Here is a 71,732-nt window from a genome sequence, read left to right on the forward strand (position 1 = left end):
AATCTAAGGGGCGTACAATCTAAGGTCCCTCACCCTCAAGGGGTGTACAATCTAAGGTCCCTAACCCTCAAGGGGTGTACAATCTAAGGTCCCTAACCCTCAAGGGGCGTACAATCTAAAGTCCCTAACCCTCAAAGGGTGTACAATCTAAGGTCCCTAACCCTCAAGGGGCGTACAATCTAAGGACCCTAACCCTCAAGGGGCGTACAATCTAAGGACCCTAACCCTCAAGGGGCGTACAATCTCAGGTCCCTAACCCTCAAGGGGCGTACAATCTAAGGTCCCTCACCCTCAAGGGGTGTACAATCTAAGGTCCCTAACCCTCAAGGGGTGTACAATCTAAGGTCCCTAACCCTCAAAGGGCGTACAATCTAAGGTCTCTAACCCTCAAGGGGCATACAATCTAAGGGGCGTACAATCTAAGGTCCCTCACCGTCAAGGGGTGTACAATCTAAGGTCCCTAACCCTCAAGGGGTGTACAATCTAAGGTCCCTAACCCTCAAGGGGCGTACAATCTAAAGTCCCTAACCCTCAAAGGGCGTACAATCTAAGGTCTCTAACCCTCAAGGGGTGTACAATCTAAGGTCCCTAACCCTCAAGGGGCGTACAATCTAAGGTCCCTAACCCTCAAGGGGCGTACAATCTTAGGTCCCTAACCCTCAAGGGGCGTACAATCTAAGGTCCCTAACCCTCAAGGGGCGTACAATCTAAGGTCCCTAACCCTCAAGGGGCGTACAATCTAAGGTCCCTAACCCTCAAGGGGCGTACAATCTAAGGTCCCTCACCCTCAAGGGGCGTACAATCTAAGGGGCATACAATCTAAGGTCCCTAACCCTCAAGGGGTGTACAATCTAAGGTCCCTAACCCTCAAGGGGCGTACAATCTAAAGTCCCTAACCCTCAAAGGGCGTACAATCTAAGGTATGGAAGGTTTTGGAAGACTTTGCTGAGCCCAAACCTAAATAAGGCTGAGAACCCTAATCTACAGAGCTGATTGGTTACTTTTTATCTCCACATGCACATTGTTAGCGCTGTTTGATTAATTAGTTGTTATAGTGTCTGTCTCGCCCTCCTTACACCTCGGCGCTCATCCCCTGTCATCACACTCAGCAACACGTAGCACTGCGAGACAGATTACCTCTCACCTTCCAAGCTGATTTGCGGTTTATCCAGTAAGATATTAAGGTTGACTTTAACAACTCTGCTCAAGGTTTTTCCTCCTCCGTGCCAGTCATAGAATTATTCTGTTATCCACATATAAAATGGCGGTGGGAAAAACACATCAGATAATTACAGATTAATAATACACAAATATGGAGATGTGCTTTTAAAGGGTGCACATTTGGGAAATAGATGAGGTGCAGAGCAGATAAAACTGACATTTTTTAGCAATTTTAAGTGGAAAAACACATTTTATATTCTCCCCGGGCTCTAAATCTATTGTACATTCACATCAGTCCCTAACCCTCAAGGGGCGTACAATCTAAGGTCCCTAACCCTCAAGGGGCGTACAATCTAAGGTCTCTAACCCTCAAGGGGTGTACAATCTAAGGTCCCTAACCCTCAAGGGGCGTACCATCTAAGGTCCCTAACCCTCAAGGGGCGTACAATCTAAGGTCCCTAACCCTCAAGGGGCGTACAATCTAAGGTCCCTAACCCTCAAGGGGCGTACAATCTAAGGTCCCTAACCCTCAAGGGGCGTACAATCTAAGGTCCCTAACCCTCAAGGGGCGTACAATCTAAGGTCCCTAACCCTCAAGGGGCGTACAATCTAAGGTCCCTAACCCTCAAGGGGCGTACAATCTAAGGTCCCTAACCCTCAAGGGGTGTACAATCTAAGGTCCCTAACCCTCAAGGGGCGTACCATCTAAGGTCCCTAACCCTCAAGGGGCGTACAATCTAAGGTCCCTAACCCTCAAGGGGCGTACAATCTAAGGTCCCTAACCCTCAAGGGGCGTACAATCTAAGGTCCCTAACCCTCAAGGGGGGTACAATCTAAGGTCCTTTACTCAGATTCATACATACTAGGGACAATTAACCTACCAGCATGTCTTTAGAGTGTGGGTGGAAACCGGAGTACCTGGAGGAAACCATCACAGGCAAACTCCAGGCATCTAGTGCCTTTTAATTAGATTGGTATTTTAAAGATTTTTTTTAATTTCACACATTATGCCTTTATTTGGGTTGTAGAATACTAGCTTCTTGTGAGAGGGGAAAAAAGCTAATATTTTTCTTTTCTGGTATTTTATTCCTTATTTATTTTTTTCCCATTTTATATAATTAGATAGTGCTGTGAAGAGTACATGTGCATCAGTCTCTGCACCAAAGGAGCTTACACTCCAATGTCCCCCACAGGCACACACTATTATACATTTATATAGATCTAACATAGACCGCAGTGCTGTACAGAGAACACTGAGCCAGTCACATCAGTCTCTGTACCAGAGGAGCTTACACTCTAATGTCCCCTCCCCCACAGTCACATCAGTCTCTGTACCAGAGGAGCTTACACTCTAATGTCCCCTCCCCCACAGTCACATCAGTCTCTGTACCAGAGGAGCTTACACTCTAATGTCCCCTCCCCCACAGTCACATCAGTCTCTGTACCAGAGGAGCTTACATTCTAATGTCCCCTCCCCCCCACAGTCACATCAGACTCTGTACCAGAGGAGCTTACACTCTAATGTCCCCATCACATTATTGTACATTTATATAGCTCTGACATAGACTGCAGCGCTGTACAGAGAACACTGAGCTAGTCACATCTGTCTCTGCACCAGAGGAGCTTACACTCTAATGTCCCCTCCCCCACAGTCACATCTGTCACTGCACCAGAGGAGCTTACACTCTAATGTCCCCTCCCCCACAGTCACATCAGTCTCTGTACCAGAGGAGCTTACACTCTAATGTCCCCTCCCCCCCAGTCCCACACTATTATTATACATTTATAGCTCTGACATAGGCCGCAGTGCGGTACAGAGAACACTGAGCTAGTCCCATCTGTCTCTGCACCAGAGGAGCTTACACTCTAATGTCCCCTCCCCCACAGTCACATCTGTCTCTGTACCAGAGGAGCTTACACTCCAATGTCCCCATCACATTATTATACATTTATATAGCTCTGACATAGACTGCAGCGCTGTACTGAGAACACTCAGCCAGTCACATCTGTCTCTGCACCAGAGGAGCTTACACTCTAATGTCCCCTCCCCCACAGTCACACACTATTATTATTATTATACATTTATATAGCTCTGACATAGACTGCAGCACTGTACTGAGAACACTCAGCCAGTCACATCTGTTTCTGTACCAGAGGAGCTTACACTCTAATGTCCCCATCACATTATTATACATTTAACATAACTGTTGTTGTGCAGTTGGAGGATGCTCACACAAACACAGAGATCATACAGCCTCCATGCTGATATTGTTCAGATAGGGAACTGAACTGTGAACCCTAGTGCAGTACTTGCCAATAGACCACAATGCTGCCCTGTTAGCTGAAGCTCACTCTGGTCTTGTGTCTTCTATGATTACAGAAGTTCTTCCTCTGGTGGAATTTTATCTGGAAGAAGGGATTTCTGATGAAGAGGCCATGTCACTCATCAATCTCGAGGCTCCTCGAAGTCACCCCAATAAAGACAAGTGGCAGGAAATGTCCTCCGCTGGTATCCTTTTTACTCAAAGTGATCGTCTGTCTTTTTTTTTTCGTTAGTTTTTACAAGTGTGCGTGTGTGTGTGTGGGTGTGTGTGCGTGTGGGTGGGTGTGTGTGCGTGTGGGTGGGTGTGTGTGTGCGTGTGGGTGGGTGTGTATGTGCGTGTGGGTGGGTGTGTATGTGCGTGTGGGTGGGTGTGTATGTGTGTGTGTGTGGGTGGGTGTATGTGTGTGTGTGTGGGTGGGTGTATGTGTGTGTATGTGGGTGGGTGGGTGTATGTGTGTGTGTGTGTGTATGTGGGTGGGTGTGGGTGTGGGTGTGTGTGCGTGTGGGTGTGGGTGTGGGTGGGTGTGTATGTGTGTGTGTATGTGGGTGGGTGTATGTGTGTGTATGTGGGTGGGTGTATGTGTGTGTATGTGGGTGGGTGTATGTGTGTGTATGTGGGTGGGTGTATGTGTATGTGTGTGTGTGTGTGTGTGTGTGTATGTGGGTGGGTGTATGTGGGTGGGTGGGTGTGTGTGCGTGGGTGTGGGTGGGTGTGTGGGTGGGTGTGGGTGTGTGGGTGTGTGCGTGTGTGTGTGTGTGTGTGTATGGGTGTGTGGGTGGGTGTGTGGGTGTGTGTGTGTGTGGCCATCAGGTCTCTTGATTATCTTCAGTGCAGGTTTACATAAACACCTAGCAGAGAGTGCAGCACAAAGTAGTACTGACAAGTCAATCAATCTAGGAGGACATTGCTGTGGGTCATAGCAGTGAGGTGATTGAGGACTAAGAGGCAGAAGGGTCGATCGATCGAAGGAAGACTCCAAAATCATAGCTGTGTCAAAATCCATGGATAAAGGATGACCAGGGTGGAGAGGCGAGGGTAAAAAAAAAAAAAAATCACTCATCCATCTATGCTGATGTGACTTCTGTAATATAGAAGTCTATGGGGCTGAAAGCGAACTGAAGTCCACCAGGAAACTTTTCCAAAATCACACTGTGCTGAGTTGATTAGAAGGGCACCAGTGAATATAACCGGATTTCTCTTGTCATGCGATTCTGTAAACCGTGGCTTGAAAACTTCCCTCAGGTACGTTGCGGTTTCCATACATTTCAATAAAGTACATTGTTTTTGGTGTAGTTTATTTTTTTACTGGACCAAACATGCACGAAAGATGCAGCAAGCAGGATTTTTTTACCGCAACTGAAGCGCAATGGACCCGTGTGAAGAGCTACATAGGATTTAAAGAGATGCAGTTTCCTTCCGCTTTTCTTCCACTTTTTTTTTCTTTATTGAAGAATGCACCAAAAGCAGATCAGTGTGAAAGTTGCCTTACTTGGGTCTTTTTCAAGAGATTGTTTGGCTTTCTCTGGATAACCACTTCTACTCCCTACATGCCTCTGATTTTTTGCTAGTGTCCTAGTAGGATGGATGCTGCTATGCTTAGAAAAGTCCAATGTTTTGGCTAGTCTTTGATATATATTTTCTTTAATCAAGATTTCTGCTACATTGCTGCTGAGCCGGTCACCCTGTGGAGCTATCTGGATCGGCCTTTCATCAGTTACAAAGTTAGTCTGGCTGAAAAAAGACAAAAGTCCATCCAGTTCAACCAAAAAATAAAAAAAAAGTTATAATCCTACACCCACAGTTGAACCAGAGGAAGGCAAAAATACCCAGCAAATCACGATCCAATTTGCTCCTGCAGGGAAAAAATTCCTTCCTGATCCCCCGAGAGGCAATCCGATATTCCCTGGATCAACTTTACCTATAAATGTTATATCCAGTTCAGGGGCGGACTGACAACTCATGGGGCCCCCGGGCAATAGGGGATCATGAGGCCCCTGTGTCCTTGCCCAAACTTAAAAAAGCCTATGATAAAGGTACCAGGGGCATCTCATGGGGCCCCCTACTGACCCCGGGCCGTCGGGCAGTGCCCGAGTACTCGAATGGTCAGTTCACCCCTGATCCAGTTATATTCTGTGTATCTAAGAAAGAATCCAGGACTTTTTTAAAACAATCCACTGAGCTGGCCAGAACCAACTCTTGAGGAAGTCTATTCCACATTGCACAGCTCTTACTGTCTGACTTTGGAGGCTGTACTTGGACCCTGTTGGGTTGGTAGGGCTAGATTTAAATGTGACCTTTGGGCGCTGGGCTCTGCATTGCAGTTCTTCTCATTCCTTTGTGTACTGGATAAAAGATAAGTGCACCTTTTAAAGAAAAAAAGAAACACCTATGTGGGTGCAGTATTGATCTGATGCTGCAGTTGTCCCCCGCCGGCTCTAAGACTTGGCTGCTGATCGCTCAGTTCTCAGTCTTCAGTGAGCAGAAAGAGGTGACTGTCAGCCACCAGCTCTGTGCTCTGCCCCTCCAGCGCTCAATGAAGCAGCGGGCTGCGAAGTAGATGGAAGTAGCTGGCAAGGGCTCTCAGCGGCATGGTGAGAGGCTGAACCAGCTGCCGGCCAGGCATGTGGGCGGATCCCGACATTATTGTTGGGATCCCTGCACAGCCTGGACCAGCTGTGAGCTGACAGCAGACTTTAGCCCTCTGTTGGCTGGATCTGGCTCATAGAAGTGCACTCCTGTGACCCATAGGAGAAGTATGACCAAAAGAGCTTTAGGTATACTTCTTCTCCAAGTTAGCCATAGAGCACTTTCCAGGTCCAGAGTCCCGGCTTAGTGCTGACCCTATTGCTAATGACTCACTTTGTGAATAGGCTGAGCATCGGGAGCTGCCTCAATTACGAACACCCATTCGATATCCTGTTTTCTGTCCATTTTACCGCACACATGTTTTTTTAACATGTTTAAAATATTGTCTGACAGGTCACGTCATTTGTGTCTTTCTTGATTAAAACGTGTCACAAACTTCATAATTGTGAGTTAATGACCTTAACAAAAAAAAAAGACACACAAACGCTGAGACTAGATGATGATGATGAGCCCTTCATGGATGGCGACCCCTTCACAGCAAAGTTAAGTTTTGAGGTGGGTGACCAGTTCCTAATGTAGAAGGTACAGAAGATGTATGATGAAACACTCCAGTTATGGTGTCGGCTATAAAACCTAGAAAAAAAAAACCCCAAAAATGAATCAAGCAACCAATAAAAATAAGACCTGAGAAATGATTTGTGACTCTAACCAACTCTCTTCTGTCCTGCAGCAAGGCGGCTCTGAGTTTGTCCCCGTGGTTGTGTCCCGTTCGGTCCTGAGAGCCATGAGCAGGAGGGACGTCATGGTGAAGCGTTGGCCGCATCCTCTGAAGTGGCAGTACTTCCGCTCACTGCTCCCCGATGTCTCCATCACCATGTGCCAGTCCTGTTTCCAGGTATGTGCTGCCTATACACTTGCTGCCCTGATGGGAAAGTGTGACGGACCGCCTATCGCCACGCCTGGGTGCCTCCTTGCCGCTGGGACACAGGACCAAAGTATTATAGCTGGGCATTGCGCCCAAGAACTAGACAACACCAGCGTAGGTGCAAAATTGGAACTCTTAATTGAACAGAAATACAGGTTTTTATACATTTCAGAAATAAGGGCAGTCCCCACATGAACATTAACCCCCCTGGCGGTATTCCCGAATGTAGCTCGGGGTAAAGTTTCAGCACCACAAGCGGTAACCCCCCCGAGCTACACTCGGGAATACACTGCAGCGTTGCTCCGGGATCTCTTCTTCACTTACCTTGTCCTGCGCTCCCGCGATGTCCCTCCTGCAGTGTCCCCGGCAATGTCCTCCGGCCGATGCCGGCATCTGTCTTCCGGGTTCCGTTCCCTGCGACGTCGGGACGTACGGGGGACGGAACTGGCGGGAAATTTGAACGTTGTAAAAGTGACATTCACTAAATACATAAAATCACATCGTATAACATTCCTGTATCAAACCATTTCACATACATTGTGTCCCGAGTGCTTTGTCCGGCGCCCTGCCTGCATTTTTACTGTTCTTTCTGCCTGGAAACTGAGAAACGTCCATGGCGTCCAAAAAGCGTCCCTTTAGGTCAGACGCGGTTTTAGACCGGCTAGAGAACAGCGATAGTAAATCAGAACCACTTGCAGAATTGAGTGATAATGATTGGTGGGGGAAATTCCTCATCAGACACTGAAAACGATTCTGCGACTGAGCTCAGCGATGTGCCAACTTGGCGCTCTATTTCACATTTCAGTGTTTTTGGTTTGATTATATTATTGAATTACATTTATTATTATTATATTATTAATTTTAATGATTATTTTTTAAATTATAATTTATGATTTCGTTTTTCAAATTTTATCATCCCCGGGATGTTTACTAGACTCTTGTTCGGACAGATTTCAGGGAGTTATTCCTCCTAAAAATTACAGGCCTACAATAAAAAAAATACATATTTCCATGCAAAAAAAAGTACCGCTTAGAGCACAGAAATATGGACATAATCAGACCGCTAGGGAGGTTAAAAAGAAATATTACACATCGGGATAAACATCTCACACTGATTAGGTAACGAGGTCAAGTTGACAGAAGACTAATCCCATCATGTAGGAACCTCCAGGAGGACTAGCCAACAGACAGAAACAATAGGTGACTCAATGAACTCAATTAACAATGGGACAAAGATACAACAGTAAACATGTGACACCGTAATAAAGAGATTTTAGAAAGAGACCTCACCATCAGGTTGTTTTGAGCTTGTTATTTCAACATCTTCTTAGAGTCTCTGAGTTTGGGGGGGTTGTAGCAGTCAATGCTAGTTTGGGCACAGAGTCCCCAAATCTATATCATGATCCTCCAGTTCTCAGAGTCTGTGTGTTTTGGGGAGTCATGGACTTGAATCCAAAGTAAAACTACTCCAAAAGGTCCTCCAGGCACAGACCTCCCAAAGAATAGAGGCGCCTCAAACGCCAGGGCTCAGAGTCAGTAGGCAAGAGGCTATCTTCAGTCTCCTCCAAAAGCCCCTGGCCCGGTTGGGTCAGTCACAGAAAGCATTTAATAAGTCCAGGACCTGACCCTTTACCCCCTCCAGAAACAAAGGACCCAAGAGTTTTTTTTTTTTCTTTGTTCAGTCTGGCTCAGCTGGTCTTGGTGGTCACACACAGGAGCAAAGTGTGTGCGCGTGTATGGAGGGAAGAGAAAAGTTCACTTTAATTATTTTAAAGTAAATGTAAACAAAGTGGTTCTAAAGGCAGAAGGTTTCTTTTTACCTGAATGCATTCTACTCATTAGGGTAAAGAAACCTTCTACATGTAGCCCCCCCCCCCCCATAGCCCCCTTGAGCTCGAACCAGCGATGTGCACAAGATCAAAGGCTCTCCTGGCTTTCTCCCTCCTCATTGACTCAGACACAGCAGGAGGAGCCATTTTTTAATCACAGCCAGTGAGGAGGGAGCGGGGGGCAGGGCAATGCACTGTGTGGACACACAGAGCCGGCTCAATAGGGAACAGGCATGAGTGACCCCATTGCAAGTAGCTTGCAATGGGGGCACTCGGCTGGGGGGAGGGGCCAGGAGTGCTGATGAGGGAGCAAAACCATTGCATAGGGCAGGTAAGTATAACATGTTTGTTATTTTTTTATAAAACTAGAACATTTTCCATTATAACTGACTGTATATCAAACACTATTGTCCTTCTTTTTTTTTTTTCCCAGTAAAACGCTGTTAACATTTCTTTGTCCACCTTTTGTTGCATCTCCGTGCTGATGATCTCCTGCAGATTTTGCACTTTCTGTACTTCCTGCACTTTTCTACATGCACTCCAGCAATGTCTACATGGCATTTCTCATGGCGGGTTTCCTGATGATAACAGTGGACAATTCCTACCTAATGGGTGTTCAAACAGCTTTGGAAGCCCATTTTAACAATTGATTTCAAGCCCAACTCCGGGCAAAAAAAAAAAGTTCTCCCATGCAGTGGCTGTGCCTGCACTGTATGGGTTAGCGGCTTGGTTTGTCCAAGGGCAAACAGAAAGTGAATACTCACCCAGTCCTCTGCTCCAGCAGCAAACAATGCTCCCCCATGATCCAGTGATGGACTGATCCTGATGTCCTCATGTTCATTGATGACGTCAGAAACAGTCTACTGCACAAGACCGCTAGACCGCAGGGGGGACAGGAGCAAAAGCATCGGTCTTGTGCTGGGAGGATTAGGTAAGTATATCTACCTTTTCCAATCCCCTAGACCACAGGTGTCAAACACAAGGCCCGAGGGCCGAATCTGGTCCTCCAGGCCATTTCATGTGGCCCTTGCACCTCTCCTGCAGGTACCCCCTTGTCTCCGCCCCCACCTTGTCTCACCAGTCCCCAGCAGAGAGGAGAATAGAACAAATCTGCCAAATCCTCCTCATCCCCCCACCCCCTCATCTCTGCCTCCCCTGGTCTCAGCATTCAGCAGATTCTTTAACTGACTCCACTCCTCTGGTCCTCCTCCAGCATCCTCTAGCCCACAGGTGTCAAACACAAGGCCCGCGAGCCGAATCCGGCCTTCCAGGCCATTGCATGTGGCCCTTGCACCTCTCCTAGCCCCTTGTCTCAGCCCCCCACCTTGTCTTAACAGTCGGCAGCAGAGAGGAGAATAGAACTCCTCTGCCAAATCCTGCACCTCTCAGTGCAGCTGCAGCACCCCCTCATCTCTGCCTCCCCTGGTCTCAGCATTCAGCACACTCTGGTAACTGACTCCACTCCTCCTCTGGTCCTCCTCCAGACCCTGCACTTTCTGCTTTCCAGCTCTGCCCCAAAAGGGGGTGCTCTGGTCCTCCTCCAGACCCGGCACTTTCTGCTTTCCAGCTCTGCCCCAAAAGGGGGTGCGCTGGTCCTCCTCCAGACCCGGCACTTTCTGCTTTCCAGCTCTGCCCCAACAGGGGGTGCTCTGGTCCTCCTCCAGACCCGGCACTTTCTGCTTTCCATCTCTGCCCCCAAAGAGGGTGCACAGTGATGTTAGGGAGGGTGTGGGATTCTTGACATCTAATGTAAGGGGAGGGTGGGGTGCTCTGGACATCTAGTCTTACAGATACAACCAGCCCTTTGAGGGAAACCATAATGCTGATGCGGCCCGCGATGAAGTGGAGTTTGACACCCCTGTCCTAGACAAAAATGAGCAGTTAACCTCGCTCAGCCCCACTGTAAGGGAAAACTTCTTTTTTTTTTGTTGCCCAGAGTTAAGCTTTAAAATTATAAGTGTGGACATTGCATGGCATAAAAGAATAAAAAGGAAAAAAGGAAATACGTTTTTTCCTAAACAATTAATTACCTTTTTCTTTTACAAATAATATTGTATTAAATAGTTGTCTCTGCAATATTATTATATTCTCTGTGACACACATTAGATCTACTGTGACCTCATAAACCCTTTGTAAGACGAGGAGATTCAACCAGGAGGTGTATAAACACTGCAGGACGGGTTGTCAGAGTCCTCCTCTGTATAATCACTGGGTGTATTATGGACAGATCTCTACTAAACGTCATTTTATTCTGTGACATCGACAGCTATATGAATTGTTATCAAAGAGTGAGAATCTCATTCCACAAAAATTTGCTTGAAAAACATACAGTGGGGATCAAAAGTTTGGGCACCCCAGCTAAAAATTTGTATTAATGTGCATAAAGAAGCCAAGGAAAGATGGAAAAATCTCCAAAAAGGCATCAAATTACAGATTAGACATTCTTATAATATGTCAACAAAATTTAGATTTTATTTCCATCATTTACACTTTCAAAATAACAGAAAACAAAAAAATGGCGTCTGCAAAAGTTTGGGCACCCTGCAGAGTTAATATCTTGTACTGCCCCCTTTGGCAAGTATCACAGCTTGTAAACGCTTTTTGTAGACAGCCAAGAGTCTTTCAATTCTTGTTTGAGGTATCTTTGCCCATTCTTCCTTACAAAAGTCTTCCAGTTCTTTGAGATTTCTGGGCTGTCTGTCACGCACTGCTCTTTTAAGGTCTATCCATAGATTTTCAATTATGTTGAGGTCAGGAGATTGTGAAGGCCATGGCAAAACCTTCAGTTTACGCCTCTTGATGTAATCCCCCGTGGATTTCGAGGTGTGTTTAGGATCATTATCCATTTGTAGAAGCCATCCTCTCTTTAACTTCAGCTTTTTCACAGATGGCATCAAGTTACCATCCAAAATTTGCTGAAATTTTATTGAATCCATTTTTCCTTCTACTCGTGAGATGTTCCCTGTGCCACTGGCTGCAACACAACCCCAAAGCATGATTGATCCAACCCCATGCTTAACAGTTGGACAGAGGTTCTTTTCATTAAATTCTGTGCCCCTTCTTCTCCAAACGTACCTTTGCTCATCCTGGCCAAAAAGTTCAATTTTAACCTCATCGGTCCACAGAACTTGTTTCCAAAATGCATCAGGCTTGTCTATATGTTCATTTGCAAAGTTCAAATGATTTTTGTGGTGAGGACGTAGAAGAGGTTTTCCATGAAGACCATATTTGTACCTCTTTATAGTGGAATAGTGTACCACAACTCCAGTGTCTGCCAGATCTTTCTGGAGGGATCGTGCAGTCAAACGTGGGTTTTGAATTGTTTTTCTCACAATCCTGCGAGCTGTTCTGTCTGATATTTTTCTTGGTCTTCCAGATCTTGTTTTAACTTCCACTGTTCCTGATGACTGCCATTTCTTAATTACATTCCGAACAGAGGATATTGACATCTGAAAACGCTTTGCTATCTTCTTATAGCCTTCTCCAGCTTTGTGAGCGTCAACTATTTTCAGTTTCAGCTTTCTAGACAACTGCTTAGAAGAACCCATGGTGCTGATTGTTGGGGCAAGGTCAGAGGAGTCTGGGCATTTAAAACCTTTGAGATTGACATCACCTGGTCTTCCCAGACGATGATTGAGAACAATCCATGACACTGGCAGGTCTCAGCTTTGCAAAGGGGGCAGTGCATGCTATAAATTCTACAGGGTGCCCAAACTTTTGCAGACGCCATTTTTTTGTTTTCTGTTATTTTGAAAGTGTAAATGATGGAAATAAAATTTAACTTTTGTTGACATATTATAAGAATGTCTAATCTGTAATTTGATGCCTTTTGGAGATTTTTCCATCTTTCCTTGGCTTCTTTATGCACATTAATACAAATTTTTAGCTGGGGTGCCCAAACTTTCGATCCCCACTGTAGATATACTTCTCCCAGATTGTAAGCTCCCAGGATCAGGGCCCTCCTATCCCTCTTGTATTGAACTGTATTGTTGCTGTATTGTCTCCCGTTATATTGTAAAGCGCTGAGCAAACTGTTGGCGCCATAAATCCTGTATAATAATAATAATATATAAATCCTGTATAATAATAATAATAATATATAAATCCTGTATAATAATAATAAATATATAAATCCTGTATAATAATAATAATATATAAATCCTGTATAATAATAATAATAATAGCAATAAATCCTGTATAATAATAATATATAAATCCTGTATAATAATAATAATAATAATAATGTATAAATCCTGTATAATAATAATAATATATAAATCCTGTATAATAATAATAATATATAAATCCTGTATAATAATAATAATAATAATAATAAATCCTGTATAATAATAATATATAAATCCAGTATAATAATAATAATATATAAATCCTGTATAATAATAATAATATATAAATCCTGTAGAATAATAATATATAAATCCTGTATAATAATAATAATAATAATAATATATAAATCCTGTATAATAATAATATATAAATCCTGTATAATAATAATAATATATAAATCCTGTAGAATAATAATATATAAATCCTGTATAATAATAATAATAATAATATATAAATCCTGTATAATAATAATATATAAATCCTGTATAATAATAATAATAATAATATATAAATTCTGTATAATAATAATATATAAATCCTGTATAATAATAATAATAATAATAATATATAAATCCTGTATAATAATAATATATAAATCCTGTATAATAATAATATATAAATCCTGTATAATAATAATAATAATATATAAATCCTGTATAATAATAATAATATATAAATCCTGTATAATAATAATATATAAATCCTGTATAATAATAATATATAAATCCTGTATAATAATAATACTTTTTTTATTGTTTTACTTTTTTAATTTAGAGGGTGTGTTTTTAATGAGGAATTTATTTAGGGTAGTTTAGTTTATTTCATTTAGTGGCGTGTGTGTGTTTGATCATCATGTGTGCACTGTTACTTAAAGCCGAACTCCAGGCAGATTTTTCTAATCCATGTATTATAAGAAAGTCCTTACCTTTTAATAAATATGGTCTTCTTTTTGCAAACAGCCACTGATTATTCTGTTATTGAATGCTGCATTTGCGGGGCTCTGTGTCCATAGTATCCTGTAAGTAAGACTCGTGGCCTCTGTGTCCACATATTCCCAAGGCCATCGGTCGTGTAAGTTTCCCATTGTAGTTCTTTTCTAATAGCAGCAATGTCCTTATGTTATCCTTAGTGGGAGGAACCAGGAATGTCCCATCCACTTTCCATGCCTAATTTGATTGACAGGCCAGGAGGTTCCTGGCTTGTCCTGCCTGCTATGACTTCATACCTTGACTGACAGGCCAGGAGACTTCTGGTATGTCTTGCCCGCCATGACTTCATAACCTGACTGACAGGCCAGGAGACTCCTGGTTTGTCTTGCCTGCCATGACCTCGTAACTTGACTGAACGGCCAGGAGACCTCTGATCTGTCTTGCTCACCATGACCTCATAACTTGACTGAGAGGCCAGGTGACTCCTGGTTTGTCTTGCCTGCCATCTCCTCATACCTTGACTGACGGGGAAGGAAACTTCTGATCTGTCTTGCCCACCATGACTTTATAACTTGACTGACAGGCCAGGAGACTCCTGGTTTCTCCTGCCTGCCATGACCTCATACCTTGACTGACAGGCCAGGAGACTTTTGGTTTCTCGTGTCCACCATGACCCCATAACTTGATAGACAGGCCAGGAGACTTCTAGTATGTCTTGCCCACCATGACCTCATAATCTGACTGACAGGCCAAGAGACTTCTTGTTTGTCTTTCCTGCCATGTCCTCATACCTTGACTGACGGGCAAAGAAACTTCTGATCTGTCTTGCTCGTCATGACCTCATACCTTGACTGACAGGCCAGGAGACTTTTGGTATGTCTTCTCCACCATTACCTCATAACTTGACTGACAGGCCAGGAGACTCCTGTTTTTTCTTGCCTGCCATGACCTCATACTTTGACAGGCCAGGAGACATATGTTCTGTCTTGTCCACCATGACCTCATAATTTGACTGACAGGCCAGGAGACTCCTGGTTTCTCTTGCCAACCATGACCTCATGCCATGACTGGCAGACCAGGAGACTTCTGGTATGTCTTGCCCACCATGACCTCATACCTGGAATGATGGACAAGCAGAATCCAGGAGGTTTCTCCTGCCTGCCATGACCTCATATCTTGACTGGCAGACCAGGAGGCTTCTGAGCTGTCTTCTCCACCATGACCTCATACTTTGTAAAAAAAAAAAAATGGAGAGGCTGTTTGTTTTTCTTTTGCCACAACAGGTCTAGAATAGATGACAGCAGCTTCTGGACCCTTTGGGAGCCAGTTAACGCCTATTTCACCCTTAAAAACCCTAATTTTGCCTTTCTCATTGCCCTCAATTTATCTTGCTAAAATGGCAACATTTAAAAAGAAAAATGTAAGGAAAACTACATAACACCAAAGGATTTGTATTTCTTTTCAGCCACACTTATAATTCACTGATCCCTGCTAGTGATGTTCTTGCATGATTCAGTGAGCAGCCAGGTGACACAGGAAGCTGCAGAGCTGTAGCAGTGAAAAGTAGTGTCACCCCTCTAGTGTTCGCAAAGGTGTGAGAATCACAAGACTGGCTGAACATGATTACAAATAATATTATGGATGGCCAAAAAAAATGTAAAGGGTTGGAGTCTTCTTTATAATGCCCATTGATAGATCCCACAATGCTCTGTTCAGGTCTTGCTCTAACAAATTGTTCTCTTCCTTGTGGCTTCAGACTGAGTTGAAATCATTTCCTTTTTGTTTGCAGATGTTTCACACAGAGGACTACGAACTTCTCGTCCTGCAGCACAACTGCTGTCCCTATTGCCGAAAACCCATGGAGGACCCCAGCCAGTGACATTCCAAGCCTGGACCATATTATACCAGCACTAATAGTCAACCCTTAATTACATCAATATTTTTATATAATTTATTAAATCTTTTTCTACATATTTCCTGTGTCTGGTATTTGCTGATTTAGCGTGTCATCTGCAGGAAAACTATCTGTGAAATATTATATTTTACAGCCATGGACAATAATCAGGGTCCAATTTATGGTTCTGAAACCCCATTTTATCCATAATAGGATCATTTTATGTCATGCCAGCATTATGTTTTGTTTTTTTTTTCTCTGGATAGTCATGGGAATTGTGTAGGGTTAAACCCTCTGTCAGGCTTTGATTATTTCAGAGAATCAAAGGAGCTTTGTCCTTTTGTTGGTTCAATTTCAGAGTGCGGAATGGAGATCTATATTGTAGAATAGAGCACCTCTGGTTATGCAGAGGGACCTCAAGTGGTGCCTTAGATAATTGTACTTTAAAACAAAGTGCACTTATTCTTGTTGCCGCCTTCTCCTCACCCAACATAACCCAACCTCCCCTGTACAGATGTAAAAATGAAAAACAAAATGGCGCTGCGAGAGGACCACACATGAAGAGTCTAGATAGGTTAGTGACAAATGACGGATACAGAGGGAGAAATACAAATAGAGGAATCAGCGTACAATAGTAATGAATTCAAAATAGGTTGACGATGAAGGGACAAATGGAGATGGGGAAGTCCATAGTCAAAGGGTCCTAGGTGGTGGATGGATGGTGAAGGCAGCTTCCCATAGAGCGAAGCAGAACTCTGTAGAAAATAAATCGGACACAAGGGGTCGCCAATCTCAGCTTAGAGGGTTAAAGATTTATTGGTAACGAGGTTTAAAAACTACTTACAAACGTAAGAAGTATAATAGCATGGTAAAGGAATGCCTTTGGTCCATCCTCAGTCTGCCAATGATGTGAAGATGGATCCTGGTTGTGCAGGATGAGCAGAGATGCAGCCATCAGTGTTCAGCAATGCAGAGAGTTTTTGAGAATGGCGCCAAAACCAGCATGGACAGCAAGAAAATTGGGACCTCGGCGGGCGACCAATGGCAGGGCAGGAACAGGGTCAGGTGACGCGTTTCGAAGCACTTGCATCTTCTTCAGACACCAGAGGTCTCCCGCCGAGGTCCCAACTTCCTTGCTGTCTATGCTGGTTTTGGCGCCATTTTCAAAAACTCTCTGCATTACTGAACACTGATGGCTGCATCTCTGCTCATCCTGCACAACCGGGATCCTGTACAGATGTATACTTACCTTAATCCTACGGCCATGGTGCCGCTGTTTGTTTACATTCAGCATTGAAAGTCTTCACTGTCTGGCTGTTTTTTCACATTAAAGCCCTATATACTTTTACAGGACCATCTCCAATTGTTTGCAACTTCGGGACATGGCCTCATAGGATTCAATGGGGCTGTAATGCACAGGCATGGCCAGAACAGTGAGCACTCTGGTCTTCGGAACAAGGTAATTCTGCATCTATGGAGAGGTAGGTTAGGTCAAGGAAGGGGGCAAAAAGGATAAATGCAGTTTGTATTAAAGTGGCTTTATTCTTAGAGCAAAATCCAGGAGTCTGAAGGCATACCATACCAACGGTATTAGAGTAGGCATGCCAAACCAAGGGTATTAGAGTAGGCATGCCAAACCAAGGGTATTAGAGTAGGCATGCCAAACCAAGGGTATTAGAGTAGGCATGCCAGACCAACGGTATTAGAGTAGGCATGCCAAACCAAGGGTATTAGAGTAGGCATGCGAAACCAAGGGTATTAGAGTAGGCATGCCAAACCAAGGGTATTAGAGTAGGCATGCCAAACCAAGGGTATTAGAGTAGGCATGCCAAACCAAGGGTATTAGAGTAGGCATGCCAAACCAAGGGTATTAGAGTAGGCATGCCAAACCAAGGGTATTAGAGTAGGCATGCCAAACCAAGGGTATTAGAGTAGGCATGCCAAACCAAGGGTATTAGAGTAGGCATGCCAAACCAAGGGTATTAGAGTAGGCATGCCAAACCAAGGGTATTAGAGTAGGCATGCCAAACCAAGGCTATTAGAGTCCATACTTAATTTGTTTTTTTTTCAAATCCAAGATAAAAAAAAGCCCACACGTTTCGGAGGCTTATACAGCTCCAGAGCTTGATATGCTGTTTGAAAGAAAATATTTGGACACTCGGCTACTGAATGCTTCTTGAGAAGACGGAGCAATATCTACGGCAAAACCATTCTGGTCCCCAGAGCCTCCTGTCCCTTATGCTCTGGTGATCACAGGTCCTCTGACATCATCAAGTCAAGTGCAGAGCCCCATAACCCTGCACTTGACCTTGGGGGGGGACAGGCCAATGCTGGAGTGAAGGGGAGCATCACTAATGTATTGGACCAGGGTGGTGCTGTGGACATATGTTGATTTCAGCAAAGCATTTGATACAGTTCCACATGATGATCTATTAAAAATTAGTAAAAGTTTTGCAAGCTAGGACTTAAACCTTGGGTGGTCCAGTGGATATGCATTTAGCTAAAGGATAGATATTAGAGTGTGGCTGTAAATAGGGTTCCTATGGAACAAGATCTGTAACTAGAGAGCTACAGAGCCTTAGTGTACCACAAGGTTCTCTACTAGGTCCTCTTCTAATTAAATTTTAGGTAAGTGATATAACTAAACGGTTGGTGGGTAATATATGTCTTTTGGAAGACGCAAAGGTGTGCAATAGGGTTGACATCCCTGGAGGTCTCTATAACTTTGACCAATCCTTCCAACAATGCCAAATCATGTTCCAAGCTGCAGAAACTGCACTTCAATGATTCTAAATGTGAAATAATGCACCTAGGGGAAAAGAATTCCTTGATAGAATACAGTATTTGAGTACAGTGTTGGCCTGCACTATAGAGGAAAAAGATACGGGAGTAACTTTTTCAGATGATTGCAAAATGAACAAACAGTGTGGGAAGTGGGAAAAGTGAATACAATCCTAGAAAGCATCACTAGAGGGGTCATCGGCAGGAGGAAGGAGGTCCTGATTCCTCTATATAGATCTTTATGTCACTAGAGGGATCACCGGCAGGAGGAAGGAGGTCCTGATTCCTCTATATAGATCCTATCACTAGAGGGGTCACCGGCAGGAGGAAGAAGGTCCTGATTCCTCTATATAGATCTTTATGTCACTAGAGGGGTCACCGGCGGGAGGAAGGAGGTCCTGATTCCTCTATATAGATCTTTATACACACTAGAGGGGTCACCGGCGGGAGGAAGGAGGTCCTGATTCCTCTATATAGATCTTTATATCACTAGAGGGGTCACCGGCGGGAGGAAGGAGGTCCTGATTCCTCTATATAGATCTTTATATCACTAGAGGGGTCACCGGCGGGAGGAAGGAGGTCCTGATTCCTCTATATAGATCTTTATATCACTAGAGGGGTCACCGGCGGGAGGAAGGAGGTCCTGATTCCTCTATATAGATCTTTATGTCACTAGAGGGGTCACCGGCAGGAGGTCCTGATTCCTCTATATAGATCTTTATATCACTAGAGGGGTCACCGGCAGGAGGAAGGAGGTCCCGATTCTTCTATATATCACTAGAGGGGTCACCGGCAGGAGGACGGAGGTTCTGATTCCTCTATATAGATCTTTGTCACTAGAGGGGTCACCGGCAGGAGGAAGGAGGTCCTGATTCCTCTATACAGATCCTATCACTAGAGGGGTCACCGGCAGGAGGAAGGAGGTCCTGATTCCTCTATATAGATCTTTATATCACTAGAGGGGTCACCGGCAGGAGGAAGGAGGTCCTGATTCCTCTATACAGATCCTATCACTAGAGGGGTCACCGGCAGGAGGAAAGAGGTCCTGATTCCTCTATATAGATCTTTAGATCACTAGAGGGATCACCGGCAGGAGGAAGGAGGTCCTGATTCCTCTATACAGATCCTATCACTAGAGGGGTCACCGGCAGGAGGAAGGAGGTCCCGATTCCTCTATATAGATATTTATATTGCTAGAGGGGTCACCGGCAGGAGGAAGGAGGTCCCGATTCCTCTATATAGATCTTTATATCACTAGAGGGGTCACCTGCAGGAGGAAGGAGGTCCCGATTCCTCTATATAGATCTTATATCACTAGAGGGATCACCAGCAGGAGGAAGGAGGTCCTGATTCCTCTATACAGATCTTATATCACTAGAGGGGTCACCGGCAGGAGGAAGGAGGTCCTGATTCCTCTATATAGATCTTTATATCACTAGAGGGGTCACCTGCAGGAGGAAGGAGGTCCCGATTCCTCTATATAGATCTTTATGTCACTAGAGGGGTCACCGGCAGGAGGAAGGAGGTCCTGATTCCTCTATATAGATCTTTATATCACTAGAGGGGTCACCGGCAGGAGGAAGGAGGTCCTGATTCCTCTATATAGATCTTTAGTGAGACTTCATTTAGTATGCTGTGTCCAGTTTTGGAGGCCTCACTTACAAAAAAGATATTCATAAGATACGAGTCCAGAGACGGGTAACAAAAATGGTGAAATGGGGAATAAAACATATCAGGAGAGACTGCAAGAAACTAATATGTACAGTCTAAAGCAGGGGTGGGCAAACTTTTTGACTTGAGGGCCGCAATGGGTTCATATATTTGACCTGGGGGCCGGACCAAGAGTAGATGAATGATGTGTATGTGTCATCCATAGTAAGTATAGTAATATTCCCCCATAGTAATTCATCCCCCATATAGTAATTCATCCCCCATATAGTAATTCATCCCCCATAGTAATTCATCCCCCATAGTAATTCATTCCCCATATTAATTCATCCCCCATATAAGTCCCCCCTGTGTCAATTCACTTACCTTTGCTCCGCGCGTTCCTCTCGCCGTGTTCCTGCGCCGTTCCGGTGTAGCATGAAAATCTGTCTCCTATGAGGATCTGTCCCCCTCGACGTATCTGCGCATGTGCCAGTTTCAGGCATTAGCAGCCGATCGGCGATCTCCGGCACATGCGCAGATACGTCGAGGGGGACAGATCCTCATAGGAGACAGATTTTCATGCTACACCGGTCTTCAGGGCGGACTGTGAGAGGAGCCTAGCGGGAGCCTAGCTCCGCGGGTCGGATTAAAAGGCCCGCCGGGCCGTAGTTTGCCCATTGCTGGTCTAAAGGAATGAAGGGAAAGGTTTCAGTCACTGAAACCATCAAATACATCAATTGGGGCCAATAAGGTACAAAAGGACAGTATTTTCAGTATGAAGCAAAAGAAGATCAAGAACACGAGGACATGACCTCAAACTATCAGAAGGAAAGTTCAAAACTAATCTTAGAAAGTATTATTTTACTGAAGGAGTAGTTGATGCTTGGAATAGGCTTCCGGCAGGGGTAGTGAGTCAGTCAACAGTAGGTTGATGCAAATATGCTTGGGACAAACGTATATCTATACAAAAGTAAACAGAAAACAAAATTTTATATATATATATATATATATATATATATATACTGATGTGAATGTACAATATATATGTAAAGTGCTGCGTAAATTGATGGCGCTATATAAGTACCTGAAATAAATAAATTTATATATATATATATATATATATATATATATATATATATATATATAATTTTTTTTTTTTTTTTTTTTTTTTACTGGGGCAGACTTGTTGGACCACTTGGTCATTTTTTTCTGCAACTCTTCTCTGTTTCCAGAGAAGAGTACGGGCTGGTAAACAATCGAGTAAGTAAAACTTCTCTTTGAGCCTCCTAGATATAAATGAGCATTTAACCCTTGGAGTGAGAGGACAGTCCCATGACAAGAGAGGAATCTTCCTTGATGAACCTTATGAGAAGATGTGACTTTTACCACTTCAGCTGAAAGAATATATTTTTTTTCTATCCCAGTTGGAGAAATTTGCCACCTGTCCCAATGATGGGAAGCAAGAAATAAGGGGATATTCCATCATGGACATGGCTTAACAGACATACCATCTGTAAAAGCCTGCTGGGAAAGACTGGTTAGCTATGATACTAATGATCAGATTAGGTGCATTGGTCTGCTGTAAATATTCCCCCCAATCCATACCTGCAAGCCTCGGCACACAACCCACATGCAGCCTGCTTTTGGACCAGCTTAATACCACATCTTTTCCCAACCCATAGGGTTATCAGTCACAACCACATCTGAAAACTTGTATCAGCACTGTCGTGCTACAAGAGATGGACAAACCCTTGTCATGTTGAAACAACACAGTTGACCAGTTTGGTGTGAAGAAACTTGGGTAGCCTCACAGAGGCTTGATCTCAATCTTACTGAACACCTTCGGGATAAATTGGAACACCCATTGCCAGCCAGGTCTTCTCATCCAGCATCAGTACCTGACCTCACAAATGTGCTTTTGGATAACGGGGCACAAATTCCCAGCCTGCTTTTGGACCAGCTTATTACCACATCTTTTCCCAACCCATAGGGTTATCAGTCACAACCACATCTGAAAACTTGTATCAGCACTGCCATGCTACAAGAGACGGACAAACCCTTGTCATGTTGAAACGTAGCGACACAGTTGACCAGTTTGGTGTGAAGAAACTTGGGTAGCCTCACAGAGGCTTGATCTCAACCTTACTGAACACCTTCGGGATATATTGGAACACCCATTGCCAGCCAGGTCTTCTCATCCAACAGCAGTACCTGACCTCACAAATGTACTTTTGGCTAACGGGGCACAAATTCCCATAGACACACTCTAAAATGTTGTGGAAATGAAAATCTTCCCATAATAGTGGAGTCTAATAAAGCCGTACGGCCGGTCAGCTCCATATACTGTAATGGCTATACGTTTTGGAATGGGATGCCCAATGAACCTATAGAGTTGTGAAGGTTGTCCTCAAACCATTGGCCGCGCACTGTTTTATGGCCTGATTTGATTCATTAATCAAGGCAGAAACTTTAACCTTGGCGCTAGACACAAGCAACTAACCTTTTCAGGGTAGGGACATATTTCTGTGGGCTATCGAAAATACACCATGCATGGTGTACCATGGAACCACAGTGATTGGTGGACATGGATAAATATGAGTGCTCCTGAAGGACACACTTTTCTCATCTTCCACCAATGGCTTCCTTTATGGCTGTCCAGCCACATGACTTGATAGAGCTGAGAAGAAAGGTGTGCTGGGAGCAGGGGCGGACTGACCATTTGGAAACGCGGGCACTGCCCGAGGGCCCAGGGTCAGTAGAGGGCCCCATGAGATGCCCCTGGTACCTTTTTCATAGGCTTTTTTGAGTTTGGGCAAGGACACAGGGGCCCCATGATCCCCTATTGCCCGGGGGCCCCATGAGTTGTCAGTCCGCCCTTGGCTGGGAGCCAATGTATATTGCCCACCATGTGTCTCTAACCATGGGCCCTGCTCTGATCTATGTCTTAATGGTGAAGTATCTCCACTAAGGGCCACCAGCTCAACATGTATTATTAAAACTGCCCCATTGGGCAAATGCACCCCCAGCCCAGGCCTCTCCTGGTTCTGATTGATTAAATATAACCCACTGTACACTGCAGGGCATCCAGGGACACCTAACCTTCTGCAAGATCTTCAGTGCTTAGAACGTTGGAACACTTACCGATATTCACTGGAATTTTTTTTTTTAAATTTTGCAAATCTTCAATTGTCCTATCTGTAGATGAAAGCCGTCATATTCTATAGAATGTTCCTGATGCGGTCAGTAATATCAGAAATGAGATCACATCAGCCGTTGACATTCTGCAAAGTCTCAGATTGTATTCCTCACACCAGGAGGTGAGTATTGCTCATTCATCTCGTCCTCCGCAGAGAGGGATGGATATCTGTGACATGGAAATGTATTGTGTGTTTATAATGAGGTATTCCTCTGAGTGATGTACAATATACACAGATGGCCGAGCACCTCCTTCTTCTACTCACATAAATCCTCTCTCAGCTTTTAAAGTTCTTGTAACTGTTTGTTCTTGCTTCTCTTATCAGTTCCTGTGCTTTGTCTAGTCCCACTTCCTATTGTCAGAGCCGCTACTGGAGTGTCTCCAACTTCCCATCCCTCGTCCTGTCTGCTGGCCATGGAAGCTTTCTACTGCCCATTGTCTCTTCTTTTTCTTTTTTTTTACTGCTTATTTGTTTAACCAATCATTATTATTATTATTATTATTATTAGCCACAATTATTCATTTTTAAAGCAGCAAAACATACTGCAGGTTGTTATAGAACAGAGGTCAGCGAGCTTTTCCATATTTGGTGTACAAGAATTAGACAACCGGCGTGCCAGTAAACCATAACTTGCTGTAGACCTCAGATCTGCTCAATTCCTTCACCATCACACCTCGGATCACCCCAATTCCTTCACCATCACACCTCAGATCACCTCAATTCCTGCACCTTCACACCTCAGATCTGCTCAATTCCTTCACCATCACACCTCGGATCACCCCAATTCCTGCACCTTCACACCTCAGATCTGCTCAATTCCTTCACCATCACACCTCGGATCACCCCAATTCCTGCACCTTCACACCTCAGATCACCTCAATTCCTTCACCATCACACCTCGGATCACCCCAATTCCTGCACCTTCACACCTCAGATCACCTCAATTCCTTCACCATCACACCTCGGATCACCCCAATTCCTGCACCTTCACACCTCAGATCACCTCAATTCCTTCACCATCACACCTCGGATCACCCCAATTCCTGCACCTTCACACCTCGGATCACCCCAATTCCTGCCTCTTCACACTTCAGATCACCCCAATTCCTTCACCATCACACCTCGGATCACCCCATTTCCTGCACCTTCATACCTCGGATCACCTCAATTCCTGCCTCTTCACACTTCAGATCACCCCAATTCCTGCCTCTTCACACTTCAGATCACCCCAATTCCTGCCTCTTCACACCTTAAATCAACCTAATTTTGCACCTTCACATCTCAGATCAGCCCCAGTTCCTGTGCATTCACACCATAGATCACCCTAGTTTCTGCACCTTCATACCCCAGATCATATCCAACACCAGCACCTTCTCACCTCAGATCACCACAATTTCAGCACCTTCAAACCTCAGATCACCTCATTTCCTGCACCTTCACACCTCAGATCACCCCAATTTCTTCACCTTCACATCTCAGATCAACCCCAATTTCTTCACCTTCACACCTCAGATCAACCCCAGTTCTTGCTCCTTCGTACCTCAGATCAACCTAATTCCTGAACCTTCACACCTCAGATCACCACAATTTCAGCACCTTCAAACCTCAGATCACCTCAATTCCTGCACCTTCACACCTCAGATCACCCCAATTTCTACACCTTCACACCTCAGATCAGCCCCAATTCCTGCACCTTCACACCTCATATCAGCCTAATTACTGCACCTTCACACCTCAAATCACCCCAATTTCTGCACCTTCACATCTCAGATCACCCTATATCCTACACCTTTGCATCTCAGATCAGCCCCAGTTCCTGTGCATTCACACCATAGATCACCCCAGTTATTGCACCTTCACACCCCAGATCATATCCAACACCTGCACCTTCACACCTCAGGTCAGCCCAATTCCTGCACCTTCACCCCTCAGATCACCACAATTTCAGCACCTTCACACCTCAGATTACCCCAATTTCTGCACCTTCACCCCTCAGATCACCCCAATTCCTGTACCTTCACACCTCAGATCACCCCAATTCTTGCACCTTCACACCTCAGGTCAGAGAATACTGAGCCATTGACATCAGCCTCTGTATCTCACACACACTCCAGGGAGTAATTAGGCAGAAGCCGATTAACCTACCAGATTGTGTTTGGATTGTCAGAGTAAACTGGAGCCCTAACTGACATTAATACTGAGGGATCCTATGAACTCCATGCACACTGACAAAATAATACCCATAATGAAGATGCGTTATTATATGTAGACCTTGACGGTACTTTTCAAATGGCCCGGAGAAGGGGAGCAGGCAGTGCGATGAATCTGTCACAGCGATGTCCCTTTCCTGGATGATTGACAGGAATAATGATTCTTGTCTCTAAACTAATGCACAGGCATTGACTTACAGGTCCTAGTTCTGCCAATACACTGTGCTATCAACATCTTATGCACCCAAGGCAGCAGAAAACCTGCCCTGCATGACAGTCAGTGGCGTCCCTGGGCAGGTGCGGGGGGGTGTGCGTCGTACCGGGTGACACCTACCGCACGGGGTGACACCGGACCCGCTCCACAAAAGGGTAAGTTGTAAAGCACCCAATTTCTACATTTGACAGAAGGCGCTGTTCCATTTTAAACCATAAGCACTGTCATTAGGGGCGTCCTTAGGGTTGGTGTCACCCGGTGCGATAACACTTGGTGACACCCCCTCCGACAATCCCCGCAGAATGGATCAGATATGCGGATTCAGCATAATGGATCAGAGTCCGATCCATTATGCTCCCCAATCCGCAGATCCTATCCATCCTGCGGGGATCGTCGGCTTGCTTTACAACTTACCTTTTCATGGAGCGGGTCCGGTGTCACCCCGTATAGGTTGCATGCCGACGATCCCCGCAGGATGGATCGGATCTGCGGATTGGGGAGGATAATGGATCGGACTGTGATCCATTATGCTCAATCCGCAGATCCAATCCATTCTGCGGGGATCGTCAGAGTGGGTGTCACCAAGTGTTATCACAATGGGTGCAGGGGCAGACTGACAACTCTCGGGGCCCCCGGGCAATAGGGGATCATGGGGCCCCTGTGTGCTTGCCCAAACTCAAAAAAGCCTATGAAAAAAGTACCAGGGGCATCTCATGGGGCCCCCTACTGACCCCGGGCCCTTGGGCGGTGCCCGAGTTTCCAAATGGTCAGTCCGCCCCTGAATGGGTGACACCAACCCTAGGGACGCCTCTGATGACAGTGCTTATGGTTCAAAATGGAACACCGCCTTCTGTCAATAGTAAAAATTGGGTGCTCTCATAAATACATTTTGAAAACATTTTATTTTGCAAGTATTTATTTTGAATGACAAGCCAACACACCAAAGGGCATATTTATAAAGCAGTAGATGTGACTTTCACCAAACATTCATTGGTGGCGATTCTGGCGAAGCCGCCTTTGACATTAAAAACACATGGACCAGGAAGACTCAACTGAAGTGAAAGTTTAACGTCCAGTTCCTTGCTTGAAAAGCCTTGAAGATCAAGCATTTTCTGGCACATTTTATTTACAGGTTTAAATCAGTATTTTATTGCTACAAATTACTTATAACCCCCAAACATTACATTTACATTTTTAGCAAAGACCCTGGAGCACGGATGTCAAACTGGCGGCCCTCCAGCTGTTGGCAAACTACAAGTCCCATGAGGCATTACAAGATTGACAGTTACAAGCATGACTCCCAAAAGCAGAGGCATGATGGGACTTGTAGTTTCGCAACAGCTGGAGGTCCCGATTTCTTTATGTAGATCTTTATATCACTAGAGGGGTCACCGGCAGGAGGAAGGAGGTCCTGATTCCTCTATATAATTCTTTACATCATTAGAAGGGTCACCAGCAGGAGGAAGGAGGTCCTGATTCCTGTATATAGATCTTTTATATCACTAGAGGGTCACCGGCAGGAGGAAGGAGGTCCTGATTCCTCCATATAGATCTTTATATCACTAGAGGGGTCACCAGCGGGAGGAAGGAGGTCCTGATTCCTGTATATAGATCTTTTATATCACTAGAGGGTCACCGGCAGGAGGAAGGAGGTCCCGATTCCTCTATATAGATCTTTATATCACTAGAGGGGTCACCGGCAGGAGGAAGGAGGTCCTGATTCCTCTATATAGATCTTTATATCACTAGAGAGGTCACCGATGGGAGGAAGGAGGTCCTGATTCCTCTATATAGATCTTTATATCACTAGAGGGGTCACCGGCGGGAGGAAGGAGGTCCTGATTCCTCTATATAGATCTTATCACTAGAGGGGTCACCGGCAGGAGGAAGGAGGTCCTGATTCCTCTATATAGATCTTATCACTAGAGGGGTCACCGGCAGGAGGAAGGAGGTCCTGATTCCTCTATATAGATCTTTATGTCACTAGAGGGGTCACCGGCGGGAGGAAGGAGGTCCTGATTCCTCTATATAGATCTATCACTAGAGGGATCACCGGCAGGAGGAAGGAGGTCCTGATTCCTCTATATAGATCCTATCACTAGAGGGGTCACCGGCAGGAGGAAGGAGGTCCTGATTCCTCTATATAGATCTTGATATCACTAGAGGGGTCACCGGCGGGAGGAAGGAGGTCCTGATTCCTCTATATAGATCTTTATATCACTAGAGGGGTCACCGGCGGGAGGAAGGAGGTCCTGATTCCTCTATATAGATCCTATCACTAGAGGGGTCACCAGCAGGAGGAAGGAGGTCCTGATTCCTCTATATAGATCTTTATATCACTAGAGGGGTCACCGGCAGGAGGAAGGAGGTCCTGATTCCTCTATATAGATCTTTATATCACTGGAGGGGTCACCATCAGGAGGAAGGAGGTCCCGATTCCTCTATATAGATCTTTATATCACTAGAGGGGTCACCAGCACGAGGAAGGAGGTCCCGATTCCTGTATATAGATCTTTATATCACTAGAGGGGTCACCGGCAGGAGGAAGGAGGTCCTGATTCCTCTATATAGATCTTTATGCCACTAGAGGGGTCACCAGCAGGAGGAAGGAGGTCCTGGTTCCTCTATATCAGGCATGTCCAAAGTCCGGCCCGCGGGCCATTTACGGCCCGAGGGTCGGTTTAATACGGCCCTCCATGTCAGTGTGTCAGTGTGTCTTATGGAGCGGCCGGTCCGGTATTTCCACCGCGGCCGTGTCAGAATACCGGGCCGGCCGCTCTGCTCTGCAGCGGGACCTTACCTGTTCCTCTATCCAGCGGCGCGCTGTCTTCCCGGCTTCTGTAGTGTGGGCATGACAGCTGGGTGCCAAGTGCGCATGCGCAAGAAGCAGTGCTTTTTGTGAATGGTAAGGCGGTACCTGGGACACATGACAGATCCCAGAAGCCGCCGGACCAATCACAAAGCGCACCGCTTCTCGCTCATGCGCACTGGGCACCCGGCTGTCATGCCGAGCGCCATTACAGAAGCCGGGAAGACAGCGCGCGGCTGGATAGAGGAACAGGTAAGATCAAAGAACAACTGCGGAAGTAAGAGCGGGTACCTGTCAAATTCAGGTACCCGCTCCCCACCTCCCCAAAGGTCAGCAGTCATCTGTGCTGTCCGCAGTCTCTGGTCATCCCTGTGCTGTCCGCAGTCTCTGGTCATCCCTGTGCTGTCCGCAGTCTCTGGTCATCTCCTGTACTGTGTCCGCAGTCTCTGGTCATCCCTGTGCTGTCCGCAGTCTCTGGTCATCTCCTGTACCGTGTCCGCAGTCTCTGGTCATCCCTGTGCTGTCCGCAGTCTCTGGTCATCCCTGTACTGTCCGCAGTCTCTGGTCATCCCTGTGCTGTCCGCAGTCTCTGGTCATCCCTGTGCTGTCCGCAGTCTCTGGTCATCCCTGTGCTGTCCGCAGTCTCTGGTCATCCCTGTACTGTGTCTGCAGTCTATTAGTTCAGAATTTTTTTTTTCCTGTTTTCTGCCTCTAAAACCTAGGTGCGTCTTATGGTCAGGTGCGTCTTATACTGCGAAAAATACGGTAACTTGGCATAAAATAATTTATTTGCATTTAATTGTAATGGTTCAAAGAATGTTTGGAAAAATGTTCGGCCCTCCACCATGTTCACTTCATCCAATCTGGCCCTCTTTGAAAAAAGTTTGGACACCCCTGCTCTATATAAATCTTTAGTTAGACCTCATTTAGAATAATGAATCCAGTTCTGGTGACATCGCTTACAAAAAGATATTCATAAGATACGAGGGAACGAAAATCATGAAAGGACTGAGAAATAAAACATATCAAGTGAGACTGCAGGAAACCAACATGTACTGTCTGCAGGAAAGAAGGGAAAGGGAAAAAAACCGGGACATGAATACAAAGTTGGATGAACAGCGTGAAGGGCAGAATTTCATTATAAAGCTTAGATCAAAAATTTGGGGACGTGACTCCAAACTAGCAAAAGGAAAGTTCGAGGGGCAATGATAGAAAGCACTATTTTACTGAAAGAGTAGTGGATACTTGGAACAGACTTCCAGCAGAAGTAGCGAGTCAATAAGTGAAGTTAAAGCGGAGTTCCACTCATCCTGGCAAAAAACAAAAAGTCAGCAGCTACAAAAACTGTAGCTGCTGACTTTTAAAAAACAGTCACTTACCTGTCCCTCGGTCCTGCGGTGTGTCCCCCGCAGCTCGTTTCACTGGCCGTCCTGTATTCCAGGAGGCCGGCATCTTCAGTGTGGGCACCCGGCTGTGATAGCTTGCGGCTTCACAGCCGGGTACCCACTGCGCATGCGCGAGTAGCTCTGCACTTCATGAATGGTCCTGTAGTCTTCTGGGACCTGTCTCGTGTCCCAAAACACTACACGGAGGGAGGACACCTTCCGCTTCCGATCACCTAGGAGATCGGACCGGAATTGGGAGCCGGTACCTGTCAAATTCGGGTACCCGCTCCCCCCTGCCACCCAAAGGTGCCAATCCTTAATGGGGAGCAATCCTTAAAGTGGAACTTCCCCTTTTGGGTGGAGCTCAGCTTTAAACATGCTTGGCATTAACATAGTCAGTCAAAAATTAAAGTAGAAGAACAAAACTGTAAACAAAGCAGACTTGATTGGCTTTGTGGTCTTTTTTTCTGCCACCAATCTTCTAAATTTCTATGTATATGCTCTCTAGGGTCATATTGATGAGGTGCTGATCATTTTTCCCGTTTGCTTTTTGGGTTATGAGAGGAAACCTACAAAACACAAGTGGAAACAGACAGACTCCATGCAGACAGCAGGGGCGGACTGACCATTTGGAAACTCGGGCACTGCCGAGGGCCTGGGGTCAGTAAGGGGCCCCATGAAATGCCCCTGGTACCTTTTTCATAGGCTTTTTTGAGTTTGGGCAAGCACACAGGGGCCCCATGATCCCCTATTGCCCGGGGGCCCCATGAGTTGTCAGTCCACCCCTGGCAGACAGTGCCCTATCTTAGACCCCAGCTTTGCAAGGGCAAAGTGCTAACAATTTATATACATTCTCTGCAGCGCGTGCGTCATGCCGCTTTAATCATCGTCTCCCTTCGATATGCTGCAATAAGGGGGCTTTCATTGGTCTGACCTGGATTTCTCGCTGTCACTTTTACATACACTTTCCTCCGCGGTGTTTAACAGTGAGACAGGTGTAGCCTTAATACGTTTAGGAGAAGCCAATTAACACTTTGCAACCTTAGCTTGGATTACAATGATTAATGGAGATCTAAATCCCAGGCTGCTGACATTGGCAGTGGCAGCTTATGGAAGGTGGCACGTTATAAAGAGCGGTGTGCCGGCGGTCACTCTGTAGAGCGGCTCTTGCTGGAAACATAAAAGTTTTTCTTGGGGTTCCTGAGAGGAGGGAGAAACACAGAAGTGGTTTATAACCAGAGGGGGGTTAGAACTTTCAAGAGCTGCCACCATGAATGGAACAGAAGGTCCCAATTTTTACGTCCCCATGTCTAACAAGACTGGGGTAGTACGAAGCCCCTTCGAATACCCTCAGTATTACCTGGCAGAGCCATGGAAGTATTCAGTATTGGCCGCCTACATGTTCATGCTTATCCTCGTCGGTCTCCCAATCAACTTCATGACCCTGTATGTCACCATCCAGCACAAGAAGCTCCGAACACCCTTAAACTACATCCTGCTAAATTTGGCGTTTGCCAACCACTTCATGATCCTGTGTGGATTCACCGTCACGCTGTACACCTCCCTCCATGGATACTTTGTATTCGGACAGAATGGTTGCTACTTTGAAGGCTTCTTCGCTACCCTTGGTGGTAAGTCTATGTCCTTTGAAGAGGGTTCTGGTGTGAAGGACTATACTTGTCTTAAATGGAAGTAGCCAGTAAAGGAGGGCAGTAAAGCTGAATCTGTAGAAATTTCAGTGCAGGCGTAGTCACTGCCTGGAAGATAGCCTGTGGTACAGGACTCAACAACTGCTTGGGGGTAGAAATGGGTATTGGGCTTCAGGATAGATATCTCTTTAAAGGTTAGTCAAGGAAGGGAAAGGTTGGGATTAGTTTACTAATGGATCAAGACCACATAATCCTCTTCTTATTAAAGGCAAGGACAGGTCTAGGTGCCTGAAAGGCAACTCTTATTTCTTAATAACAGGACTTTCTGAGTCATCAAAGGGTGACACGCACAAGTGTTTCATTATTTATACATTACTTGGCCTGACCAAACCTCCAGTTAACAAAAGTGGTGAAAGTCCAGTCTGACCAGTCCACCACTACCTTGGTCAAAATTATCCAGACTTGTGGGCCATCAGTTGCACGTTAGTTGGTATGGTGGGATATTACTGCAATTGCTCCTTTTACATGGTGGTATCTGAGTGCTCAGAGTAACTGGAGCCCATTTTGAAATGGCCAAGTCACTGAACTTAACAAAAAAAAAAAAACTTAGGCAAACATTTAGTGGAAGACCTTTATTTGAAAAAAAACTTAGGCAAACATTTAGTGGAAGACCTTTATTCGAAAATCCAAGCCAAGCATGGCTACAGTATTGCTAAACGTTTTGGCTACCTACGCAGTATGGGAAGTGTATAGGAATCCAAATGCTAGCATTGATGCCGCTGGACACCTTGTTGGATTCTGATCATGAATAATCCTCATTTCTGTCTGACAGGTGAAATGGGCCTTTGGTCCTTGGTGGTGTTGGCCATTGAGCGATACCTTGTGGTCTGCAAGCCCATGAGCAATTTCCGATTTGGTGAGAACCATGCCATGATGGGTGTAGCATTCACCTGGATCATGGCCCTGTCTTGCTGTGCTCCTCCTCTCTTCGGCTGGTCCAGGTACATCACAGTGAGAATCAATGAAATACGATTAATCCACCAATTACTCTGTTTTACCTTCTCTGGCATGTAGCTGGTGCATTTTTTCCTTTTCCCTCCTCCGCCATCCTAATTTGCTATCATTACTTCCCCATCTCCCTCTCTTTTTAGCTTTCAGATTTATTCAGAATCAAGAGGCCGCAGATACCCTTAAAGTGTGCTTAAAGCCAAAACTTCTAGATAAAGTAGGAGAGAGTTAAAGCCCCTATGGAGTTCATTTCTGCTTTCTGCGTCCCACTGGGGAGATGTCCTCTCACTTCCTGTATGCAACAGATTTCCCATCTTAGACAGTTGTCACAGGAAGACTTGTCTCCATAGGAGTTTCCCTTGCCTCTGACGACAACTCAAAAATTTTGGATTCCCACCACTTGATAGTGGTCAACAGGACACAGAGAGGGGCACATTTCCCATAGTGGAGACACAACAATAAACATTTGTCAAAGGGGTTTAACCTTCCCGTACTCCGGGAAAGAGATGGATGCGTTCCTAAAACACAAAACATAACTGGATACTAACATCTATAGGTATTAACACCAAAGATTGTTGATTTTAGGAATATCTAATTGTCTTCTGGAGGATCAGGAAGTAAATAATTTGTTTTTTGGCTGGAGCAATCAGAGCCATTCTAGGGGCTTTTTTGGCCTTCCTCTGGAGCATATAGAATTTTGTATAAGGAGGTTTTCTATTTATCCTATTTATTTCTGTTGGTTGAACTAGGTGAAATTGTGCCTTTTTTTTTCAAACTATATGACCTTACATACATTTTTTATTTATCTATTTTTTTTTTGGATGGAGTCGGGAAAGGTTAGAGGTAAAAGGAACTCTTTCAATTGGGACAAATGTTTCGGTGCAGGGGCAGACTGACCATTCGAGCACTCGGGCACTGCCCGAGGGCCCGGGGTCAGTAGGGGGCCCCATGAAATGCCCCTGGCACCTTTTTTATAGGCTTTTTGGGTGTGCTTTGAGTGTGGGCAAGGACTCAGGGGCCCCATGATCCCCATGAGTTGTCAGTCCACCCCTGTTTCGGTGACAACTAAGATGGAAATTCTGCTAATTTTGGCAAGATTTCCTGTTGTATCTCCAAGAACTGCAAGGAAATGTCCAAAGCAGGATGCAAACAACAAAAATATTCTGATAGGGGTTTTAGCCAAGTCCAAAGCTAAAGATATTGGCTTTCTATACACTATAAAACTTCCAAGGACAAAAGAGTAACATGCAAACTGTAACTATTTCACCTTCCTGATCTTTTTATCAATTAAAACCCATTGGTGTTTTCTTATCACTATACTTTTCTGTACATTAGCATAAGATATTAAACACTGGTATAATATATTATATATATATATATATATATACATATAATAAGTTTATAGAATAATACAAACAATAAGTATAGGAGACTGTACAACTGAGCAAGACTGAAGGTAAGGCCGGAGGTCAGATTTAATGTATTTACAACAACTGTCCCACTTTGGTAGGGACAGTCCCTGTATGTCCTAGTCTTCCTTCCTCCGTAGTTTCCATTGTTAAGGGATGATGTGTAGATCTGCATAAATGTATTTATTAGGTAAATAATAGATTTGTTTATTCAGATCTACACATCACACTTCAACAATCAAAACTATGGAGGAAGGAAGAATAGGACATACAGGGACTGTCCCTACCAAAGCGGGACAGTTGAAGTAAATACGTTAAATCGGTCCTCCAGCCTTCCCCTCTCAGTCTTGCTCAGTTATACAGTCTCCTCTCCTGGACCAAAATAGCTTATTTCTCATTTCACTGCACACTTTGAGCTTCTCACAATGTGCATCAGAAGCTGCAGGAGGTTAGATAGAGCCCACCTCATTTCCTGACTGGAGGACATCCAGCATAATCTAGACCTTTTCTTCCCAGCCTGACTCTCCCTGGCCTGCCCCTTTCATTCTTTGGATCTGAGTTTTGTAAATTATGGATTTCTAAGGGTACAAATCAACTTCTCTCAGACTTCCTGACTGGCTTCTCTGCTTTCTTTCCAGATACATCCCTGAGGGAATGCAATGTTCATGTGGAGTTGACTACTACACTCTGAAGCCTGAGGTCAACAATGAGTCCTTTGTCATCTACATGTTCATTGTCCACTTCACTATTCCTCTGATTATCATTTCCTTCTGCTACGGACGTCTGGTGTGCACTGTGAAAGAGGTAGGTGGCAGGGCCACATGCTTTCTGGGGTCTACAAACCCTCTACGGTCGTTTTTCACCCCTTCCTTTCCACGATAATTCACTTGACCTGTTCCATTCAGATTTCCTTTTATTTACTGTCAATGAGCCAACACTCCAACTGAACTTCCAGGATGACTATTGACTGAAGTCCCATATCTTTTTCAAGATGAGAAGACAGAGACCCCACCTACCCTTGAAAACAAGGGTCTGAATACTCTCAAAATGTTGTTATTCCTACTGATATTGAACTTCAGTAAACAGTCACCGTAGAAGTTTGCTTGTAATACTGACTTTAGCCAAGAAGCCACCCCTATAGATGGGTTATATGAGGTTTGTGCAGTGTAGTTTAATGTATTATAAACAAAAAACTGGTGGGGGTCCTAACACTTAACCACTCTATCCAAAACTGGTAAAAAAAAGTTTTGCCTTTGGATACACTTCAAGAGAAGAATGAGGTTGGTGAGGTCCTCCCTGAGCTCTAACCCTAAACAGTGGAGTCATTTTGGAAAGGCAGGGGAATATCTGGTACTATGTGGTACTATCTACACCCTCTTATAGCAGTGGGTCAGATTCACTTTAGAGCAGGGGAGGACTGACAACTCATGGCACCCCCGGGCAATAGGAGATCATGGGGCCCCCATGTCCTCACTCATACTTAAAACCACACCCAAAAAAAGCCTATGGAAGGTACTAAGGGCATCTCATGGGGTCCCTGGGCGATAGGGGATCATAGGGTCCCTGTGTCCTCACCCACACTTAAAACCACACCCAAAAAAAGCCTATGGAAGGTACTAAGGGCATCTCATGGGGCCCCTGGGCAATAGGGGATCATGGGGCCCCCGTGTCCTCACCCACACTTAAAACCACACCCAAAAAAAGCCTATGAAAGGTACTAGGGGCATCTCATGGGGCCCCCTACTGACCCTGGGCCCTCAGGCAGTGCCCAAGTACCCGAGTAGTAAGTCCGCCCCTGCTTTAGAGTGATTGTGGTTTGATAACGGTCAGTGGTCTGCATTGTGAGTGATAGAGACAAACCATGCAATATCAGAGAACTTCCTAGAGAACTCACAGGCAACATAAAGGCTGGATGTGCTTTTGATTTATCAAACAAAATGGCGTCCTCCACAGGTCAATCCCATGTTCAGTGGCTCTTTTACCATTTAAAAAGAGCTTTTGTCAATGGACAAGTGTAACTTGCTTTCAGGTGAACTCAACTTGCATTGAGATCAATTTGAAATAGTTCTGAGACCATTCAGAGTTTCTTCACGTGTGCATTTGAAATCCTTGTGATTTGTGTCAACCGGTTTCAAGCTGCTTAGCATGCGGAGATAAGCTGTTCTGATGCATACAAAAAGCCTGTGTACCCAAACCCTAATGGTGGGACGTGGGTGTAGTGGAAGGTAAGTGGCCTTTGTTCCTCTTACTCACCCTTGGCCCTCTTCTCCTCCATAGGCTGCAGCCCAGCAGCAGGAATCAGCCACCACCCAGAAGGCCGAGAAAGAAGTCACCCGCATGGTTGTCATTATGGTCGTTTTCTTCCTGATTTGCTGGGTCCCCTATGCCTATGTTGCATTCTACATCTTCACCCACCAAGGCTCAGAATTTGGCCCGATTTTCATGACCGTGCCAGCTTTCTTTGCCAAGAGCTCTGCCATCTACAACCCTGTCATCTACATTATGCTGAATAAACAGGTATGTTGGCTTTGTGCATAATCATCTCCTTTTACACAATCAACCCTCCCTGATTCTCCACCAGTTCCAACTTCTGGTTCCTGATACTCCAACCTTTGGACTAAATTGCTATTTTGCAATGCCTACTGTTTTAATATTATCTCCACCCTGTCTGCATTTGATGCTTAAAATCAGCCGGTGAAAAAATTGACTTTCGGCAAAATTATAAGAGTGGAGAGGTATTCTAATGTGGAGGGTGGTATCTCTCTATCTATTCTTGTGATTGTATGATGACAGAGCTACATGTCATAGGGTACTGCCATGGTGCAGAACGAGAACCATGATAATAAAATGTGACAGGAACAAAGTCCTCCAAGAATGCTACAAAAAAAAGCTACAGAATAGGAATTGGGCAGTGGAAAGGCAGAACCACCAATAATGTGAAGCTGCGGATTGAAAACGAGGCAGCTGAAGGAACAAGACCTCAAAACTATGAAGTTACAGAATGAGAATTAGATATTTGAAGGAGCAGGACCTTTAAGGGTGCAAAGAGATATCATCAGAATTAGGCAGTGGTAGCAGGACCTCCAACAATGCGAAGCTACAAAATGAGATTTAGGAAGTGGAAGGATTAGGGCCTCCTACAATGTAAAACTACAGAATGAGGTTTAGATATTGGAAGGAAAAGGACCTCCAAGGATGCAAAACTACAGAATGAGAACTAGATATTAGAAGGAGCAGGACCTCCAAACATGCAAAGCTACAGAATGGGAATTAGGCAGTAGAAGAAGCAGGGTTTTCAAGGATTCAAAGCTACAAAATAGGAATTATAAAGGGAAGGAACAGCTACAGAATGAGGATGAGCCAGCAGAAGGAACAGGGCCTCCAACATTGTGAAATTACTGAATGAGAAATTGTACGACCTCCAAGGATACAAAGCTACAGAATGAGAATTAGGAAGTGGAAGGAGTAGGGCCTCCTACAATGCAAAGCTACAGAATGAGGTGTAGATATTGGAAGGAAAAGGACCTCCAAGGATGCAAAACTACAGAATGAGAATTAGATAGTAGAAGGAGCAGGACCTCCAAACATGCAAAGCTACAGAATGGGAATTAGGCAGTAGAAGAAGCAGAGTTTTCAAGGATTCAAAGCTACAAAATAGGAATTATAAAGGGAAGGAACAGCTACAGAATGAGGATAAGCCAGCAGAAGGAACAGGGCCTCAAACAATGTGAACCTACTGAATGAGAAATTGTACAACCTCCAAGGATACAAAGCTACAGAATGAGAATTAGGAAGTGGAAGGAGTAGGGCCTCCTACAATGTAAAGCTACAGAATGAGGTTTAGATATTGGAAGGAAAAGGACCTCCAAGGATGCAAAACTACAGAATGAGAAGTAGATATTAGAAGGAGCAGGACCTCCAAACATGCAATGCTACAGAATGGGAATTAGGCAGTAGAAGAAGTAGAGTTTTCAAGGATGCAAAGCTACAAAATAGGAATTATAAAGGGAAGGAACAGCTACAGAATGAGGATAAGCCAGCAGAAGGAACAGGGCCTCAAACAATGTGAACCTACTGAATGAGGAATTGTACGACCTCCAAGGATACAAAGCTACAGAATGAGAACTAGGTAGCAGAAGCAGTAGAACCCCAAAGGATGTGGAACTACAGGCAGTGGAGGGAGCAGGACCTTCAACCATGAAGAGTTACAGAATGAGATGAATTAGGTAGTACATGGTTCTCTAGCAGTACATTTTATATAATGAGGGTTAGTCAGTGAAATGAGCAGAATCTAGCAGAACAGATTATTTCAGAAGTGGAGAATCCAATACTAAAAGGACAAAACCATCCATCTCGGATATTTTAAGAAATGAGAGATGGACAGTAGATATTCTCCAGCAACACATTATAACACAAGAGCAGAAACAGAGCAATATACAGTAGAGATTGGTGAATGAAGTAAGAAGATCTTCAGGTACTTAGACTTCTCAGCCTCAGCTCTTCCACTAATGGCTTCTCTCTTTCTCCCCATAGTTCCGTAACTGCATGATCACCACCCTGTGCTGTGGGAAAAATCCCTTTGGAGATGAAGATGCCTCCTCTGCTGCCACTTCTAAGACAGAATCCACCTCTGTCTCTACCAGCCAGGTGTCACCTGCATAAGATCATCATCCAAGCCTGTGTCAGGGTGCGCTGCCTCACTCAGCTCCCGCTACCCCGTCTCCGCCTCCTCCTTGCTAAGGCAAAGAATGTCGCCATGTTACCCTTTAAATACCTGAAACATATCTTCCCCAGAAGGGGTAAGAGCCTCTCCCAACCCCTTCGCTGCTGAAACCGACTGCATTAAGTTGCTCTGCAATGTGATGGAGCCATTATGGCAGCGAAGGGGTTCGTTTCACCGACCAAACAATTTGCTCAGAATTGTAAATACCTCAAAGCCGAGACATCCCGCTAGCCTGGAAACGCCTTCTGCACAAAAAAAAAAGACAAGAGACTTGAAGCAACACACGTCCTAGAATCGGCAGCTCTTGGGTGTTGATACCGTGGCGCAAAGCAATGTCTGGCCAGTTCATCTTGCTAAATTTGTCTTTGTAATGCAATGGAGGGTTTTTTGTAATATGTTATAAAAATTTCCAGTTTTCTGCTTATTTTTCTTTTTTTTTTTCTCTTTCTTGTGGGTAACGTCTGATAGTGAGGTTAGGCAGACCCTCTACAGCTGTAATAACGAGCACTTTGCAAGTAAAAAAAATACAAAAAAAATATTTCAACTGTCTTTTTTATTTAATTTACATTCTTAGCCAACTCTCCAAACTGTGTACTGACCAGAAAGAGCTGCGCGCCACCAAAAATTCATCATCATTGGCTATGTCCTCCATATTCTTTTGTTACTGCTCATGGCCAAGTAAGGCTTCTGAGCACACAAAAAGACAAAAAAAGCAATTCAGTTGAAAAGAGTTTTGGTCTTGCAGTTGATAACTCAGCAACCTCTCGGGCAACAAACTTTCCCTTGGTGTTCTTGAGCCAATAAGGGATCAGTTAGTCCATCTTTTACACCAACGGCTTCTTGCTATGGTAACATTTAACACAATTTTAAAGGCTTTGTTGGCTCCCCATATGGCCAAGCCAAAATTGATCTGCTACCCCATTGGTGTCCTCCTCTTCCACCCCAATGATGTTCTTCCTCTAAGTTTGGCATTTGAGGATATATAATTTTCACTTCCAGAAGAATGCATGTCAGTGTGGGACTTCTGACAGAAGGACTTTTTAATAGCATTAAATTCCCCCCTTAATAACATCTGCATATTTTGTGGCAGTGAGACGGCGAAAACCCCACAAAATACACACTTTTGCTAACCAATTTAAGCTGCGGAAATGGATATTTTAGATTCTGAGGCAGGTTCCTTTTATTTTGCAAGAGAACGACTGAACGGGGAACAGAGGGGAGATGTAGGCCGCTCTGCACCCCTTCACGAAGCCCCCTCTGAAAAAGCCAACTTGCAGAACTCTGCAGTACCAACACTATGTTTGTAAATAGGAATAAAGATTTATGTAGATGTGTGTGCACATTGATATTCCTATGTACACGTGCACACGTATAGACAGGTATCTACACTGTATACATACGTGTGATCATATGGTGTCTCAGTGGGAAGATGACCAATGTAATGCGTTCTTTCCTGATAGTAGCTGTTTATTTTCTGTATGATAAGATAGCAGATATTTCCACATAAAAACATTTCCTGCTTAAGTGTGTGTCTCTGTATATGTCTTCATGTTGGGGAGAATGGGCGATCAGAGTAGGGTGGAGGCACGGGCGGACTGAAAACTCATGGGGCCCCCGGCAATAGGGGGATCATGGGGCCCCTGTGTCCTTGCCCAAACTCAAAAAAGCCTATGAAAAAGGTACCAGGGGCATCTCATGGGGCCCTCTACTGACCCCGGGCCCTCGGGCAGTGCCCGAGTTTCCAAATGGTCAGTCCGCCCCTGGGTGGAGGTTGCAATGGGTTGTCTGTGATGTCCATACACAAGGGAGGGTTAAAACCACAACTTTTCATGGGAAAATAAGTGTCCCTGTTGAAAGTTTCCCCTTTATTCCTGTTCTGGTGCAACTCAAAATTGTGGATTTACAGTCTGTGACCTTAGTGATCTTGGCACAAACAGGGAAAAAGGTGATAGTGGTTCCATCCCCTCATGATTCTATCCAACTTTTAAAAATGTGGAAAATTGATGTCTATACTTACCGACATTTTTCTTTTTCTAGTGGCTCATCACATAAGCCTATTGTAGGCAGAGTAGGCTGACGTGATGATTGCCAAGAATTGGAAAATTGTTTTCCCTCCATACTCCATTATTGGTGAAGTCAATATAGCCTGAGATTATGAGTGCCAGGGATTTGGAAAATTGTTGTCCATATTTACCATAATTGTCCTTTCTTGGTAGCTCATCATGTCAGCCTACTATGAGTAGAGTAGGTTGAAATGGCGCGTAGAGTACCAGGATTTTGAAAACATTTTGTGCATCCATTCTCCATTATGGGTGAAGTCAACATAGGCTGATATGAGTACCAAGAATTTGGAAAATTGTTGCCCATTCATATTCCACTCTGGGTGAAGTCAACATAGGCTGAAATAATGAATACCAGGGTACCAGGGTTTTGAAAATGTATTGTCCATACTTACCATAATTGTCCTTTCTTGGTAGCTCATCATGTCAGCCTACTATGAGTATGAGTAGAGGAGACTGAAATGATGAGTGCCATGAATTTGGAACATTGTTGTCCCTCCATGCTCCACTATGGGTGAAGTCAACATAGGCTGAAATTATGAGTACCAGGGATTCGAAAATGTATTGTCCATACTTACCATAATTGTCCTTTCTTGGTAGCTCATCATGTCAGCCTACTATAAGTATGAGTAGAGGAGACTGAAATGATGAGTGCCAGGAATTTGGAACATTGTTGTCCCTCCATGCTCCACTATGGGTGAAGTCAACATAGGCTGAAATTATGAGTACCAGGGATTTGAAAATGTATTGTCCATACTTACCATAATTGTTCTTTCTTGGTAGCTCATCATGTCAGCCTACTATGAGTATGAGTAGAGGAGGCTGAAATGGTGAGTACCAGGAATTTGGAACATGGTTGTCCCTCCATACTCCACTATGGGTGAAGTCAACCTAGGCTGACATGATAAGCACCAGGAATCTGGAAAATTGTTGTCCATACTTACCATAATTTTCCTTTCCTGGTGACTTATCATATCAGCCTACTATGAGTAGGAGTAGAGTAGGCTGAAATGGTGAGTACCAGGAATTTATAAAATGCTTGTCCACCCATGCTCCACTATGGGTGCCGTCATCCTAGGCCTAGGCTAACATGATGGGTACCAGAAATCTGGAAAATTGTTGTGTATGCTTTCCACAATTTTCCTTTCCCAGTGGTTCATCATGTCAGCCTTGCTTACCTTGGACCTTGTAACCAATTATACCGTTGAAGACTGATATGATGGGTACCAGGGAAATGTTTTGTCTATAGTTATATTTGAAGTTCCACCTTCCATGCAGGTAATGAAGACCTAGTATCAGATACTTTTTTCACTTTAAAATATATCTAAACCCTTAAACATATATGTAATATAGTGCAGCTCATTAGATGTGATATCTTCCCCAGTGTTAATGTTTCAGGATAAGAACATTTTTAGGAAGTACAGGAAATTTCTGTTGGTTTTGCCAGAAATGTAATGCCCTTGCCTCTTCCTGTGAGATGAACAGATAGCAAAACAATTTTATAACGTCCTTATGTAAGCTGCTAATCCCATTATTCAACCCCCCCCCCCTTCTTCCATGAAATGGAGATCAACACATGCAGATGTGTATATAATCCATGATGGGTGCCAAACATGGTTCCCCTATAGTGGAGGAAAAAATGTAGCCACCAAGGAACATGAAATGTGTTATTTGCAGGAGCACTAGGTGAAAATAAAGGGGAAAAAAGCCCAAAAAAAGAATACTGATGCAGCTACCAAATCTAAGCACTGCTGCAATATATTACATTTTTTGTGCTTTGACACACGTTAAGACCATGAATGCCAAGCAATGTGTAACATTTCCAGATTATTATAACCTCTTACAAAGATCACAGTACTCCTCCTGACAATGCCTTCATCTGCATTTATCTCCAACAGGCAGGGCTGCTGTTAGGCACCACAGGACCCCATACAGCCAACTTGACAGGACCCCCCCCCCAAAAAAAAACACCCCAGTTTACTATGCTTCCGTTATGAATGAACACAGTGAGTGATTATCTCACTGTGTTCATTCAGGAAAGAAAGAAGCTGGTAGATGTGACATATTTACTGGACCCCTCCCCCACTCTCCATTCTGAAGGATCCTATTGCGTGATTGCAGCTTCTGGTGGGAAGGAGAGCAGAGAAGCTGGCAGCACTGCAGGGGTGGGGGCACACAGATGGGCCTGGGCAGCTTGGGGATATGTATCATGACAGTGATGGTGATGGGTGCAGCAGGGGGGCAATTACTGGAACCGATCCCCTGTGTGCCTCTCTGCAGCAGCTGCAAGCCAGCGGGAGGTAAAGGAAAAAAAGCCATCTTTAGGCTGCTGCAGAGAGAGAGCCATACAGGGGATCGGTTGCAGTAATTGCACCCCCCCTCCATCATTCCGATCACCTCCCTGCCCACATAAGATTTGCCCAGACCCTGCCTGGGCCCCCTGCTGGCCTGTGCCCCCTACAGGAGGACTGGTGGTACCCCCATATCTATGGCCCTGCCAACAGGACAGCATCATCCAGGATCACCATACTTTCTTCTTTCCAAAATATTAACAAAATTGACTGGAGCTACTACTTGTGTTGGGCTGCCATGCACAACATGGGCCCAATGCAATGTGAAATGAGATCAGTTGTTTCTAAGGCCCAGTTCACACCAACGTGCTGCATTAGCGTGAACTGACTGGAAACGCGTTACAGTGCGCGTTAAGAAAATATATGACGTATTTTAGCCCCAGATATGAACAAAAAAAAAGCCAATCAAGGAACCATAATGCATTAAAAAAAATGCCTGTCAATGCACAACTCAAGTGATTCCTGCTAAATACAATGGCAGTGGTGTACATCTAGACCAGCCTTTCTCAGCCTGTTCACCACAGAGGAACCCTCGAAATAACATTCCAGTATCAGGGAACCCCTGCTAAAAATTACTATATCTACAACTCATGATATATTTGTGTGATGGTCGGTGGGAAGAATGCTCCTTACACTTGTGGTCATTGGGAAGAATTCCCCGTTACAGATAGCTAAAAAGATGAATGGTGTCAGTGGGAACTTATCTGAGAGGCAGAAATTGTTCATTACTTAAGGAACCCCTAGCAACTTCTGAAGGAACCCTGGTTGAGCAATCCTGATCCAGACTAACCCATATCAATGCTAATAGAATGGTACTTTCAATTGATTCCAACTGCAGTTTCAGTCATGTAGCACCCTCCCAGGTAGCTAGGGGGAGCTAGATGATTATTTTTAGTTAGAGGCTGGACAACAACCTGGTGGTATAGTCAGAGGGGGTCAAATTTTGGTCAGAGCTGAGAGGCTCTGCAGACCAGCTCTCTGGAACTCCCCCCCCCCCCCCCCCCCCCCCCCCCGATCTACAGACTTGGAGAATTCTCTAGAATTCAGTAGGCAGGGGTTAAGAGTGGACGGTCTGCACTCTTAGGGGATCCTGACCAATCCGTAAGCGGGAGGCTTGGCATGGGGTCAGGACAGCCCTTAAGAGTGGCTGAGCCTGCCAAGCAGCAGAGAAGTTTGGGTGGAAGAAGATGGCCTGAGCAGCCCCTTGGTCCAGAAGAGGAGCCTACCTGCAAGCAGAGGAGTTGAAAGGGAGGATCTCTCAGTCTCACTGTCCCTTGAGAGAGGACAGCCTGGGAAGCAGGAAAGTAGCCAGCCAAGCATAAGGCCTGAAGGCAGCCACCAACCCACAAGCTTGCAGGAGAGACTGAGTGTGTAACTACACACCTCCTGTGCCGGATAAGGAGAAAGGGCATTCGGGTGGGAAACCTGACTAGCCCCCATCTGGGTCTGCTCATCTTAAAGCAACAGATTCTGGGACCTCTTGGCCAGGGATTCCCTCAGGCAGCTGGGTGTAGAGGAGGCTTCATCTGGGGTCTGAGGACGTACTCAAGGAGAAGCTGGATAGCTCTCCAAGAAGAAAAGAGAAAACCTCTTCTGACTACTTGTACATAGTTCCAGGAAGTTGCCCTCAGTTTTACAGTGCCTTGGGCATCCCATGTACTCCTCATCCCCATCCAAGTCATCATCCCCTAATAAAATCCAAAAAAACAAGTTCAAGGACTGTTTACTGTTCTTGGAGCGAAAGTCTGGAAGGAAATCCGTGTTGCCTGGCTGTGCAGGACTATAGGGGGACTCACAACTCTAGCGACTCCCAAGGGGGTAAAGTCATTTGGAAAGTTTCAAAATAATTTCTGGAGACTCTTCATCTCTGTCATTGATTGTCTTGGGGTTCTATGGAGTACCCTAAAACAAGCACAAAAGTCCACATAAAGTTGTATAGCAATAACCCCAAAAGAAGCTACTGGATTTCTGTCCTAGTGACCTGCCCTGTAGCTGTAATCAGATACTCGTCGACCCTCCCGCAATGACAATCAGACAGACATCAAGGCCTCCAATCTTCTTTAGCAAAATGTACTGGCTCAAATGTTCAGGGAAAGAGGGTTGGCATACAGGTTACTCCTAAACAGCAGCAAAAGCCCCTCAACTACTAGTATCATCTAGTATCTTTATGCCTTTGCCACAGGCTAATGTAACTCTGTAAGCACAGGCTATTAGGTATGTTCAGTCTCTGTCATAGACCAGGTTAGGACCATTCAGATCTCTCTCAGAGGCCAGTTGTGGACCTTTCAGCCAAGAGGGTTGACTATCTGAACAGAACTCTGCTTTGACTTCAGTTCCCTACACCCTACCCAGACGACAGTCAAATCTGGACCTCTCTGCATTACACCCTCCCCAGACGGCAGGCCTAGGTGGAAAACTCTGCACCTCTCTGCAGTACACCCTCCCCAGATGACACGAAAAGTCTGGACTGCTCTGCATTACGCCCTCCCCAGACAGCAGGCCTAGGAGGAAAAGTCTGGACCTCTTTGCAGTACACCCTCCCCAAATGGCAGGCCTAGGTGGAAAACTCTGGACCTTTCTGCAGTACACCCTCCCCAGACGGCAGGCAAAGTCTGGACCTCTTTGCAGTACACCCTCCCCAGATGCCAGACCTAGGAGGAAAAGTCTGGACCTCTCTGCAGTACACCCTCCCCAGACAGCAGGCAAAGTCTGGACCTCTTTGCAGTACACCCTCCATAGATGTCAGACCTAGGAGGCAAAGTCTTGACCTCTCTGCATTACACCCTCCCCAGATTGCAGGCAAAGTCTGGACCTCTCTGCAGTACACCCTCCCCAGATGTCAGACCTAGGAGGCAAAGTCTAGATCTCTCTGCAGCTACACCCTTCCCAGACAGCAGGCCTAGACCCCTGGACTCACATCTTTAAAGGGTAAATCCAATTTTGGGGGAAAAAAATAGCAAATTAAAAAAAAAATAATAATAATATAACATATACAATTGCGACTCAAGCCAAAATGTATTTTAATGCAATTAAAAATTACCTTTTCTTTTTAATCTTCAGTGCTTTCATTTTCTGTAAAATTCAGTTGAATATAGCTGCCTGGAGGTATTCCATACAGAACGCCCCCCAGAAATGTAATTTCCTGCTTATGTGATTGGCTCAATGATTTTCCCAGAAGTCCACACTAAAATGCAAGTCAGATTTTTGGCATCCCCTGGAGCAAAATGTCATTTTTAGTGAGATACTCCCAAAGGAAATCACGTCTAAAGGGATACAGACTCAATTTTCCTTAATAAAGCCTTGCGGGTGCAACACCTGATTAATTATGACACAATTCCCATACAGATTCATGGACACAGACAAGCAAAGAGCTACTGTATTTCTTCAGGATAACAAAAGGTAGGACTCTTGCGACCAAGTTTGTTAAAATCCTTGCAATGTACTTTGATGACCTAGAGAGAGGTTTTTTTTTTGTCAACAAAAGTGGAGTTACTGTTTAAGCAGAGCCTAGGTAAGGATGCCTCTCAAAGTTCTCTTCAAATAGAATCCTTCTCGAAGTTCTCTTCAAATAGGATCCTTCTCAAAAGGATCCTTCTTGAAGTTCTCTTCAAATAGGATCCTTCTCGAAGTTCTCTTCAAATAGGATCCTTCTCAAAAGGATCCTTCTTGAAGTTCTCTTCAAATAGGATCCTTCTCGAAGTTCTCTTCAAATAGGATCCTTCTCAAAAGGATCCTTCTTGAAGTTCTCTTCAAATAGGATCCTTCTCAAAAGGATCCTTCTTGAAGTTCTCTTCAAATAGGATCCTTCTCAAAAGGATCCTTCTCAAAGTTCTCTTCAAATAGGATCTTTCTCAAAAGGATCCTTCTCAAAGTTCTCTTCAAATAGGATCCTTCTCAAAAGGATCCTTCTCGAAGTTCTCTTCCATATTCTTCTTTGATATCATTGGGCCATCTGTCTCTTCTGTGTACTTGCAGCTGGCCTCCTAAATATGTGCATTCAGGAACCGACAGACACCATCCTCATTAGGCACATACACTCTAGAGTTGACCGAGGCCTCCTGGAAGGCATGACATGGTTGTCCTAGAAGGCTGCTGGCATACACATACTAGGACCAAATAACCTACCAGGATATCTTTGGAGTTGATGAGGAAACCCACACTGGCACAGAGAGAACGTGTAAACTCCATACAGGTAGTATTGTGGCTGGGATTTGAACCAACAACCCTAGAGGTGCTAGGCACAGGTGCTGTACTGAGCAAAACAGGGAAAGCTGCATGGTCCAATGAGATGCACAGGAGAAGGACCTCTCTGTATATTGCGGCAGCAGCAGCACTTCAGCCAAGTAAACTTTCCTACTGCGTATCTTTTTCTGCTGGCAGATGCAGGACTCAAAGTACAAATGCAAAAAACAACAAAAGGTTGCATCTGACATGCTTTACCTGCAATGCAAATGATTTCCAATAGGACCTGCTAAGTCCAACGCAAAGTAACACAACGCAAAGTAGGTCCAACACAGCCTCAGAACTGTCCTCCGTACCACTGAGATAAAACGGAATATGCTGACCTTCATTCAATGTAACTATAACGCCCTTTAGGTTAGTTAAATAGGATTTTTTTTTGTTAGAGTAGCAGCCTGGGATGAGTCAGCTTGCGAGTGGGGCAGGAGTTGCCCTCAGGACAGGCTGGGAGGTTCTACAGGTTAGGGCTTCTGGAGCCCTCCCACCTTTCCAAAAACTAGAGAACTTTCTGGAACAGGGGAGATGGAGGGGAGGAGGCCCATGTCTGCAAGTTTGATGGACCTTGGCTAATCCCCTGGGCAGGGGCAGACTGACAACTCATAGGGCCCCCGGGCAATAGGGGATCATGGGGCCCCTGTGTCCTTACCCAAACTCAAAAAAGCCTATGAAAAAGGTACCAGGGGCATCTCATGGGGCCCCCTACTGACCCCGGGCCCTTGGGCAGTGCCCGAGTTTCCAAATGATCAGTCTGCCCCTGCCCCTGGGAGGAAGCTGGGCATGGTGACCAGGGCAACTATCAAATATGACAGAGCCTGGGGAGGTGTGCAGAGTCAGGTGGAAGATTGAGAGAAGGCTGGAGTGTGGAGCCTGGGAGGGGGTCCCAGGGAGGAGAGCCTACCTACAGACTGGTTACTGGATGGGAGGATCTCCACTGCCTAAAGTGTCCTAGGGAGGACATCCTGAGCAGCAGGGAAGGAGCCAGCCCAATGAAAGGCTTGACAGAAGCTACCAACCCACCACTCCGGCAGGACAGGACAGTGTGAGTACTCCTACGCCCCCTGGGCCGAATAAGCAGAGAGGGAGATCAGGTGCAAGACCCAACTAGTCTTCATCTGAGGCTGCTTAACTGTAAGCTCTTGGGACCCCTTGCTCAGGGATACCCTCAGCACAGCTGGGCAAAGAGGAGGATTCATCCCGGGTCTGAGGAGGTACACCAAAAGAGACAGTGCTATATTTTTGCTAGTCCACATTTTTTTTGTACATACCAAGTGGGAGGCACATATGCAAACTGTTGTCATTCCTACACCGTTCACCTGATTTGGATGTAAATACCCTCAAATTAAAGCTGACAGTCTGCAGTTAAAGCACATCTTGTTCGTTTCATTTCAAATCCATTGTGGTGGTGTATAGAGCCACAAATGTTAGAATTGTGTTGATGTCCCAATATTTATGGACCTGACTGTACTTACTAAGAAGTTTGTCCTCAAATTATACAGACTCTTGTGCATCCCATATACCCCTAGACCCCATTCAAGTTGTTAACCCCTTTATAAAAACAACTGAAAAACAGCTCAAGGACTGTTTTACTGACTCTGAAAGTACAAATGTAGAAAAATGCATGTTGCCTAGCCCAGTGGTGTATTTAGGTTTCATGCTTCCCTAGGCAACACAAAATTGGCCCCCCTCCCCACGGAGAGACCCTGACACCAATCAATACCCCCCTCCCCTTGAAGAGATCCTGACATTGACCAACAAGACCCCAGCCCCCCCCCCACCGAGAGAGCCTCCGAGAGAGCCTTCCACTTCCACCACCCCCCATACACTGGTAACCCATCCCACCCCGGTGAGACAGAAGAGATTCCCGGGAACAAGAGTCAGGCTCTACATACCCCATCAAGCAGCCTCTCTCAGATCCCACCTGGTCCCCATGCTGCGTGTGTCCCTTCTTCCATCCCTTCTTTCGGGGGGCAGCACTGTCCCCCTGAAAAATGCTGCTGCCCCAGGGGAGGACTGACAACTCATAGGGCCCCCGGGCAATAGGGGATCAAGGGGCCCCTGTGTCCTTGACCACACTCAAAGCACACCCAAAAAAGCCTATAAAATATACCAGGTGCATTTCATGGGGCCCCCTACTGACCCTGGGCCCTCGGGCAGTGCCCAAGTGCTCTATTGGTCAGTCCGCCCCTGGCTGCCCCCCTGAAAAATGCCACCCTAGGCAAATGCCTTGTTTGTCTTGTGGTAAATACGCCCCTGGCCTGGCCATGCAGAGCTTAGGGGGACCCAATCAAATCCAGCATCACTTATGAGGGTAGAGCTACATATGCTGTGTCAGACACAAGAACATAACGCCCATCTTCACATGTAAAAAGGTTTCCTCAAACATCCAATGAAAAGCAGTAAAGCCAGACAAAATGAAATTTCTGTTACTCCTAATTGGATGCTTGAGGGCCAATGTGTCCCACAGTGCATGCGTTGTCATTGTAACACGCACTGCACAACAATGCATGGTTAACATACATCGCGGTGCTTTTGTCAGCTTTAATTCTTAGTGCCACGTTTATGAACCGCACTGCGTTACAGAACGTGCTCGGCAACAATGCACCAAGTCCTCTTCGGCAAATTTCCCTGCATTGGGCGATGCAGCTCAGTGCTGCTGGTGTGAAGGAACCCTCAATCACAGTTTACCAAGCTGGCCAAAAGAAACTATTTAGGCCTCATGCACACGGGACGTTTTGCAAACTCTCCTAGAAGCCTTTCCTCCTGCCATCAGCATTTGGGCGCGTTTACAGGCGTCAAGCGCTTGGGAGTTATTATTATTATTATACAGTATTTATAAAGCGCCGATAGTTTGGTCAGCGCTGTACAGTACAAAGGGGGACAGAACATGTGACAGAACAACAACAATACAATGCAAAACATGAGGGGATCGAGGGCCCTGCTCCTTGGAGCTTACAATCTAGGAGGGAGGGGATGGTGGCACAGGAGGAGATAGCTGTGGGGGGATGGAGTGGTAGGAAGAGTGAAGGAGGTCGGCAGGTTAGCAGGGGGTGGGGTAGGCTTCCCTGAAGAGATGGGTTTTCAGGGTGCGCCTAAAGGAGGGGAGAGTAGGTGATAATCTGATGGGTTGGGGCAGGGAGTTCCAGAGGATGGGTGACACCCTGGAGAAGTCCTGGAGGCGGGCATGGGAGGAGGAAACCAGGGAACTAGAGAGAAGGAGGTCTTGTGAGGAGCGGAGTGTGCGTGTTGGGCGGTACTTGGATATTAGGTCAGTGATGTAGTTCGGGGCAGTATGGTGGACGGCTTTGTACGTCAGTGTTAGGATTTTGAATTTGATCCGTTGCGCAATTGGAAGCCAGTGGAGGGATTGGCAGAGGGGGGTGGAGGACACTGAGTGGAGGTCAGTGGAGGGATTGGCAGAGGGGGGTGGTGGACACTGAGTGGAGGTCAGTGGAGGGATTGGCAGAGAGGGGTGGAGGACACTGAGTGGAGGCCATTGGAGGGATTGGCAGATGGGGGTGGAGGACACTGAGTGGAGGCCAGTGGAGGGATTGGCAGAGGGGGGTGGAGCCAGTGGAGGGATTGGCAGAGGGGTGGAAGACACTGAGTGGAGGCCAGTGGAGGGATTGGCAGAGGGGGGTGGCGGAGATGGAGCGGTTGGAAAGGTGAATGAGTCTGGCAGCCGTATTCAGGATGGACTGAAGCGGGGATAGCCAGCGGCGAGGCAGGCCAGTGAGGAGGGAGTTGCAGTAGTCGAGTCGTGATAAGATGAGGGAGTGGATGAGCTGTTTAGTGGTTTCTGGGGTTAGGAACGTGCGGATTTTGGCGATGTTGCGGAGGTGGAGTCTGCATGTTGCGGAGGTGGAGTCTGCATGTTGCGGAGGTGGAGTCTGCATGTTGCGGAGGTGGAGTCTGCACGAGGTTGTTAAAGATTGGACTTGGGGCTGGAAGGATAGGTTGGAGTCCAGAATGACACCAAGTACTCTGGCCTGCGGGGTGGGTTTAATCCTTTTCATTGGCCAGAATAATAATTTATGCTGGCCATTGAGATGAATGAACGCTCAAGCGCTAAATGCGACTAGTCTTAACGTGCGTTTACAAGCGGCAAACTCTTTTTCTGGCAAAACTCTGCTGCTCCTGGACGCACTGGTATTGGGTTTTCCTTCTGCTTCTAAGCTGCAAGTCTATGAGTGCATGGCCACATGGGCTAACATGGAGGGGGGTTTAGAGGAAGGAAGAAAAAATGCCTGACGCCTCTAGAAGGAGCTGCAAAAACGTCCAGTGTGCATACAGTGAAAGGAAAAATGGAGTTATGTAGGCCAAACATGGGTCTAATTCTGAACTAATTTTCTTTAGAAAATCAGAAATTTTGTGTTTTGTAATCTAATGGTGCCACCATTGATTTCGAAATTCCACCAACCCAGCCTTCAATTTCACCTCATCTGGCTACAGAAAATAATTTTTACGGCTGGGAATCTTCTTTTCTTTCCAGTTCACAGCTCATGCGCATTTCTTTTACGATTATATTTATCGCACGATTCTCCCATAGCTGATTAGAAATCCGTTAGCTTTTTTAAAAAAAATTCAAGCATACCTAATCACTCAAATTCGATGGCTGCACGAAACTTGGCCAATGCTGCGGCCCCCCTAACGGTGCCAAAATTTGAAAGAATATTTGTTCGGAATTCAACGCATGTATGGCCTGCCTTATGCCTCGTACACACGATAAGAAAATCGTCTGAAAAATTTCACAGAACTGCTGATCGAACGATTTTCTCTTCGTTGATGAGCGGGATTTTTTATCAGATAACCATATTGTGAACGGAAAAATCCGGTTGAACAACAGTGAAACATTTTGTCATTTCGCATACGAGCGACAGTTTTTGTATGCGGCGGTATGACGGTCGTACGAAAAAAATCTATCAAGCGCTATCACGCATGAGCGGAAACAGAAGATGACCCGGATGTTTATGTCCGAGGAATCTTCATCAACACGAACAAAAAATCCAATTGTTAAAAGTCGATCGGCCGAATGAGATGATGAAACCAGAATTCTGCAGATTATATTTTATGTATCACAATTTATGTATATCGATCATGGAATAAACGATATTATACTCATTGCTGGTAATCGTTGTGTATATCGATCGTTCTGGCCGGAAGGGACGTGGCTACAAGGTCACACGCACACCGCATCACTTCCACTTGTACGGAAGACGTCAACACTACGTATTGCCCGACGAACGATTTTTTTTAGATTGGTTAATGTGGGCCACAAGGCTTTAACAGGGCAGGTGCACAGGTGAGAGGTAATGAGGAACATTCAGGCTGTGACCCGGGGCTCTGCATGGACTCGTGATCAGATCAGGTGATCCTTGTTACACACCTTATTGGTGAGGATCAACAGGTGTATAAAGCATTGATGGGGAGCGATCGTTGGGTATAGTCAGTGATTTGTTTAGGAGTTAATTGAGTGGGTCTGTAATGGCGCCAAAGAAAGCTGTTCCAGCTGGCAAGGGCAAAGAAGAGGCTCCTGGTAAGGATGGTGGTTGGACTGTGAATTATAGGGTGTAATGTAGTGTAATACCCCCTGACACCCCTTTACAAAGATGTGGATGCTATAGTCTGTGTTTGTAGATGAGATGAGTTTTCCACCAATACATGTACATGGATGTAGCCATATTTGTATTGTTACATATACTGGCTATGGTTATTGTATTGGATGGTGGTCCATGGTTCTTGGTCAAAGCCTACCAGGTAGGACCTGAAAACCATGAACTTTATGCAGCTGAGAGGTTTTTATCTCTGTAGGGAGACTAAAGTGAGCAATATCAGTGGAAGGTGATTTGTTAGATGAAGGTGAACCTGTGGATAACTAACCGTGTTGTATGCACAGGCCTTTAGTCATTAAAGGGGACCTAGCATTAGGTATGTGCCTCCTAAGGTAATGTGTGTAACACTTCAGATGTGTATTGCCTTCATCTGCTCTTCTCTCTAGAAAGATGGGTGGCTTCTTTGTTCTAGTGTCATCATGTATCTCCTGATAGGGCTGCTGGCTCTGAGGACATAATGCTGCAAATCTTACTGTAGACATAGTTGGATCATCCACAAAGCAACCAAGGTGGAGGTCGGGGGCCCAGCTACAACCTTCATGCTTTGGCAGTAAGCTAGGAAGATTGCACAGGTCAAATTTGTAGACTGAAGTCACAATGTGACTGCAGGGTCGGTACTAGCCTATCTGATATGCTGGTGCTGTATACAAAGTCAGAGGGCAGGTCAACAGTGTGAAAGACGCAGGGAACAGGTATTCCTTCACCTTTGCACCAAGAGTCACAACCTGGAAATAACATCTGTCAGGTAGTACAGAGGCATTGCAGAAGTGAACACAGAACTCTTAATATCAGGCTGGCATTAGATTAGGATGATTAAACAACCTGTGCTTCCATATATTAAGTGCCCCCTTTTTTTTGGGGGGGGTACCTCCTTGCATCAGGGTGCCTCTTATATCAAATGCCCCTGTACACTAACTGTTCCCATCAGCATGCCCCTGTACACTAACTGTCCCCATCAGAGTGCCTCATGGATCAGTGAATGCACTCCTAGAGACTAGGGGGGAAGCCCACCCTAGCACCCCCTCTAGATCAGCACCTGTGACTGGCAGGTGCACAGCTTTGACCACCATAGACAGTTGGTGGATGTGGTGAGGCTAGTACAGTTAATGTAATTTTGGGTGGCTTCTCAGCTCATTGCAGCCATTATCAGTCCATTGATGGAGGTGGAAAGAAGCACTGCTACCTTGCCCAGGGTCTTCTGCTTTAATCCCTTCTCCTGTCCTCAATGTGTTGACTCTTTAGCGTTTTTGGTTCTGTAAGGTGGGATTGTTGGTGTGGAACCTCAAGTCTTTGATGTAGCTCAAGAAACCAGAGAAGTGCCAGTATACTTTACAATGCTTTCTTTGCTTGAAGTCTCAACAATAGTTACTACCCCCAATTAATCATATATCTTAGCTGCTGCTGGAACTAAAACCAAGGCCACGAAAGCCCCAAAGCCAGCCAAGCTGAAAGCCCGAAAGCCAGTCAAGTTGAAGACACTGGCTCGCCCTACTACATTGGCCATGGTGGTGGAGGCCCTGAAGAAGAACTCTGAGAGGAAGGGGACCTCTGTGCAAGCCATACGCACTAGGATTCTGGCAGCCCATCCTACTGTTGACTCTGCAAGACTTAAGTTTCTGCTGAAGACTGCTCTGAACAAGGGGATAGAGAAGGGTATCCTTGTCCGACCATCAAACTCCAGTGCTACTGGAGCCACTGGACGCTTCAAGGTATGTAGAAGCTGGATTTGGGGGGATTTCAGATGACAAAATGAGCAAAGGTGTTTCAGGAAATGGGGGAAGCAAATTAAACTCTGGGGTGCATCACTAGGGTCTTCACCAGCAGGCAGAAGGTCTTGATAAAACTAACTGGACTCAATTTAGAATAGTTTCAGTTCTGCAGGGTTCTGCAGGCGTCCCTATAAAAAGTTGGTAAGATTGGTGTAGGCTTTATGGTTAAAACTAGTGGGAGATGGATACTTGGTGTACCACCTTATGGAAAATGGGAATGTGATTGACTCTTCAAGTGTGGTTCTGGAGGGAATTAGTCAATGTTTTACTAGAAGTAGTGGATGCTTGGAACTGTCTTTAGAAGAGGTGGTGAATCAACTCCAGTAAACATGCTTGTGATAATGGGTCTATGGCTAAACAGATATATTTTGGTCTTTATACACTTATAAAAATGACTGTAAAATCAGACTGATACATGCAGGGCTTTAACCTCAACTGGGGGACCTTAAAGGGGCAGTTAGGTTTGCTGTTATGGCCAGTTGATGGAGGAAGAGGGATATGTCAGAAGTTCCATGGTTGGAGTTGGTGGGATTATCGTGTGTTTAAAATAGGGGTTTGGTTTGAGGCTGGCTGAGCCATAACTGTCCTAATCTGAGCAGTTTGCTGTGGCTTGCCCTTTAAAACAAGAACTGAGGTGTTCTTGGGGCTACAATCTAGATGGGGGAGGAATGTTTACAAATGCTTCATAGTCTTGCCCCTACACCAGACTTTCATCGGCAGGTGGTACTGTTAAAAGTCAAAGGCTCCTAATAAAATACAGGAATCGGGTGCAATAAATGGGTTACTTTCTCCCCAGCTGGCAAAACCACTACCAAAGACCAAGGAGGGGGACAGCAGTGCAGGATCGGAGAATGCAGACCCCAATGCCCAGCCGAGTGAGAAGCCCAAGAAAAAGGCAGTAGACCCCAATGCCCAGCCGAGTGAGAAGCCCAAGAAAAAGGCAGCGGACCGCAATGCCCAGCCGAGTGAGAAACCCAAGAAAAAGGCAGCGGACCGCAATGCCCAGCCGAGTGAGAAACCCAAGAAAAAGGCAGCGGACCGCAATGCCCAGCCGAGTGAGAAGCCCAAGAAAAAGGCAGTGGACCCCAATGCCCAGCCGAGTGAGAAGCCCAAGAAAAAGGCAGTGGACCCCAATACCCAGCCGAGTGAGAAGCCCAAGAAAAAGGCAGTGGACCCCAATGCCCAGCCGAGTGAGAAGCCCAAGAAAAAGGCAGTGGACCCCAATGCCCAGCCGAGTGAGAAGCCCAAGAAAAAGGCAGTGGACCCCAATGCCCAGCCGAGTGAGAAGCCCAAGAAAAAGGCAGTGGACCCCAATGCCCAGCCGAGTGAGAAGCTTGAGAAAAATGCAGTGGACCCCAATGCCCAGCCGAGTGAGAAGCCCGAGAAAAATGCAGCGGACCCCAATGCTCAGCCAAGTGAGAGGCCCAAGAAAAAGACAGCGGACCCCAATGCCCAGCCAAGTGAGAAGTCCAAGAAAAAGGCAGTGAAGAAAGTGAAATCTACAGAGTCAAAAGGTAAGTGGCTCAAAATTCAACTTGGTGTATCTCTGGGGGGGGGGGGGGGGGTAGGTGATCCTATCAGAAATCCAGTGGGCCACCTTCGGTGCAATTTACATCTGCTACAGGGTTATTGGCTCTCTGATTTATAGATGTCCCAGAAGGGGGGGAGCATAAATGTAATGTAGCTACCACTTGGTGCCAACAGTATGCAGACTCAAGGAAGAGGGTCTTTGCCTTTGAGGCCATGTATGTTGACTAGTCTATGCACTGGGAGTGCATTACTAACTATCAGAACCTGGGCCATCTGGTTCCCAGTCACCTGACTGCTGTGATGGCCTCAGTCACCATGCACCCACCCATGTATGCCTCTTCTAAATGGAGGGAAAGATGCATTGTATACATACAGGCCATATTATCTTTCTCTCCTTGCAGGGGAGACAGATGTAGATGTGTTTAACAAAATTACTAGATCCAGGTCAGTATATTTTGGGAAATTTTTTAATAAGTTAAATTGATTTATTTTAAGGTAGGATATAAAAAGCAAAATGTACTTTCTGGGCCCTACTATGGGTACAAACATACACCTGTGTTGCTGTGATCCTCAGGAGCACTTATTTTGGGGTGTCTGGTTGTAGCAGGAAATTTATGGCTAAACTTTAAAATCTTTTTTTTTTTTTTTATCAATTTCCATTTACCCCCATACTTGTAGGGGCGGGGGAGAATGTATAATCCACCTGGATACAAAGTAGTTGTGGTATGTACTAACACATGTCAATTTCACAATTTGTGGTCTGGCCTCTAATTTTACCCTCTGTAACTAAGTGGGTTAAACTGGTATGTACAATATTAGATTTTAAACTCCATGTTTTGCCTAACACCAGAACTTCTGGATTTCATGCTATCCCAAGCAACACTTTTTTTTTTTGCTGCTTGGCAGCCATTTCCAAAGTGAAGACATGGCTACTATTGGCCAGCTTTCACTGCCATTTCGGGAGCAGTGCAGCTCAAGCAACCCAGGGAAGAGGCAAAGTGGGAATACCGATGGATTGAAGCAGTCTGTTTTAGGATAATATAGATAGCCAAGCTTCAAGGCTCTATTCTACAAAACTACTCTACTAGCATGTCTTGTTGTGGTGTGTGTGGGGGGGTTTTTTTCTGTTTTTTTTTTTTTTTTTTTTTTTTTTCCAGATTGTCACTCTGGCTTATATTGCAGGAGAGAAACCAGAGGAAGAAGAAGAAACTGCCTCCAAGAAGGAAAAGCCTGAGGTGAAGGAGTATATGTGGTTCCTGAGCTCCTTCTGACATTTGCTGATTCAGAGCAGTTGTTTGTACCCCCAGAGGAACTTCTTTTTTTTTTTTTTTTTTTTTTAATTTTCAGCTCATTGGGGGAGGGATCCCCCTTGGGGGGAGGGGGGGATCGTTGGGAAGAATGCTACCCTTGGACTGCTCATAAGATTACCATCTTGCTGGCACAAAGTAGTATTAGGAACCATCAGATGGGAGGTGAAACGTCCACAGCTCAAGGAACCCCTTGCAATCTCTGGAGGAACCTTAGGGTCCTGAGAGCTCCATGGCATGAAACTTGGTTTTGTTTGGCAGTTGAAGCCTATATTGTGTCATTTACTTGGTATGGACCACCACTGGGAAGGGGGGGCTGGTATCACTTTGTCTTATCCAGTTCCTCATGCAGTGAGGACTGTAGCAGCTCACATCTTCACAAGACAAAGTGCTACCTATTAATTGCCTTCCTTCCACTAGATAACATGCCTGTAACCTATTCCCAGATCTTGGCCTCCGTTGATTGCCTTATCAGCCTGTTGACTGATCTTTTTCTCTATATTAGAAGACCAAGGCTTCTAAACGCAAGACAGATGCTGAGGAGCAGCCAAATGGCCCAGCAGTAGCCAAAAAGGCAGACGGATGGTAAAGCAGAGACTGCTGAGAAGGGGACAACAAAAGCCCTGAATGACTCTGAAGAAAATGGAGCTGCCAAAATCAGCAAGAAGGGGAAGTGACTTGTGGCAAAATTGTAAATGGCTTTTAACTTATTTAAATAAAGTATTTAATAGAAAATTTGCTGGTTTTATCTTGGGGCTTTTTATGGAAAAGCTGAATGTGTTGGGTTTTTTTTTTTCTTGAGCTACAAAGTCTTCCAAATGCATTCTCATGTAGCAACAAATTTAATTGTAAATGGATTTTAATTTTATTTGAATAAAGTAGTTTAATTGTCTTGGACAGAAATCCTAAATGTGTTGCACAATCAGATGTTCTGGCTGAGCTACCAGAAGCTTTCAGAATGCCTAGGTGGCCTACAATACCCATGTTGGCTGAGCTATCACTCTTCCAATGTTGGGTAGTTTTGAGGTTCTGAAATAAGTGCCTTCTATGAGCAGCCAAGATCTTTCCTTATAGTGTCAACATGTGTGGTTACTGTTTATTCTGCTACCCTCCATTTATAGTGTATCCTGCATAAAACATGTCTCCTGTTGGCCTTCAAGCATGTCTAACATCTAACTAAAGCCAGCAATGGATGGATTGAATCTCTGGTTCCACAGGGACCAACCAAAATTTGATCCATCTAGGAGCAGGCTGCTTGTATTGTTGATCCATCAGTTGTCTTTGGTGCCAGCAACCTGTTGGATTTTTAACATGCAATGTCCTGTCTGACTATAATTGTTCTGCCAGCTGGAAGAGCTCTCCACTGACACAACCACACTGCCTGGACAATAGAACATGGGAAAACTAATGCCACACTAGGCAATCCCCCATCTACCTGTACACTATTTATAGGGGATTTTGAGGGGGCTGGTGGTTCTCTTCTCTTCCCCCCAACCTGTGGTGGGGAAAAAAAAGTAAGCAAGCCATAGATTAATGTGAATTGAGATCCCTGGCAGAGGTTTCCCTTCTCTTCCTGTCACACCAGGAACAGAGAATCCTTCCAAAGTACAAATCGCCTCTTATGGCGGTCAGTGGAACAGAGTTCTCAATTTCAAAGTCTTCTCTCCCAGAACCTGGATTTATCAATCTGAATTTGACAATGAGCCCCCTTTAACCCCACCTCCTGGGACAAATAGATTAATAGCCTCAGGAGACCCCAAACATGACCTTTTCTGACTCTCCCCAATCTATTGAAGACTAAGTGTTTGGGCTTCAGATGTGCTTTAACCTTTTATTTCATAAGAGCCATTACGTTCATAGATAATGGTAGTTGGGAAAACTTATCTTGGCCACCATAATCTATACGAGATGGCATTCTTTTTGGGCAAGCCTTTAAATACAAGAGTCCTAACAAGTCACAACAGTTTAAATATATTTTATTACAAATGAAACATTTCACAATAGAACATATGGACCCAATTAGAACATGATTTCACTTTTTATGTACATCTACATACAGTGCATCTTCCACTTCTCTTATGGAGTGGGGAACCTCTACTGTCAGAGGTGCCTAAGGGTTTGACTCTGAATTTCACACTTGGATCTCCCTCAGCAGGTGCACAGCAAGGGCGATAACATTTTAATAGTGGTAGATACCTAGAATATACTGAACTGAAAAATGTATAATACAGTTGGCTAAATCAAAGATTGCTTCTCTGATTACACAGTCCATTTTTTCTGAAACATTTTGATATCCACTTTTGCTTAAGACCCACCAACAGCCAGTGCAACATCACTTTCTGAACTATATTGGCCAACTTATTCTGTAAAGGAATGTCAACTGTGGCCTACAGGCCTGCCTGACAAGATGGCTGCTTCGCTGATGTCACTAGCAGCTAGTGAACTAATTGGCTGCCTTCTCCAAACATTGGCTCAATTTGCTAAATTGTTGCCTGAACTGTCTGTAGGTGACTGGACTGTTTTAATAATGCTTCTGCTCAGCAGATAGTCACAGCTTTGCATACTATGTCATATATATTAAATTTACATCTTTGTGGCTGGCATTGACTATAAAGTATGTGGTAGCCAGCTACCTATTATTCTGACACCCGTCCTCTTCAGCTATTGGGTATACTATTATGGTAACGAGTCAAATACATCAACTGCAAATGGTCTTTAAGTTGAAGCAATTCTGTTTTGCAGGCCATGGCAAAGAGGTGACTCTATAGGTGGCAACTGTGACTTACAACTAAAGCGGATGGCATGTGATAGATTCCCTCAGTAACACATGGAGTTCGAGAACTCATTCATCCATAAGCAATCTGTTGTGTACTAATGCAAATTATAGCGTGTGTTCATATACATTAAGGCAGTACATTCATTAGGAAAGGGTGGCTGGCAAAGGCAGTCTACTCATTAGGAATGGGCAGCAATGGAGGCAGTCCACTCCTTCCGAATGGGTGGTCAACGGAGGCAGTCTACCGCTTCCGAATGGTTGGCCAACGGAGGCAGTCTACTCCTTCCGAATGGTTGGCCAACGGAGGCAGTCTACTCCTTCCGAATGGTTGGCCAACGGAGGCAGTCTACTCCTTCCGAATGGTTGGCCAACGGAGGCAGTCTACTCCTTCCGAATGGTTGGCCAACGGAGGCAGTCTACTCCTTCCGAATGGTTGGCCAACGGAGGCAGTCTACTCCTTCCGAATGGTTGGCCAACGGAGGCAGTCTACTCCTCCCGAATGGTTGGCCAACGGAGGCAGTCTACTCCTCCCGAATGGTTGGCCAACGGAGGCAGTCTACTCCTCCCGAATGGTTGGCCAACGGAGGCAGTCTACTCCTCCCGAATGGTTGGCCAACGGAGGCAGTCTACTCCTCCCGAATGGTTGGCCAACGGAGGCAGTCTACCGCTGCCGAATGGTTGGCCAACGGAGGCAGTCTACCGCTGCCGAATGGTTGGCCAACGGAGGCAGTCTACCGCTGCCGAATGGTTGGCCAACGGAGGCAGTCTACCGCTGCCGAATGGTTGGCCAACGGAGGCAGTCTACCGCTGCCGAATGGTTGGCCAACGGAGGCAGTCTACCGCTGCCGAATGGTTGGCCAACGGAGGCAGTCTACCGCTGCCGAATGGTTGGCCAACGGAGGCAGTCTACCGCTGCCGAATGGTTGGCCAACGGAGGCAGTCTACCGCTGCCGAATGGGTGGCCAACGGAGGCAGTCTACCGCTGCCGAATGGGTGGCCAACGGAGGCAGTCTACCGCTTCCGAATGGGTGGCCAACGGAGGGAATCCACTCATTCCAAACTGGAGGCCAACGGAGGCAGTCTACTCATTCCGAATGGGTGGCCAACGGAGGCAGTCCACCCATTCCGAATGGGTGGCCAACGGAGGCAGTCCACCCATTCCGAATGGGTGGCCAACGGAGGCAGTCCACCCATTCCGAATGGGTGGCCAACGGAGGCAGTCCACCCATTCCCAATGGCTGGCCAACGGAGGCAGTCTACTCCTTCCGAATGGTTGGCCAACGGAAGCAGTCTACCCCTTCCGAATGGGTGGCCAACGGAGGCAGTCTACCGCTTCCGAATGGGTGGCCAACGGAGGCAGTCTACCGCTTCCGAATGGGTGGCAAACGGAGGCAGTCTACCGCTTCCGAATGGGTGGCCAACGGAGGCAGTCTACCGCTTCCGAATGGGTGGCCAACGGAGGGAATCCACTCATTCCAAACTGCAGGCCAACGGAGGCAGTCCACCCATTCCGAATGGGTGGCCAACGGAGGCAGTCCACCCATTCCGAATGGGTGGCCAACGGAGGCAGTCCACCCATTCCGAATGGCTGGCCAACGGAGACAGTTTATTCATTCCGAACATGTGGCCAATGGAGACAATCTGCTCATTCGGAATGGGTGGTCAATGAAGGTAGTCCTATCATTAGGAATGTGCAGGCAACAGAGCCAGTCCACTCATTCTGAATGGGCAGTTAACGGAGGCAGTCCACTTATTCCGAATGGGCGGCCAACGAAGGCAGTCCTTTCATTCTGAAAGGGCTGCAATAAAGGCAGTCCACACGTTATGAATGGGAACCCAATGAAGGCCGCCCCCTCTCCAAAATGAATGAGGGAAAAAAAGCAGATGATCTTTAAGTGCCTCATGCCTTCCACTCTATGGTACATTAGGGTGCCTTTCACAATGAACATACCACACAGAGCAGTTCCAATAACATACTTGTCATAATGCGTAAGCATGAATGGGCCCTAATAATAATGTCACAGTATTTATGATGGCGCCAAGTAACTCTAGATCAGTTAGCGCCTTCAAAAAACTTAAAAAAGAACTCCAGGTCAAATGCACTTTTTATCATGTGCTGCTACTGCCAAAGGTTTTACAGTTGGCTGCTGTTGGACCGAACTGCATTGTGTGTAAAGGTTAGCTGGTAAGAAGATATAGAAGCACGGCAACTGCAGAATATTGTATTTTGTCTCTTTTAATTTTCTGAGGTTGTACATTTCCCCAGTTTAGATCATTTGAAGGTGAGAACCTGTCATGACAGACACATGGATGCTACCGTTGCCCACATATTGAGGAAATTGTTAGCAGCTTAGGGATTCTTCACTGGCTACATGCTTTTTCCAGGTCATTGTCTCTCTAAGTAATAAAGATGCTAATGGGGGCCATAGACGGGTTGAAATTCGGCTGATTTTCACACTGTTAGTGGGTTAATTGGTCGTCCATTTTTCAGGCTTTTTGCACATATTTTTTATCGGGCATGTTGGAAAATTTGCGGCCGATTTTGACGATCAACGGATTTTCCACGCAATGATGGGCAAATTGACCGATCGTTTTACTGATAAAAAATCTGCGCAAATGAAAAGTCTTGCGGTTGCAACAATGTATTTGTATCCAAATAAAAACATCTGTATCCGAAATGGATACAATGTTGCAACCGCACGACTTTTCATATGAAATATAATAGCGGACTGGAATACTTTATTCTTTTTCTTCTTCTTTTCTTCTTATGTATTGCTCCCATGTGCTCCCCCGTCTCTGCAAGGGACAGAAGTAATTATGGGATTAAATACCGGCTACAGACAGGACGAAAATCGGCTGATTTTTTTTACCGTTGGTGGTAACGTCAGCTCATCGAACTACCGATTTTTTTTTTTTTTTTTTAAACAGCCGGTTTTCGACCCGTCTATGGCCTACATAATGGCAGCATCCATATTGCTATCATGACAGGTTCTCCTATCACACGCTGCTACTTTAAAGCCCCCACCATCTTTTGAAAGTTGATGAGGAAGCGGAGGATTGGCGGCAAATCTATACCAAGGATTGTCTAAAAGTTGCTCTACTGAAGGAAAAAAGTGCATTATATCAAAAACACATTCCATTTTTCTTTTTCATCTTTAGAACTATCTGGAATGGACTGAAGTGCGCTCACTCCTGGCGCTCCGTGCGTTTCATAATTCCCCGCGGAGACGCAGGTCCCTGTAAAAAGCACTGTACTCCCTTATATTATCCTGAGACAGCTGTCATTAAGGCATTGGCAGAGCGCTGGCGGTGTCGCTGGGAGCCGCTGGCATCAAAGCTCCGCGGCGGACAGGCTTAGAGCATCAACTCATCTTTAGCGAGTGGTTGTCCCCTATGCAGTGCCGTCCTGTTCGTGGTATACGTCAGTTCTAAACAGGACAAGGAGTTCCGTCTACAGTGCAAAATCCTGTCTGCGATAAATGTATCGCATGACTACAGTCAGCCAATCCTGCGACTGACCCAAAGAACGTCCAACCCTCCAAGACCCATTGGATGGAACGAAGGAGCCACAAGCCACCCAGGGGTCCTATCCTTCCTCTAAGTCTTCTAGGTCCGGCCAAGTTGGAGGCTGAGCTGTCCATGGCTTGCAGAGTGCAATTGTGGTTTATGTAGTTTTCGGACGACCGCATTTCTGGAGCGACTCAGAGTTTTCGAAGCCAATTTATTTCCGTTGTTGTAGGCTCCTATTTCACATGAGGATTAAAAAACAGTCAATGGTTCGGGCAGGAGGGGTCCCGGGGCTCTCCTAGGCCTCGCTGCTACACGTGTAGATATCGTCCTCCATCAGGATTATCATTTGCTCGAACTTGTGCTGTAATTGGCCGCGTCTGGTGACAGGGTTGGCTTCTAGAGCGCCGACAATCTGTGGAAATGGAGTAGGATTTTAGATTTGATTATTCATTCACGTATGTAGGGCCCAACAATGAACATTTATTGGCCCCCTCTTGGCCGGCTAAAGCTTATATATTGCCCCCCCCCCCCCACACACTTATCAATATGTTGATGAAACTCTTCAATAAAGCCTTTCCATTTCCATTACATATCTTACTTTAGTCCCAGTGAGGTCATCTCTGGGTCTCTGCGCTTCTCTATGCACATGGTCCCGCCTGCATAGGTGTGAATGGAGCCTTAGGTACAACTGAAGGCAAAACTTTTGCTCTTGGGTTTAGATGTACCTAAGAGCCCTTTCACACTTGTGCAACTTGTCATGTGACTTTGGACCCCAAAGTCACATGACAAGTCACGCCCCATGTTTGCTAATGAGCACCATTCATATTTGTGCGACTTGACTTGCACTATTTTGGTCTGACTTTCATGCGGCTTGAGGGCCACAGACTTCAATGTAAATGATCCAAAGTCGCACCTGAATGATATATGTGCGACTTTTGTGTGGCTTTGTACAGCACAATCATCCTTGGTCAAAGCCAAAGTTGCACTAAAGTCACACTCATCCAAAGTTCAGTCCCTTTCAGTCGGCTCCACCCCTGCCCTTTGACGCCACCATTTTCATATTTTTGGCAAGTACGCAGATGTGCCAAAGGCTCTGCTGGGCCCTTGTGTCCTGGCAGAGGTATGGGCTCCTCCCCTCCAGTCTTGCACAGGTGTACCGGCTCTTCCTCTTCAGTCTTGCACAGGTGTACCCGCTCCTCCCCTTCAGTCTTGCACAGGTGTACCGGCTCCTCCCCTCCAGTCTTGCACAGGTGTCCCGACTCCTCCCCTCCAGTCTTGCACAGGTGTACCGGCTCCTCCCCTCCAGTCTTGCACAGATGTACCGGCTCCTCCCCTTCAGTCTTGCACAGGTGTACCGGCTCCTCTCCTCCAGTCTTGCACAGGTGAACCGACTCCTCCCCTCCAGTCTTGCACAGATGTACCGGCTCCTCCCCTTCAGTCTTGCACAGGTGAACCGACTCCTCCCCTCCAGTCTTGCACAGGTGTACCGGCTCCTCTCCTCCAGTCTTGCACAGGTGTACCGGCTCCTCCCCTTCAGTCTTGCACAGGTGTACCGGCTCCTCTCCTCCAGTCTTGCACAGGTGTACCCGCTCCTCCCCTTCAGTCTTGCACAGGTGTACCGGCTCCTCCCCTTCAGTCTTGCACAGGTGTACCGGCTCCTCCCTTCCAGTCTAGCATAGGTGTACCGGCCCCTCCCTTCCAGTCTAGCACAGGTGTACCGGCTCCTCCCTTCCAGTCTTGCACAGGTTTACCGGCTCCTCCCCTTCAGTCTTGCACAGGTGTAGCGGCTCCTCCCCTCCAGTCTTGCACAGGTGTACTGGCTCCTCCCCTCCAGTCTTGCACAGGTGTACCGGCTCCTCCCCTCCAGTCTTGCACAGGTGTACCGGCTCCTCCCCTCCAGTCTTGCACAGGTGTACCGACTCCTCCCCTCCAGTCTTGCTCAGGTGTACCGGCTCCTCCCCTCCAGTCGTGCACAGGTGTACCGACTCCTCCCCTCCAGTCTTGCTCAGGTGTACCGGCTCCTCCCCTCCAGTCGTGCACAGGTTTACCGGCTCCTCCCCTTCAGTCTTGCACAGGTGTACCGACTCCTCCCCTCCAGTCTTGCTCAGGTGTACCGGCTCCTCCCCTTCAGTCTTGCACAGGTGTACCGGCTCCTCTCCTTCAGTCTTGCACAGGTGTATGCGATTTGGAACACCTGTACACAGACGGGGAATTTTTCCACACTTGAAGTTTTGGGACTTCCATAACAGCCCATCTTAGTACATGCGTGCCAGGACCTGAAGCCCTGCGGCACATCTGCAAACACGCACGTCGGGGGATGGGAGGGGCGGGTACATTATTCTGGCCCAGGTACAAAAACCCCACAAAATAAAATGAATAAATAAATGTAATATCTAAATGTGAGAGGGGGAGGGGAAAATCAAAGTTCATTTAGGGTGGAGGTCTGCTTTACGGTTCCAATCCATGAAATCGCGTGAAAGCGACGCTTACCTGCGAGCGATATTTTTTTGCGTATTTGTAAATCTCTGCGACGGCGACGTTGGTGTTAAATTTGTTTTGGTATTTCTGGAAAAAAAAAGAAAAGTACAAGTTAGGTGTGAAAAAAATGACCCGCGCCTGCCGTAGAAGTGGTGGTAAGGCGGGTCAAATGGGCGTATAGTTGTTCCATCTTACCCGCGACTCCTCGGCGAGGTGGGCGTTCATTTCCTGTTCGCTCAGCGGGCTCATGTCTTTAATCTGCTGGTAATATTTCTGCACGATTTTCCGATACTCCGGAATTTCCTTGGCGTACAGCAGCTTGTTGGTGGGGGAGTCCTGAAATAAAAGACGCGTAAAAGGTCGCGTTATCGTCCAGGCGTTGATGATGTCACAACCTCCTAGTGAGCTGATTGGCTCTCTGCTATCTAGAAAACAGTTACACTTTAAGGGCCGGTTCACACTACAGGCGTTTCAGTTGCTTTTTTTCTGCATCCAAAACGCACAGAAAGTAGGTGATATGGTGTTCAATGTCATAGTAAACATCAGTGTTTGCAGTTCCAGTGCGTTCCGGATGCAGAAAAAAAGAGTAGAACAGGCGGCATTTTTCCTGCACAGAACTGTACTGGAATGTGGTGAAACGCATCAAAAACGCACCGGAACGCACGTCACTATTTAAATTGAAAAAAAAGGGGGGAAAAAATGAACCAGAACTCATAAAAAAGCATCAAAAACACACACACACAAAAAAAAAGGACGGGGCACTATTCCTCTCACTGACACCAATGATGGGGCACTATTCCTCCCACTGACACCAATGATGGGACACTATTCCTCCCACTGACACCAATGATGGGGCACTATTCCTCTCACTGACACCAATGATGGGGCACTATTCCTCCCACTGACACCAATGATGGGACACTATTCCTCCCACTGATACCAATGATGGGGCACTATTCCTCCCACTGACACCAATGATGGGGCACTATTCCTCCCACTGACACCAATGATGGGACACTATTCCTCCCACTGATACCAATGATGGGGCACTATTCCTCCCACTGACACCAATGATGGGACACTATTCCTCCCCCCACTGACACCAATGATGGGGCACTATTCCTCCCACTGATACCAATGATGGGACACTATTCCTCCCCCCACTGACACCTATGATGGGGCACTATTCCTCCCACTGATACCAATGATGGGGCACTATTCCTCCCACTGATACCAATGATGGGGCACTACTCCTCCCACTGACACCAATGATGGGGCACTATTCCTCCCACTGATACCAATGATGGGGCACTATTCCTCCCACTGATACCAATGATGGGGCACTATTCCTCCCACTGACACCAATGATAGGGCACTATTCCTCCCACTGACACCAATGATGGGGCACTATTCCTCCCACTGACACCAATGATGGGGCACTATTCCTCCCACTGACACCAATGATGGGGCACTATTCCCCCCACTGACACCAATGATGGGGCACTATTCCTCCCACTGACACCAATGATGGGGCACTATTCCCCCCACTGACACCAATGATGGGGCACTATTCCCCCCACTGATACCAATGATGGGGCACTATTCCTCCCACTAATACCAATGATGGGGCACTATTCCTCCCACTGATACCAATGATGGAGCACTATTCCTCCCACTGACACCAATGATGGGACACTATTCCTCCCACTGACACCAATGATGGGGCACTATTCCTCCCACTGACACCAATGATGGGGCACTATTCCTCCCACTGATACCAATGATGGGGCACTATTCCTCCCACTGACACCAATGATGGGGCACTATTCCTCCCACTGATACCAATGATGGGGCACTATTCCTCCCACTGACACCAATGATGGGGCACTATTCCTCCCACTGACACCAATGATGGGACACTATTCCTCCCACTGACCCCAAAGATAGGGTCCTATTCCTTCCACTGACATCAATGATGGGGCACTATTCCTTCCACTGACACCAAAGATAGGGTCCTATTCCTTCCACTGACACCAACAATGGGGCACTATTCCTCCCACTGATACCAATGATGGGGCACTATTCCTTTCAATGCCATCAACGACGGGGCACTATTCGTCCCCTGACACAAATGATGGGGCACTTTTCCTTCCAATGACACCAACGATGGGGTACTAGTCCTCCCACTGACACCAGTGGTGGGGCACTATTATATCCACTGACACCAACGATGGAAAATTGTTTACTCCCACTAATACTGGGACAATTTCTCCTCCCATTGAAGCCCAATATACTGGCCCATTGTTTAAAAAGTTTGCAGACCCCTGACCTAAGATAACAAAGTAATATATATAGTATATGTTGGTTTTTGGGGACAAACTTGACTTTCCTTTGAAGTATAGACTTGCAAAAACAAATTTTTTTCTATGTAACCTAAAAAAAAAGTAAAAAAAATAAAAAGCAATTTCTGGCTGTCATTTTGACAGCTGGCAATAGCATCAGTGGGGGAGGGGAGGGGAGCAGCAGGGAGAGAGGTGCTGGACATAAGAGATGCATCCTAGAAACTTAATTTTTTTTACCAAACAGGAAGTGAGGGAAGATCTGCAAAAGGGATACAGAGAGTGTTGTCACCAAGACAGGAAGTGAAAGAAGATCTGCAAAAGGGATAGAGTGTTGTCACCGGGACAGGAAGTGAGAGATCTGCCAAAAGGGATACAGAGAGTGTTGTCACCAGGACAAGAAGTGAGAGATCTGCAAAAGGGATACAAAGAGTGTTGTCACCATGACAGGAAGGGAGAGAAGATCTGCAAAAGGGATACAGAGAGTGTTGTCACCAAGACAGGAAGTGAAAGAAGATCTGCGAAAGGGATACAGAGAGTGTTGTCACCGTGACTAGAAGATTTGCAAAAGGGATACAGAGAGTTGTCACCGGGACAAGAAGTGGGAGAAGATCTGCAAGAGGGATACAGAGAGTGTTGTCACCAGGACAAGAAGATCTGCAAAAGGGATACAGAGAGTGTTGTCACCGGGACAGGAAGTGAGAGAAGATCTGCAAAAGGGATACAGAGAGTGTTGTCACTGGGACAAGAAGATCTGCAAAAGGGATACAGAGAGTGTTGTCACCGGGACAGGAAGTAAGGGAAGATCTGCAAAAGGAATACAGAGAGTGTTGTCACCGGGACAGGAAGTGAGAGAAGATCTGCAAAAGAAATACAGAGAGTGTTGTCACCAGGACAGGGTGTGAAGATTAATCTCTCTAGCAGAGCCCTGGATAGCAATAAAAACCTGAGTAGCTGTAAACCTTTCTCATTCCATATACAAAATTAAAGAATTTAAAAAATGACCCGGTCTCACGTTTTAATTGTTTTTCTTTAATGAGACAATATATTTCATGGGTTGGATAGGAATTTTGGCACAGTTGCTGACATGCTCTTGTACTCCTCCTCCTCCTCCCCTGATAAGCTGTGTGTGGCCCCATTTGTACAGTTAATGTCTCTCTCTTTGAAGTCGTCCCCTAAAGGCAGTGTGTGCTGCAAGTCCGTGACTGTGTCAGGTCAATGAACCGTCCATTAGCAGAAACATTCCCAGCTGTGCGCCGGCCAACAAACCAAAACAGGCTGCAGGGTGCCAAGTGTGCACCAGAGCGAGCCGCTATTCCTCCATACCAATGGGATATCAGAACCCCCCCACCACCTGCACCAGAGCGAGCCGCTATTCCTCCATACCAATGGGATATCAGAACCCCCCCACCACCTGCACCAGAGCGAGCCGCTATTCCTCCATACCAATGGGATATCAGAACCCCCCCACCTGCACCAGAGCGAGCCGCTATTCCTCCATACCAATGGGATATCAGAACCCCCCCACCACCTGCACCAGAGCGAGACGCTATTCCTCCATACCAATGGGATATCAGAGCCCCCCACCCCCTGCACCAGAGCGAGCCACTATTCCTCCATACCAATGGGATATCAGAACCCCCCACCACCTGCACCAGAGTAAGCCGCTATCCCTCCATACCAATGGGATATCAGAGCCCCCCACCACCTGCACCAGAGCGAGACGCTATTCCTCCATACCAATGGGATATCAGAACCCCCCACCTGCACCAGAGCGAACCGCTATCCCTCCCTACCCATGGGATATCAGAACCCCCCCCACCACCTGCACCAGAGCGAGCCGCTATCCCTCCATACCCATGGGATATCAGAACCCCCCCCCCCCCCCCCTACCACCACCTGCACCACATCGAGCCACTATCCCTCCATACCCATTGGAATATCAGAAACCCCTCCCCCCACCCCCTGCACCAGAGCGAGCCACTATCCCTCCGTACCCATGGGATATCAGAACACCCCCACCCCCACCAGAGTGAGCCGCTATCCCTCCGTACCCATGGGATATCAGAACAACCCCCACCACATCAAGCCGCTTTTCCTCCATACCCATGAAATATCAGAACCCCCCCATGCCCCCACTTGCACCAGAGCAAGCCGCTATTCCTCCATACCAATGGGATATCAGAACCCCCCCACCACCTGCACCAGAGCGAGACGCTATTCCTCCATACCAATGGGATATCAGAGCCCCCCACCCCCTGCACCAGAGCGAGCCACTATTCCTCCATACCAATGGGATATCAGAACCCCCCACCACCTGCACCAGAGTAAGCCGCTATCCCTCCATACCAATGGGATATCAGAGCCCCCCACCACCTGCACCAGAGCGAGACGCTATTCCTCCATACCAATGGGATATCAGAACCCCCCACCTGCACCAGAGCGAACCGCTATCCCTCCCTACCCATGGGATATCAGAACCCCCCCCACCACCTGCACCAGAGCGAGCCGCTATCCCTCCATACCCATGGGATATCAGAACCCCCCCCCCCCCCCTACCACCACCTGCACCACATCGAGCCACTATCCCTCCATACCCATTGGAATATCAGAAACCCCTCCCCCCACCCCCTGCACCAGAGCGAGCCACTATCCCTCCGTACCCATGGGATATCAGAACACCCCCACCCCCACCAGAGTGAGCCGCTATCCCTCCGTACCCATGGGATATCAGAACAACCCCCACCACATCAAGCCGCTTTTCCTCCATACCCATGAAATATCAGAACCCCCCCATGCCCCCACTTGCACCAGAGCAAGCCGCTATCCCTCTGTGCCCATGGGATATCAGAACACCCCCCACCAGAGCAAACAGCTATAACTCCACAAAATACCCATATCCTGGGATATCCTGTGTTCATGTGATCTCAGCACCCCGGAGCTCCCAGAGATT

The 71,732-nt window shown here is 46.1% G+C and overlaps 4 protein-coding genes across 4 annotated transcripts in view; 3 read left to right on the top strand and 1 right to left on the bottom strand.

Annotated features, from left to right (window-relative positions):
- IFT122 (intraflagellar transport 122) overlaps positions 1–15,855 on the top strand; it is a 135,756-nt gene extending 119,901 nt beyond the window's left edge. Inside the window, exons 26-29 of the mRNA XM_089663342.1 lie at positions 3,542–3,670; positions 6,547–6,626; positions 6,802–6,966; positions 15,672–15,855. Of these exons, the coding sequence (XP_089519468.1) occupies positions 3,542–3,670; positions 6,547–6,626; positions 6,802–6,966; positions 15,672–15,761 (464 nt within the window). The 3' untranslated portion in view covers positions 15,762–15,855. The remainder of the gene's footprint in view (positions 1–3,541; positions 3,671–6,546; positions 6,627–6,801; positions 6,967–15,671) is intronic.
- Positions 15,856–31,173: 15,318 nt separating this feature from the next.
- On the top strand, positions 31,174–40,335 carry RHO (rhodopsin). The gene is made up of 5 exons (XM_089663346.1): positions 31,174–31,653; positions 32,504–32,672; positions 34,727–34,892; positions 36,366–36,605; positions 38,622–40,335. The coding sequence occupies exons 1-5, from the start codon at positions 31,293–31,295 to the stop codon at positions 38,748–38,750; spliced, it is 1,065 nt and encodes a 354-aa protein (XP_089519472.1). The 5' UTR covers positions 31,174–31,292; the 3' UTR covers positions 38,751–40,335.
- Positions 40,336–52,942: 12,607 nt separating this feature from the next.
- H1-8 (H1.8 linker histone) lies at positions 52,943–58,265 on the top strand. The gene is made up of 6 exons (XM_089663337.1): positions 52,943–52,994; positions 54,466–54,779; positions 55,636–56,353; positions 56,771–56,781; positions 57,527–57,604; positions 58,182–58,265. Exons 1-6 carry the CDS (start codon positions 52,943–52,945, stop codon positions 58,263–58,265), a joined length of 1,257 nt encoding a protein of 418 aa, XP_089519463.1.
- A 1,370-nt stretch (positions 58,266–59,635) lies between these two features.
- PLXND1 (plexin D1) overlaps positions 59,636–71,732 on the bottom strand; it is a gene marked incomplete at its 5' end in the record, with an annotated part of 120,189 nt that continues 108,092 nt past the window's right edge. The window contains 3 exons of the mRNA XM_089663338.1: positions 59,636–64,374; positions 66,453–66,527; positions 66,636–66,776. Coding sequence (XP_089519464.1) covers positions 64,258–64,374; positions 66,453–66,527; positions 66,636–66,776 — 333 coding nt within the window. The remainder of the gene's footprint in view (positions 64,375–66,452; positions 66,528–66,635; positions 66,777–71,732) is intronic.

Source organism: Staurois parvus, unplaced genomic scaffold (assembly GCF_062004578.1).
Source record: "Staurois parvus isolate SC_StPar_1 unplaced genomic scaffold, SC_StPar_1.0 ptg001670l, whole genome shotgun sequence".
Classification (NCBI taxonomy): Eukaryota; Metazoa; Chordata; class Amphibia; order Anura; family Ranidae; genus Staurois; species Staurois parvus.

Excerpts from the sequence above, each read along its gene's own strand:
- RHO (XM_089663346.1), top strand. The coding sequence starts at position 31,293 with ATGAATGGAACAGAAGGTCCCAATTTTTACGTCCCCATGTCTAACAAG. Across the intron at positions 32,673-34,726 it reads CCTCTCTTCGGCTGGTCCAG|ATACATCCCTGAGGGAATGC; the intron begins GTACATCACAGT and ends CTTTCTTTCCAG. Across the intron at positions 34,893-36,365 it reads TGGTGTGCACTGTGAAAGAG|GCTGCAGCCCAGCAGCAGGA; the intron begins GTAGGTGGCAGG and ends TCTCCTCCATAG.
- H1-8 (XM_089663337.1), top strand. The coding sequence starts at position 52,943 with ATGGCGCCAAAGAAAGCTGTTCCAGCTGGCAAGGGCAAAGAAGAGGCT. Across the intron at positions 54,780-55,635 it reads GAGCCACTGGACGCTTCAAG|CTGGCAAAACCACTACCAAA; the intron begins GTATGTAGAAGC and ends CTTTCTCCCCAG. Across the intron at positions 57,605-58,181 it reads CCAAGAAGGAAAAGCCTGAG|AAGACCAAGGCTTCTAAACG; the intron begins GTGAAGGAGTAT and ends TCTCTATATTAG.